The 60,948-nt window shown below is 34.8% G+C and overlaps 1 protein-coding gene across 1 annotated transcript; it reads left to right on the forward strand.

Annotated features, from left to right (window-relative positions):
• Nucleotides 1–33,320: 33,320 nt before the first annotated feature.
• On the forward strand, nt 33,321–43,400 carry LOC131640734 (protein CELLULOSE SYNTHASE INTERACTIVE 1-like). The gene is made up of 8 exons (XM_058911125.1): nt 33,321–33,564; nt 33,837–34,014; nt 35,159–35,232; nt 35,622–38,685; nt 38,916–41,466; nt 42,104–42,558; nt 42,747–42,863; nt 42,972–43,400. Exons 2-8 carry the CDS (start codon nt 33,952–33,954, stop codon nt 43,110–43,112), a joined length of 6,465 nt encoding a protein of 2,154 aa, XP_058767108.1. The 5' UTR covers nt 33,321–33,564; nt 33,837–33,951; the 3' UTR covers nt 43,113–43,400.
• The last annotated feature ends 17,548 nt before the right edge of the window (nt 43,401–60,948 follow it).

A 60,948-nucleotide genomic window follows, 5' to 3' on the forward strand; every position in this document is an offset into this window, starting at 1 on the left:
CTCTGACTGGGACTTGGCAATCATGTCATCCACATAGACCTCAATTTCTTTGTGCATCATATCATGGAAAAGAGTAGTCATGGCCCTCTGATATGTCGCACCAGCATTCTTCAACCCAAAAGGCATCACTTTGTAACAGAATGTCCCCCATGGTGTAATAAAAGTTGTCTTTTCCATGTCTTCAGGTGCCATCTTAATCTGGTTGTATCCTAAAAAACCATCCATGAAGGAGAAGACCTCAAACTTTGCAGTGCTATCTACCAACATATCAATGTGAGGTAGAGGAAAATCATCTTTCGGACTGGCTTTATTTAAATCTCTATAATCAACACACATGCGAACTTTTCCGTCTTTCTTCAGAACGGGCACGATATTGGCAATCCATTGAGGATATACAGAAGTGACAAGGAAACCTGCATCTATCTGTTTCAAGACCTCATTCTTAATCTTTTCTGCCATATCAGGATGACTTCTCCTTAACTTTTGCTTGACAGGAGGACATTCAGGTTTCAACGGCAAACGATGCTCCACAATATCCGTGTCCAACCCAGGCATATCTTGGTAGGACCACGCAAAAATGTCAACATACTCTTTAAGAAGCTCTACCATCCTCTTCTTAACATCTTGACCAAGCAGTGCCCCAATCTTGACTTCCTTTTTATCCTCTTCAGAACCCAAGTTGATGACTTCTAACGGCTCTTTATACGGCTGAATGGTGTCTTCCTCGTGCTCAAGCAGTCGGGAAATCTCATCAGGAATACATTCATCACTCTCTTCTTCCGCCTCATACACAGGACACTCGAAGTTGGGAGAGGGCGCAGGGTCATTACTTTCAACGGTTTTATTGATTAATCTGCACAAGTGATTATTATTTCAGAAAAAAGGAAAGATATATGCAAACATGTAATCGTGCAGATTATGGAGAATGAAAACATTTTTTAAGGTTTTTTGTGTTACCACTTTCCAGAAAAAGCAAAAAGATAAAAAGCATGTATATGCAGAAACAAAATGACTTTTATTGATGATTTTAATGTTTAAAACAAGCAGAAAAAAGCCCCAACAACTTCACTTTCATCTTGGGCAAAATGAAAGGATTTTGAAAAACATAAAAGCAAATTACTTTGAAGCATGAGTACACATAGGAATGTCAATGATGATCCAATTCTTAATCATCTTTCCATGGGTCACAAAGTTTGGCACTTCTGGCTCTGGTTCGTCTCCAACAATAGCAGCCACCTCTGGAAGAGTTGGGTATAGGAACCCAGCACTATGAAACATCTCTTGATAAGGACGAAAAGCAGATTCAGGCTTCATCACAGACTTGTCTGAGGCAGAAAATCCCAGACCAGCTCTATTCTTGTTCTCTTGTAGACTCACCACTTGTCCCTAGACTCCTGAATGTCCATTCTGAACCACCAACTGAGCATCTTTGAAGGAGGCAATGGAAGCTTCATGCTTTTTGAATTCATCATTAACAGACAGGGCTTGGAATGCAGTTCCAATGACCACTTCATCAGCTTCTATGGTATGGAACGAAGAGAGATGACTAATCAGCAAAGCTTGTTCTCCATTCACAACGACCATCTTTCCATCTTTCACAAATTTCAACTTTTGGTGAAGAGTTGAAGTGACTGCCCCAGCCTCATGGATCCACGGGCGTCCCAATAAGCAACTGTATGCAGGGAAAATATCCATCACTTGAAACGTAATCTTGAAGACAAATGGTCCAATACCAATAGGCAAATCAACCTCTCCAACCACTGATTTCTTCGATCCATCAAAAGCCTTGACAATCACATTGCTAAATCTCATTGGTGTGCCACCATAAGTCAGCTTAGCAAGAGTGGACTTCGGCATGACATTCAGAGATGATCCAGTATCGATCAACACATTGGACATTGAGTCCTCTTTGCAATTGACAGAAATATGCAAAGCCAAATTATGATTTCTTCCTTCCTCAGGCAAATCTTCATCACTGAAGCTCAAATTGTTACATGCAGTGATATTGCTCACAACCCCATTAAACTGATCCAGCGTCACATCATGACCCACAAAGGCTTGATCAAGTATTTTCATCAGAGAATCCCTATGAGCAGGAGAATTCGCCAGCAGCTCCATTATAGAAATCTTGTACGGAGTGCGATGCAGCTGATCCACGATCTTATAATCACTCATCTTGATGAGCTTCAAAATCTCATCCATCTCCTTTCCTGAAGATGACCCAGCATTCACTTTTGTCGCATCATTATTGTTCACAGGCACTTGAGTAGAATTCCTCTGGACATCCACAACTGTTTGGGGCTGAGTAAAAACTCGTCCATTTCTAGTCACTCTACTAACATCTGCTATATTCTCAACAGAAGACAGAGGCTTAATCTCAACTTCTTTTCCAGCTTCCAACATGGTGGCATTGTATCTGTAGGGTACAGCTTTATCAGAACTATAAGGTACAGATCCAGGCAAACATATCACAAGAGGTTCCACAGCAGCTTTGCCATAATAACCAATCTCTACACATTCCGGGATTTCAAAGCATGGTTCGATCACATTGACATCATCTTCATCTCTGTCCCTCAGAATCTCAATAAGCCTTTGATCTATCATCTCTTGCAAGTCTCTTCTCACAATGTAACATCCTCAGGAGTTGACTGAACAAACCCTACAAGCAGCATGATTATGCTCATAATGACTATATTCACACAGAGTGGCATGCATCTCTACCAATGATCCTCTGATGTGTTCCACACGATAAATCTTATACTTCCCAAGGTATCCATATACCATATTCACAGCAGACGCTTCATGAGTTGGCAACGGATTGTTCTTCACATTTGGACCAATATCACGGAAAGAAAGCATTCCAGAACGGACCAATCTTTGAACTTCATTCTTCAGGGCCCAACAGTTTTCCAAATCATGCCCAGAAGCATTCTGATGATAAGCACAAGTGGCATAAGCTTTGTACCACCAAGGGAGTTTCTCTGGCACAGGAGGTGGTGACCTTGGTTGAACCAACTTCTTATGAATTAGAGCAGGATACAGTTCAGTGTACGTCATAGGGATAGGATCAATATTAATCCGAGGGTACGGATTCCGCCTTGCTGGTTATTGACTAACAGGAGCCACAGGCACTGAATTCACAACAGGAGTCACTAACGCCACTTGTTGAGATTGATTCCTGAATCGACCATTCCTCCCGTGAGAAACAGCATTAGCATCTGATTCTTTCTTCTTCTGAAATGAAGAACCATACTTCTTCGCACCACCAGACGAATTGTCATTTCGAACCAAACGACCTTCTCGCACAGCTTCCTCCAATCTGACACCCATACCCACCATTTCAGTGAAGTCTACAGGAGCACTTGCAATCATCTTCTCATAATAAAACGGACCAAGAGTCTTTAGAAAAATCTTAGTCATCTCTTTTTCTTCCATCAGAGGAATCACTTGGGCGGCAACCTCACGCCATCTCTGAGCATATTCCTTGAAGGATTCTTTCTCTTTCTGCATCATAGCTCGCAATTGATCCCTATCAGGAGCCATGTCCACATTATACTTGTATTGCTTCACAAACGCTTCAGCCAAGTCATTGAAAGTGCGAATATGGGTGCTATCAAGGCCCATATACCACTTAGAAGCAACTCCAGTCAAACTGTCTTGGAAGTAATGAATCAACAGACGTTGATCATCAGTGTGAGTGGACATCTTCCTTACATACATTACCAGATGTGCCTGAGGGCAGGAGTTTCCTTTATACTTCTCAAATTCAGGCAGTTTGAACTTAGCAGGTACTTTCACATTAGGAACAAGGCAGAGATCATGCACATTCTTTCCAAACAGTTCTTTCCCACGCAAGGCTTTCATCTCTTTTTGCAGTTCTTCAAACTGATCTTGGAAACCATCCATTCTGTCATGAATTTCACTTGGAGCAGCATCATAAATGGGTTCTGGGACAAAAGGACCAGTATGAACAATAGGAGATGTGTTGACCATAACAGGAGTCAACGGACGAGTCATCTCAGGAACAGACAAATAACCTTCAGGCATGCCCCAGGGATATCCATTAGGCATTCGTTGCTGAGTAGCACCAACAGGAATAGCAGGAATGGTTGTAGCAGCAATTTCAGAAATCACAGTGGTCTGACCCTGAGCTTGGGCATTGGGAGGAGGAACCTGATTCTGATTCTGATTCTGATTCTGAGCAGCCATCAATGTCTCAACCAGAGCAGTGAGACGATCCACACCAGATCTCAAAGTAACAACCTCTTCACGTAACTCACGATTCTCTTGTTCAAGACCTTCCATCTTCTTCTTGCAGTTAGCTCGAGTATTATACCGGTGAGACAGCTTGATTCTGTATGAAGAACACTGAATAAGACCTCGGGAATACTTTCGGAAGCAAGACCAAAAATGCAGAATGATGCATGAAATGCAATGCAAATGTTTTTTATTAGTTTTCAAGGAACTTTTAAGACATTAATTGTAAACATTAGCAAAAACATCATAAAACATAACAATATTCTTTCATTAGTCATGGAAAAGCATACAAAAGGATTCAAAGATCCAAAATTACAAAACAAAGGAAAGGCTAAAAATTAGAAGGGAACACTTCTGATGAAGATCCAACTCCTCTCTGCAGCTTCCTACGGAGCTTCTCCAATTCATCTTCATAAAAGGCCTTCAAATGAGCATTCTCGACCATCAGCTTATCAGCAACTTCCTTCCATGCAACTGAATCTTCTTGTGGTCTCTTTCGCTTTTCACCATGTTGTTGAAGCAACTCTTCTTGATGACGAATCTGATCTTCCTTTTCCATCAACCAACCATCTTGGATATCAAGCATTTCATCTTTTTCTTTCAAGTGTATCTTCAACTCTTTGTTCTCAGACTCCAAAGCATCTCTTTCCGCTCTCAACTTAGCCACGGGCTCTAGATGTTCTTCACTACTTTCAACAGGAGTAGTGAGAGACAATGGTGGAGTAACGAGTAGAGAAGGCTCCTCGAGTAAATAAGGCATCTGAAAAGTATGAGCTCTAGCTTGAACCCAATCAGTGTAGTCTTTGAGAGCAACACATTGTTTCTTTCCCAAATGTCTCTTCCTATCAACATGGTGCCAAGCACGCACAAACCGATTTCTCATATCCGAATTTCCATCTTGATTAAGATAAAAGATTCCTGACACAAGGATGCTAGCAGGTCGCTCCTTCATGGGGTAGCAAAATTGACGCCTTGCAAGAATGGGGTTGTATGTAATTCCTCCTTGTATACCAAGAAGAGGTACATTAGGGAATTCTCCACAACTATCAATAATCTCACCAATGTCATAAGCAGGATTGTACCAATGGATATTCCCATTAGTAAGAGGCATGATCTTCTGAGACCATGAGAGACCATCTGGATTGTTCAAGAAACTCTTAGCTTGAGGTAAGTGTTAGGAGTAAATTAATGGTAAATTCATGTGTTAATATAAGTGATTTCTTCTCTAAACCAATGCAAAAATGTGATGAATCCATAGGTTTTTATTAAGAATTGAACTGAATAAGTTTAGTTCGTGCGTAAAGCAAATCGAATCACTTGTGGGTGTTATTGTTGCAGGTTTTGAGCTGAATAAGAACTTAAGAAGAACATGAGGAGGAAAGAAAGCTGGAAGTCTCAAAGGCTGAAGAAAAAGATGGAAAGTGCAAAGGGCGCGCCGCGAGAGTTCCTAGGCGCGCCGCGAAAATACTTCTGTTTGAGGGGCGCGCCGCGCCAGCCCGTTGCCGCGCCGCGGCCTCGGCGTTAAAAGCCCAAAAGTTCTGTTTTAAAGCCCTAGTTTTCCAAGTGGTGAGAGATACTTTTGTGGGAGCGAAATTAGGAGAGCTATCTGATTCTGAAGCTGAGAACAACAATTGAAGGTGGATTCTTTACCAATCGAAGACATTCTATTGATGAAGATGAATTCCTCCATTGATTCTTGTATGTTCTTCATGTCTATGGAGAGCTAAATCCCTCTTGTTGAGTCTAAGGTAGTAGTTAACCTATGAATATACATTACCATTGATTAATTCCTGTGAACAATTGTTTGAATTTATTATCAATAAGAAACCTTGCTTTTAATTTACATCATTGTTGAATCTTTGATCGAAAGAAAGGATTTAACTTTTGCCCTAGGTTACTATATTGATTCAATTGCAATTTGCAGAGATGGAATTGTAATTGGGTTTTCATAATTATCGTTCTTAATTACTATTATCGTTATTGTGATTTGGAGAGATCGAATCTCATACCGGTAAAAGTTATCTAATTTGATTTGCAGACATGGAATCTTATTTGAGGATAAGTGAAGATAATGATTCAAAGGATTGTTCTATTGAGAATTAATTGATAATTGTATAGGATTAGGTTGATGAACCCTAAAGACTCAACATCTTTCTTTAATTGTTAAACACAAAGTCCTTTACTTGCTTTTATTTTATTATTTGCTTTTGATATTATTATTAGTATAAAACAAACCAAACCAAATTTCTTAACTCAAAATAAACAACTATAGAATGGCAGTGATATTAACCAATCCCTGTGGATACGATATATTACCGAAAATATTTACCCACAAATACTTTCAACAAATTGGCGCCGTTGCCGGGGATTGGTGTCAATATTGCATGCATTGCAATAGTTCTTATTTTGAGTTTTAATTTTTATTTTCTCTATTTGGTTGTTTCGCGTGTTTGCTAGTTTTGCAGAAGATTGTGTATGCGCAGCAAAGTTTCTAGCGATCAACTTCTTTTTGATCCCGAGATCGAAAGGACCGCTAGGAGGTTAAATAGCAAAGCACGAAAAAGAGCGAACATAGCAAAAGCAAGAGACAACGCAACCGCGACATCGTCACAACAACTTGAAACCATTGACGAGTCGCAAGAAGGATTCTTCTTTCACGAACTATTCACAGAGGAAGAACCGGAAGTTTTTATACAACCTACTGTTGGCAACATGGCTGCTAATGGTCCATGTGCTAATAGTCCAAGACTCAATCCTCAGTTCGCGAGAACTGCCGCCAACGGGCGACCGACAGAACTGAAGACCGGTATCATACAATTGATTTGTGCAAGTCCTTTCGCCGAATTGGACCATGAAGACCCGTACACGCATCTTACTCGATTCTATGAGTTAGCGGGTACTACGGGTGTCGCTCAAGCTGATGAGGAAGCATTATTTAAGAGGTTGTTCCCACACTCTTTGCTATCTAAGGCAAAGGATTGGTATCTGGATCAACCCGAGGTAGTGATGACAAATTGGAACACATTGGAAGAAAAATTTCTGGAAAGGTTTTACTCTCAAAACCGATTCTTCGAAGCAAAAACAGCAATAGCAGTATTTTCTCAAGGTAGTAATGAATCTTTGAATGAAGCATGGGAAAGGTATAAAGCTATGTTGAGAAAGTGCAAAGGACACGGTTTTTCAGACGTTGACCAAATCCATATGTTCCGTAACGGTCTCACAGCTACAAACAAGACACTTTTGGACGCCACAGCTGGTGGTTCTCTCATGTCCAAAACACCTGAAGAAGCTACTCAGATAATAGAGCGAATGGCTCTAAATGATCGTCAAGGCAATCATGATCGAACGGTAAGAGATAAGAAACCCGGAATGTTAGAGTTGAACAACAGTGATGCTCTACTTGCTCAGAACAAATTGCTAACTTCACAAGTGGAACTTTTGACACAACAAATGTCTAAACTACCACAACAAATCAAGGAGCTGAACTGGGTATCTAATTCATATCAAGTTGCTAGGTGCGAGTTGTGCAAGGGCAATCATCAAACAGGATTCTGTCCGCCAGTCCTAGAAGAAGAAGTAAACTACATGAACAACACTCAAGGACCAAGGCAGAATCAATACCAAAATCAGCCATACCAACAAGGGTACCCACCAAGACATAACAACCAGGGTTACCAACAAAGGCCACCAAATCAAGGGTATCAGCAACAAGCATTTCAACCATACACTCAACCACCACAACAGCAACAAGAAGGACAATCCAAGTTGGAGGAGACTGTGAATCAGTTCATTCAAACGTCAATAACAAATCAGAAGAACCACGAAGCTGCAATTAAAAATCTGGAAACTCAAGTGGGTCAATTGGCTAAACAAATTGCAGCCACTCAATCAAAGGCAACATTCTCCGCCAACACTCAAGATAATCCTAAAGAGCATTGTAACGCAGTGGTGACTAGAACCGGTCAGAAAGGTGCTGAGAAAGAAGTTGAAGTCAATGATACCGAGAAAGAGGATAATAATCAGGCTGCGGAAGATGAGGAGAATGAAATCATAGTGAGCACCATGAGCAAAGATGCTGAAAGAGAAATAGATGAGACCAAGAAAGAAAGAGGGATGACAGAGAAAAGAAGAAGTTCTAAGAAAAAGAAATTAGACCCTGTGATACCAAGCCAACATCTACCATACCCCCACGCTCCGTCAAAGTCAGACAATGCCAGGCAATATAACAGGTTTATGAGCATCTTCAAGCAACTCCATATAAACATACCATTTGCCGAAGCATTAGAGCAAATGCCCAAATATGCTAAATTTATGAAGAAAATGCTCACAAAGAAAAAGGGATACACAGATGAAGAAACTGTGGTGCTTGATGCTCAATGTAGTGCTATAATCCAAAGAACTACTCCAAGAAAGGAATCCGATCCGGGGCGAGTAACCTTACCATTAAATATTGGAGGTAATTTCACTGGCGATGGATTAATTGATCTGGGGTCGAGCATCAATCTAATCCCTTTATCCATTGTCAAGAAGCTAGGGAATATTGTGATGAAGCCCACTCGTATGACTTTACAATTGGCCGACAAGTCTATCACTTCACCCTATGGAGTGATTCAGGATCTGCTAATTAAAGTAGACAAATTCTTTTTCCCGGTAGACTTTGTGGTTGTTGACATGGAAGAGGATCATGAGGTACCTGTGATTCTAGGAAGGCCATTCATGAAAACCGCTCGAATGATGATTGATCTGGATGAAGGGATCATGAAAATAAGGGTGCAAGATGAAGAGGTAAAATTTAATCTGTTCAAGGCCAAGAAGCATCTTAAGAACAAGAGTGATATCTTCCAAATCGATACAACTGAGGGAACAACCAAGGAAGACAAAAATCAACCTCCGAGCTACTTCCAAGTTGGACAAGAGGTACTCCTGTGCAACTCAAAACTAAGACGTCTCTCGGGTAAAGCAACAACAAAATGGTCTGGACCACTGATGGTAAAAGATATATGCGACCACGGTGCCATTATGGTAGAGAATCCACTGACAAAAGAGAGGAGAACCGTTAATGGAAAACGGTTAAAAGATTTCTTCGGGGGAGTGGAGCAACATCAACAATTTTTAGTTCCTTGAAAGCATGAACCGTCGAGCCATGCGACGTTAAACGAAGCACTTTGTGGGAGGTAACCCACACTTCTAATGTTTTGTTTAGCTTTTATTTCAGGAAATAATCAGGGAACCCGTCTGGTGAAAGCTAGGAGGCAGCAATTGATATTGCGTTACTCTCTGTAAGTCACCCTCTCGGACTTGTTACGAAACATTGAGGTCAATGTTTAGTTCAAGTTTGGGGGGTGGAGCTATTTATTTTTGAATTGTTCAAATTTTCTGTTTTTTTTAATTATGTACTCCCAGTTAGAGTAAGTAGTCCCATAACAAAGCAAGAATCTCAAGCGAAGTATCAACAAGGAAGCAACATGTATGAAAAGTGGTAGGAAGTGAATGTTCAAAAATTTTCAGTTTCACTTTCTTTTTCAATAAGTAACAAAGCAGGTATGAATTTTTGAACTCAAACTCTTAATGTGTGCAATGAAACTTAAGGTGTTAGTAAATACTGTCAGAAGTTCTTTATGGTACATTGTTTATTGGATCAGCTTAGCCTTAACCATTGTGAGGAAAGCTTTCCATTGTTTACTATATGCAGGAGACCATCAATTATTTTGACGTGTTTGTATCATGCTAAACCGTTTGTTGCATCGTTTGTGGAAATCTGTGAAAGTGATTTAGGCACTTGTTTGAATCTGAGAGTTCTTTTAGCCTATTCCAATGAAAAAACTTATTTGCTTCTGTGAGAGTGTGATCCTTTGCTAACCATTCTTTGAGCCTGAGGTCAAGGTAAGTATCATAATATGCACCAAGGAAATACCTGGTGAGTTTGATCTCAATAAAAAGTTTTGTTTTGGACCATCAACCATAAAATTTGGTGATGTGTTTTCTCTTTGACCTTTTTAGAAAGTAGGGGAGCATTCATATAATCTGAATACAGGTTGATCTCCAAGTTGGGGAGAGTCACATTCAAAAGAAGAGTAAGTACTTATGGTAATCGGTGAAAGATAAAAGAAGTCGTAGCTTGAGAAAAAAGAGAAGTAACAACGTTAGAATATAACGGTTGCTGAAAAAAAAGTGAAAAAGAAAAACCAAGCTACGAATGAAAAAAGATGGACAGGTAAAGGAAGTAGAGTTTTAGAGAAAAAGATATAAGTTATGAATTGGATGCTTCCCTATATTAGGAACAACCCTTGATTATCTTCTTTTCTTTGAATCTAAACCACATTACAACCATAGAAAGACCTTCTGATTCTCAGATTCCACAAGACTTGATGCGAGCAATTTGGTGAACGTATGATATGGATCTTTGTTGATTTAATTGTTTGGATGAGTGTTTAACCCCTCTTTTATTCATCATACTTTTTGATGAGAGTGATTAGTGCTGATTCAATTACAATTGTGTAGTGTTTTGAACTTCTGGAGGTAATTTGCTTTCAACGTTTGTTTCATGTGTATATTCTGAGTTTGCAGGTAGAAGAGGAGTATTTGACTTAGTTACTGGATTGAACCACTTGAGAAAAACTTTTTGAAAAACTTGTTGCTTGATTGTCGGTAAACTTTGCTGGAGGTAAGTAATTTTGTTTAGGGACAAACAAAACTCTAAGTTGGGGAGAGTTTGTTAGGAGTAAATTAATGGTAAATTCATGTGTTAATATAAGTGATTTCTTCTCTAAACCAATGCAAAAATGTGATGAATCCATAGGTTTTTATTAAGAATTGAACTGAATAAGTTTAGTTCGTGCGTAAAGCAAATCGAATCACTTGTGGGTGTTATTGTTGCAGGTTTTGAGCTGAATAAGAACTTAAGAAGAACATGAGGAGGAAAGAAAGCTGGAAGTCTCAAAGGCTGAAGAAAAAGATGGAAAGTGCAAAGGGCGCGCCGCGAGAGTTCCTAGGCGCGCCGCGAAAATACTTCTGTTTGAGGGGCGCGCCGCGCCAGCCCGTTGCCGCGCCGCGGCCTCGGCGTTAAAAGCCCAAAAGTTCTGTTTTAAAGCCCTAGTTTTCCAAGTGGTGAGAGATACTTTTGTGGGAGCGAAATTAGGAGAGCTATCTGATTCTGAAGCTGAGAACAACAATTGAAGGTGGATTCTTTACCAATCGAAGACATTCTATTGATGAAGATGAATTCCTCCATTGATTCTTGTATGTTCTTCATGTCTATGGAGAGCTAAATCCCTCTTGTTGAGTCTAAGGTAGTAGTTAACCTATGAATATACATTACCATTGATTAATTCCTGTGAACAATTGTTTGAATTTATTATCAATAAGAAACCTTGCTTTTAATTTACATCATTGTTGAATCTTTGATCGAAAGAAAGGATTTAACTTTTGCCCTAGGTTACTATATTGATTCAATTGCAATTTGCAGAGATGGAATTGTAATTGGGTTTTCATAATTATCGTTCTTAATTACTATTATCGTTATTGTGATTTGGAGAGATCGAATCTCATACCGGTAAAAGTTATCTAATTTGATTTGCAGACATGGAATCTTATTTGAGGATAAGTGAAGATAATGATTCAAAGGATTGTTCTATTGAGAATTAATTGATAATTGTATAGGATTAGGTTGATGAACCCTAAAGACTCAACATCTTTCTTTAATTGTTAAACACAAAGTCCTTTACTTGCTTTTATTTTATTATTTGCTTTTGATATTATTATTAGTATAAAACAAACCAAACCAAATTTCTTAACTCAAAATAAACAACTATAGAACGGCAGTGATATTAACCAATCCCTGTGGATACGATATATTACCGAAAATATTTACCCACAAATACTTTCAACAGTAAGTGCGAAATAAACCACTTATAGAGCAAAGGAGTACAACAATTGATAAGTCCACCTTTCTTATCATTCCTATGGTGAATGGAATGATAAGTATCCCCAAGCAAAGTAGGCACAGGATTCCCAATCATGAAAATCCGAATAGCATTAACATCGACAAAATGGTCAATGTTGGGAAAGAGTATCAAACCATAGATGAGCAAGGCCAGAAATGTCTCAAAAGCAATCATACTTCCTTTACTAGCCAACATAGAAGCCTTTCCAATCAAGAACTTAGAAGTCAACCCCCAAATTCCTCCTTTTTTGGTCATATTTGCTTTTACATCTGATATCTTCAAATGAAGAAGCTCTGCTATCTCATCAACCTGAGGCTCTTTCTCCAGACCACTAAACGGTATGTCATTCGTAACGGGTAAACCAATCCAATAAGAATACTCCTCCAAAGTGGGCATAAGCTGATAATCAGGAAAGGTGAAACAATGATAAACCGGGTCATAAAACTGCACAAGAGTCTCAAGAATCCCCTTTTCCACTTTAGTCTTCAAAATAGAGATCAATTTCCCATAAAGGCTTTTGAAGTTGTCAAGATTAGGAACCAAAGTTGCTAGCTCTTTCAATTCCTTTGCACTTGAATTTCTGAAAGTGTACTTCTTGATGCTTCTCTTTTGATCCATAGTACCTGTGATGTTTACAAAAAATGTCTCTAAGTTCCTTGAAAACCATTTGTGAATGTTATTTTTATGAATGCATGAATGCATGGTTTATGCGCCAATCACAATCAAGAGCACACAAGATCACATCAAATCACACAAAATCACACAGTCCAGGTTCAAAGGTTCGACGTCACGAGCATGGAGCCATGGGTCTACCCATCCCACAAGGAGTGATCTAAGGAATTTTGTACCTGCCAATCGGGTTCTACAAAGGTTCCCAGAGTTTTCAATCTTCTATCGGATATTACCGGCACGCACAATTGCTCATGGGCGCCAATAATATGCCTAAAAAGACCTCGTCTGAGCGTAGTATCGCATGACAACAAGCTCAAATTGGTACTTGATCTTGTTTCTGCACTACATCCTAAAAAGGCTTAGATGGGTTAAAAAGGTTCTAGGTCATTCAGCTTCTACGGACACTCACTATTGAAAGTAATAGCGTTATCACGATGGTTCGTAACAACCTCTACTACCTTCCATGAGGCCTCCACTGATTGGGGTTCCACCATATGACGCTCATGGCAAGGATTGCTCCTGACATGCGACTATTGGTCTTACCACCTCCTATCTCAAGTTACTCGCCAAAGTTCGGGTTAGAACTTTATCTCATCACAGAGGAACCATCGAGCACCAAAAAGAAAAAAAAAGAAGATAAACAAACAAAGCACACAACAATATATACAGGTAAAAACACACAGATAAACAAAAATAGGCTTAACACACTTAAAATTGGATCCCCAGTGAAGTCGCCATTTTTCTGTAGCGGGGAAAATCTGACATCGAAGCCATGGGATTGACTCGAATCAATATTCCGTTTTGAAATCGCCACCGCGCTTTATTTTTTCAAAGGAAAAGGGAAAAGAACGTAAAACCCAAAGTTTTGTTTTTAAAACAAGAAAGAGAACTCAGGTTCGGGTGTTGATTATATGAGGGGAAGGTTTAAAGCACCCCTCATATCCGTGGTACTCCACGGGAACCTTTTTGAAAATCTGTGTTGTGTGTGTGCTAAAAAACGGTTTGTTTTATTTTTAAAATAAGCTCGGCAAAGCGTTAAGCTTTGGGCCTACATACCTCCTCGGTGCAATGGAGAAGTCAGAGCTAATGTAGTTCCGCTTTTGGGAAAAACGTTTTTAAAACGAATAAACACTTTGTTGTCGTTAGAGAGAAATACTCAGCCATTGATCTTGAGCATGAGAACAAACAAGTTCTTTGCATCGCAAATGAAAGAAGGGCTCCAACTCGGATAAAATCAACGAGTATGCCACTAGCTCTCTCACGCGGAAAAGATCTCGTTATTATCAATCAATTTCAAAATCGTGGGGTATAACCACTCGTTTCGACAATTAACGGTGTCTAAACTTTTGAAGAAAAACCACTAAGGGCGAAAGATATTTTTAAGAAAAAGGTTTTGAAAAGGTTTGCAAACATAAGAATATTTTGGAAAAAGGGAGAAGATTTTGAAAATTTAAGAATGGGAGGAGATGAAGAGGCTAACCTAATGCATAAAATAAAAGCTAAGGAAAGAAACGGTCTAACCGAATAAGAAGCCAACACTTGACATTAAGAGCCAAAGTAATTTTCCCATCCTTTGGATTTATCAATACCAACACATTAACACTTGGGGATCCAGATGAACTTATTGTCTTAGCACCATTTTTCACTAAGCACATTAAGATTCTGACAAAAATTGGGCAGAGTAACGGCTGTTTTTGGGTAAAATCCTTATCTCAATGCCTTGGAATTAACCATCAAGGGCTTTCAAGGAAATACCTGCACACATAAACATACAACAGAACAATGCCAGACAGACAGAACAATCACATGATAGTAATAGAATGAGTCCAAAGGTACTAGGTCCATAAGTCCGAATCTCCAAATTGCTAGGGATAGTAACTGATAGTCCAAAGAGAGCCTTATGTATTTTTTAGATTTTTGATTATTTATTAGTGTTTTAGCGAAAAAATAAAGTATGGTCCAAGTGGACAAAGAGAAAATGACAGAAATTAAATATGATGAAATGATAAAGTAAAGCGATAAAGCGAGAAATATAAAGAGCGGTAATATAAAGAGCGGTAATATAGAGAGCGGTATAGTAAAGGTGCGGAAATTAAAGTTAGATGTTAAATGTTAAAGATAACCATCTTGAAACTTGTCAAGTATGTTATCAAAGTTAGTAGGAGATCGATGGTGAGTGAATGATGTACTCGGATTTAAATTCAATGGGGTTTATCAGAAGCTTGATAAAATCATAGCGACTACACGATAAAAACCTCCACAAGTCTTAAATCAACTGCATACAATTCTCTTCCATATTTGATCCTTTTTATTCGGGACACGAAATATTGCGCTATGTTAAGCAGATCGCCAAGTGATTTATATAGAAATCACCCTACAACGAGGCCGGTCAAAACTTTATGTGCTAATGCATGCGAGAAGAACGATATGTAGATCGTTTTCCGAAAGCAATACCGCACGAAAAGAAAAATGGTGAGTGATCTAGTCTTCACCAAGAATCCATAAGAATCCTCAAGGTATTAAGACTTTCATCGACCAAAATAAAAAGAAATAAAAGATGGAACCACATTAAAGGCTCCTTCCATCCATAATTTCAATCACTTAATATTGCGGATTTGGATTCTCATCCTATCGACGCCCTAAGTCCATTGAAATTAGAGAGAAATTAGGCCTCTAACTTGTGATTCAAAGAAAATATCAAAAGAATGGAGTAGAAGATGAGTTAGAACCAAAAACAAGTCAAAAACCACAAAAATCAGCATTCTGCCCAGTGTAAATCGATTTGCACAGAGTGTAAATCGATTTGCATAACTCAGTTTTCAAAATCTGCGCAGTTTTCAGTTGTGTAAATCGATTTGCACAAGATGTAAATCGATTTGCACAACACAGTTTTAAAAAAAACAGCAAATAAAGAGAAAAAAACTTGTTTAAACATAAAACCAAACACCTTGTGATCTTGGATCAATTTGTGCACGAAAATGTATCAATTAAGCAAGCAAATCTCATCAATGTAGCACCAAAGGTGCATCAAGCATAAACAACAAAGGATCACATCTTGAATCATGTAAAGGATCAAGAATTTTACCAAATCTTCACAAACTTTGAATCTTCTTCAAGAACACACAACCACAAGCCTTGATCTCTCACAATTGATGCAAAAACTAGTGTTTATGTTGAGGTTTAGCTCTAAATTAGTGAGGTTCAAGATGTGACTCACTAATTTGTGTGGAAGAGAAAGAGCTTTGAGTGATGGGTTTGGAAGAGGTGAGGAGAGAATTTGCAATAAGTTTCTTGGCTATCAAAGCTTGAAAAATGAAGAGGGGAGTGTCTCAATTTATAGCACTTAGGCTTGGGAAATTTTGTGGCTTGGAGTTAGGATTGGAAAATAGAATTAGGCTTGGAAAAGTGATTTGGAGCCAAAAATGAAATCCAATGGTCTTGATGCAATCACATGAGGGTACATGATTAGATGATGTAGGAAATCAAATGTGAGAACCAAGTCATGCTTCCCATGCTTGCAAATGATGTCAACACTTCAAAAAGCTGAAATTTGCCTTCATTTTTCCAAATTCGTGTTGGTGCAATCGATTTGCACCTTATGCAAATCTATTTACATGGCTGAAAAAGGCAAAATCTGGGGAAAAAACAGTTATGCAAATCGATTGCTGTCTTATGCAAATCGATTTGCACTGATGGCAGAAGCAAATCTGGTGCAGAAACAGTTGTGTAAATCGATTTACACCTTATGCAAATCGATTTTCACAGTGAAAATGTTGAAAAATGCTCCTTTGATGGGTATTTTGACTTGATACCTACAAAACACAAACATACAAGAGCACAAGGCAATATTTTTGGTATTTTGGTTAGTAAAGGAATATATACAAACTAAAACATGGGTGCTCGATGATTCCTTTGCAGATGAATTGAGCACAGCATTGCAAGTAGAGATCTAGGTTAAAACTTCTTGATTGATGATTGGTATGCAAATGATGCGTGATCTTAGGGTCAAAAATTGGGGTATGACAGGCTGTAAGTCAGAAGGATGGCTCAATCCTATTTACAGGCAAGAGGAAGAACAACATTTATAAGATTGATCTTTCTGATCTTGAGAAGCAGAATGTGACTTGTCTTATGTCTGTTTCTGAAGAGCAATGGGTCTGGCACAGAAGATTAGGACATGCTAGTTTGAGAAAGATTTCTCAGATTAACAAACTAAATCTGGTCAGAGGACTTCCCAATCTGAAATTCAAATCAGATGCTCTTTGTGAAGCATGTCAGAAGGGCAAGTTCTCCAGACCTGCATTCAAGTCTAAGAATGTTGTTTCTACCTCAAGGCCGTTAGAACTCTTGCACATTGATCTGTTTGGCCCAGTCAAAACAGCATCTGTCAGAGGGAAGAAATATGGATTAGTCATCGTTGATGATTATAGCCGCTGGACATGGGTAAAGTTCTTGAAACACAAGGATGAGTCTCATTCAGTGTTCTTTGAATTCTGCACTCAGATTCAATCTGAGAAAGAGTGCAAGATCATAAAGGTCAGAAGTGATCATGGTGGCGAATTTGAGAACAGATTCTTTGAGGAGTTCTTCAAAGAAAATGGTATTGCCCATGATTTCTCTTGCCCCAGAACTCCACAGCAAAATGGAGTTGTAGAGCGAAAGAATAGGACTCTACAAGAAATGGCCAGAACCATGATCAATGAAACCAATATGGCTAAGCATTTCTGGGCAGAAGCAATAAACACTGCGTGTTATATTCAGAATAGAATCTCTATCAGACCTATTCTAAATAAGACTCCTTATGAATTGTGGAAGAACAGAAAGCCCAACATTTCATATTTCCATCCTTTTGGATGTGTATGTTTTATTCTGAATACTAAAGATCATCTTGGTAAGTTTGATTCCAAAGCACAAAAATGTTTCCTTCTTGGATATTCTGAACGCTCTAAAGGCTACAGAGTATACAATACTGAAACATTGATTGTAGAAGAATCAATCAATATCAGGTTTGATGATAAGCTTGGTCTTAAAAAACCAAAGCAGTTTGAGAATTTTGCAGATTTTGATATTGATATATCAGAAGTTGAAGAATCAAGAAGCAAAGCTGCAGAAGCTGGCAGTCTCAGAAGCAATGGATCAGAAGATGAAGTTGCTGCATCCTTAGAGAATCTTAGGATTTCTGAAGAACCAACTATCAGAAGATCACCTAGACTTGCCTCAGCTCATTCAGAAGATGTGATCCTTGGAAAGAAAGATGATCCCATCAGAACAAAGGCATTCCTTAAGAACAATGCAGAATGTCAATTAGGTATTGTTTCTTTGATCGAGCCAACTTCCATTGATCAAGCTCTAGAAGATCCAGACTGGATAATTGCCATGCAAGAAGAACTAAATCAGTTTACAAGGAATGATGTATGGGACTTGGTTCCTAGACCAAAAGGATTTAACATCATCGGTACTAAGTGGGTTTTCAGAAACAAGCTAAGTGAGAAAGGTGAAGTGGTAAGAAACAAAGCCAGACTGGTTGCTCAGGGTTATAGTCAGCAAGAAGGGATTGATTATACAGAAACCTTTGCACCAGTGGCCAGGTTAGAATCTATTCATCTATTAATTTCTTTTGCCACTCAACACAACATCACTCTTTATCAGATGGATGTCAAGAGTGCCTTCTTAAATGGTTATATAGATGAAGAAGTTTATGTTCACCAACCTCCTGGTTTTGAAGACTCCATGTCCCCAAATCATGTTTTCAAATTAAAGAAATCATTATATGGATTGAAACAAGCTCCCAGAGCTTGGTATGAACGTTTGAGTTCTTTCCTTCTGGAAAATGATTTCACTAGAGGAAAAGTGGACACTACTCTCTTTTGTAAAACATTTAAAAAGGATATTTTAATTTGTCAAATATATGTTGATGATATTATCTTTGGAACATCTAATGCTACACTTAGAAAGGAGTTTGCTGAGTCTATGCAGGCTGAATTTGAAATGAGCATGATGGGAGAACTCAAGTATTTCCTTGGAATTCAAATCAACCAAACTTCCGATGGAACCTATGTTCATCAAACGAAGTATGTGAAAGAACTTCTGAAGAAGTTTAATCTTTCTGAAAGCAAAGAAGCCAAAACTCCTATGCATCCAACATGTGTACTGGGTAAGGATGAGGTAAGTAAGAAGGTAGATCAGAAGTTGTACAGAGGTATGATTGGATCTCTTCTATATCTAACTGCTTCTAGACCTGACATTCTCTTTAGTGTTTGTTTGTGTGCTCGATTCCAATCAGATCCAAGAGAATCTCATTTAACAGCGGTTAAGAGAATTCTAAGGTATCTGAAAGGTACTACTAATGTTGGTTTAGTTTACAGAAGATCTAAAGATTACAACTTAGTAGGATTCTGTGATGCTGACTATGCTGGAGATAGAATAGAAAGAAAGAGCACTTCTGGAAGTTGTCAATTTCTTGGAAGTCATCTGATCTCATGGTACAGCAAGAAGCAAGCTACTATTGCCCTCTCAACAACAGAAGCAGAATATGTTGCTGCTGCTGGTTGTAGCACACAAATGCTCTGGATGAGAAGTCAGCTGGAAGATTATCAGATATATGAGAGTAACATTCCTATTTTCTGTGATAATACTTCTGCTATATGTTTATCTAAGAATCCTATTTTACATTCAAAAGCTAAACATATTGAGATTAAACATCATTTCATAAGGGACTATGTTCAGAAGGGTGTTATATCTTTAAACTTTGTGGATACAGACCATCAATGGGCTGATATCTTTACAAAACCCCTTGCTGAAGATAGGTTTAAGTTCATTCTGAAGAATATCAGTATGGATTTATGCCCAGAATGAGAAGATGAGAAGATCTTATGTATGAGTATCTTCTGAAATGAAATTGGATTTTTTATAAGAAGTTCTGATTGAAATCAATTAGAAATTGTGATTCAGTTATTACTAACGTTTCATTGTCTAAGTTGATTCAAAATCTCTTTAAAAGCAAAACAGCTGTAACTAGCTATCCAGATGGTAAACACGTGTTCACTATTTCTGGACAAGCGTGCGTGCAGTTGAGGGGACGTCTACTTAGGTAACTGTGCAAATCTCGTCGTTTGTCATTATTATCTCTCCTCACGTCACGTAACATTAAATGCCATTCATCATTTCTTTTATTGTTCTTTTCGTTTTTATATCAGTCAAACGTTTCCCTTCCCTAGAACGTTTTCCTTCCCCACATTCCCTCTATTTATTTCTCCATTTCTTTGCATTCTTCAATCAATCTTTGCGCTCCCTCTCTCTTTCTCTCACTTTTCTATGAATATCGTTTGCGAAAACCCTAAGTTCATTCTTCATCGATCTAGCATTCATCATGAATCTTTCGCCCAGTTCCCTTCATCAATACTTTAAACCAGTTGAAGAAACTAAGTCTCAACAGTGGCTGACCTATTTGAATAGAACGGATGGAAGGGTTAATCGGTTACAGGATGAGAAACATATCTCGGGATGGCATTCCAAGTTTTTCTCAAGTCAGATCTCTTCTTTGATGATGTTATCAACATTTGTCCAAAGGAAGAAGACTTTCTTGAGATATTGGATGAAGTTGGGTTCCATAAGGACTTAACTTCTATGTTAAGGGAAAGCCCATATGAGAATATGCTCTCTCCTGGTGAAATGTTCTCAGTTCCTCCTTTGTATTCATTTACTTCTTTCTCTGGGAGCTGCTCAGGCATGCAGAGTTTCAAGATTTGATGACCAAGCAAGGGCAAGAACAACGCTGGGATTCATGATATACTGGCTTAGATTAGGACTAGACTAGGGTTGTAGGCTTTAAGTCTTTGTAGCTTTCTTTCCTTGTTGCATTTGTTTTCCTGCATTCCTCTTTTGTAATCTTTCTTGTTGAAATCAATGAAAAGTTATCTATGTTTCTTTCCTTTTGTCTCTTGCTTTACATCTGAATCTTTTTATGCTTTTTGATGTTATGAAAAAAAGGGGGAGAAAATATATGATAAATGATCTGATTAATATTATCAGTTACTGAGTAAAAAGACCCCACATTTACTAACAGAAGATGCAAGCTTCATATGTTTTTAAGTTGTGTTGTTGCAGGAATCGAAGATTCAAGATCAACATAAGAAGCAACGAGATAAGCAACGAGATGATGAAGCAACTCTTTAGAGAATCAAGCTCTTGGATTCTTGAAGCAAGCTGAGTGCTATGAAGCTTCAGAATCAGAAGCAAGAAGGAAGATTAATCAGAAATAGCTCTTGGATTCTTGAAGCAAGCTGAGTGCTAGGAAGCTTCAGAATCAGAAGCAAGAAGGAAGAATGATCAGAAATTCTGATAATAGAATATGATCCAAATCATTGTCTATTTGCTCTGATACATTGTCTATTGGATCTGACATATTCTATATGGCTTATATGGCTCTGATACATATTTTGTGTTCTGATACACATCTTATGTTCTAACTCATTCATGCTGACTTTTGTCGTTTAGTTTTGTTCTGTAACATTTCAGGATGTAGAGATGCTCTGATGATGCTCTGGTACATTCAACAATGTTCTGATACAATCTAGCATGAAGAGATGTAAGAAGAAATTCAAAGCTCTGAAGCTATCCGAGGGAAGCAGAAATCAGAAGCTGTGAATGTTCTAAAGATCCAGAAAACTCAAGTTCTGAAGCTGTCCTAAATGGAAGCATGAATCAGAAGCTTTGAATGTTCTGAAGATCAAAGAAATTCAAGTTCTGAAGCTGTCCTAAATGGAAGCGTGAATCAGAAGCTGTGAATGTTCTGAAGATTAAAGAAATTCAAGTTCTGAAGCTGTCCTAAATGGAAGCAGGAATCAGAAGCTGTGAGTGTTCTAGGGATCTAAAGAAATTCAAGTTCTGAAGCTGTCCAATGGAAGCAGAAGTCAGAAGCTATGAATTATCAGAAGACAAAAGCTTATGTGATCGTCTCTACCGAAATAATCAGGGAAGTCTTTTATTATTAAAGTTCTTCGAGTATTTATTTCAGGGGGAGATTATTCATCTCAGGGGGAGATTGTTAATCTCAGGGGGAGATATATTCACATGCTTATGCTATAGCTGTGTAATTTGTCTTTAGCCGTCTGCTCTTTCTGATCGCAAATTCATATCATTTATATATGTTTTTGTCATCATCAAAAAGGGGGAGATTGTTAGAACAAGATTTGTTCTGATCAATATTCTTAGTTTTGATGATAACAAGGATATGAATTTTGTGTGAGATAATGTGGTACTCTAATACATTGCAATTTCCATTTCAGGAAATATATAAAGAGTATGCATAAATCAGCGCTCAGAAGCTTTGTCTCAGAAGGTTCAGCATGCAACATCAGAACATGGTCTGGCAAGACATCAGAAGATGGTCAAGGCAGAATCAGAACATGGGTCTATGGAAGCATCAGAAGAACTTGAGATCAGAAGCAGAAGCACTGAAGTTCTCATGGTATCACGCTCAGAAGCACTTCAAGGTCAGAAGACAAGAAGATGCTATGCACCAAGCTGTTTGACTCTGATGATATTCAAATATTTTATTCACAAACATCAGATCAGAAGAAAGTACAGGTGGCAGGCTACGCTGACTGACAAAAGGAACGTTGGAAGCTATTAAAGGCAACGTCAGTAGACACAGCGTGAACAAGGCTCGAGGTAGTTGACAAAAGCGTGAAACATTAAATGCAAAGCTGTACGGAACACGCAAAGCATTAAATGCGCTCAACGGTCATCTTCTCAAACGCCTATAAATATGAAGTTCTGATGAGAAGCAAGGTTATGAACTCTGAAACAACTCTGAACCAAATTCTGTGAATATTAACTTGCTGAAACGCTGTTCAAATTCAAAGCTCAGAAACTTCATCTTCATCAAAGCTCACTACATTGCTGTTGTAATATATTAGTGAGATTAAGCTTAAACGTTAAGAGAAATATCACTGTTGTGATTATAGCTTTTCAGAAGCATTTGCAATACTCTTAGAATTGATTACATTAATTTGTAAGTAACTAGAGTGATCAAGTGTTGATCAGGATACTCTAGGAAGTCTTAGCTTGTGTCTAAGCAGTTGTAATTAGAGTGATCAAGTGTTGATCAGGATACTCTAGGAAGTCTTAGCTTGTGTCTAAGCAGTTGTAATTAGAGTGATCACGTGGTGGTCAGGATACTCTAAGAAAGTCTTAGCTTGTGTCTAAGCATTTGTTCCTGGAGTGATCAGGTTGTGATCAGGATACTCTAGAAGACTTAGTCGCGGACTAAGTGGAAAACCATTGTAATCTGTTGCGATTAGTGGATTAAATCCTCAGGTGAGGTAAATCACTCTGTGGGGGTGGACTGGAGTAGTTTAGTTAACAACAAACCAGGATAAAAATAACTGTGCAATTTATTTTTATCGTTCAAGTTTTTAAGACTACACTTATTCAAACCCCCCCTTTCTAAGTGTTTTTCTATCCTTCAAACTGTTCCTCCAAACACGGGCACACGAACTTGTTATGAAGTGCATTGTGCTTTGTTTCCCTCATTTTGTTTTACAAGTTAGGGGATTGAATCAAGAACATAAAGCATTGCTTCATCAGCTAGGGTTTTGGTTGCTCAAGCTCAAAATTGTTTGATCTTTGATTATCAAGTGATAATTCATTAATACTTGACCTATAATCTTAGGCATGATCTGATTAAGCTTTATTCAACTTCTATTTGATCAAAAGGAGTCCAAATATTTGATTGCTTGTTCCTCAAGAAAGTCAAGGTTCATGTGTTTATTTCCATGCCTTCATCATCAAGCAACCTTAAGCTTTGACTATATTTAATCAAATTACAATTAATATTGCATCAATTGAAGTTCATATGTTCATCAAAATGCCTTGAATTGCAAGTCTAGCTCAAAAGATTCAAGTTTGTTCAAGGAAGTTTGACCTAGAAGTCAACATCTTCAAGCCCAAGATCAAAATATCACAACTTACTCATGGTTCAACATTTTTTCGTGCTTATTTTAAAATGATTCTCCTTGGAATTCTCTACAACTTCTCTTCATAAGTCAAGAGCTAATTATGTTTTGAAAATCATCAAAGATTGAGATACATTATAGGCCAATTTATGGATTCAAGTGAATTTAGCCTAACTTTCCAAGATCATAACTCCCTCAATATTTAACATTTTTTAGTGCTTCTTTTAGCACAATGTCGTTCATGATGTCCTCTACAAGTTTGTTTTAAGGGTCAAAAACTAATTGTACTTGGAAAGCCATTAAAAGTTTGAGAACATTATAGGTCACTTTGCACCATTTTGTACTTGGAAAAAATCCGACTTTTAAGCATTGCTTTTGTACCAACTTCAATAGGTCGTAAATTTTGGCTCATGTGTCCAAATGAATACCTTCTTGGCACATTGTACTCTTTGCCATGAGGACAATACATTGCAAAAAGAATGAGGTCATAATGTTTCTTGTAATTACGGGCATACAAGTTTGAGCATAGGCACATGGAATCTGATTGGCTCTTTTAATCAGAATTTTGAATTAACTTAATTCACTTAGCATGCCAAATTAGCACACGTTTTGGACTCTAATGTTGTTAGTGAATTTTTGTGAAGTAAAAACGACTCATAATCCTCAAGTTTGGATGCGTTTTGGTGCACATGAAGTCACAATTTTCTCACTTTTGAGTGCAAACAGATTCACACGATTTACCATCCAATTCACATGTATGAGATCACCATTCACTCTCCTATAAGTGGAGTAAGCTATTGCCTTTATTCTCAAGCTTGAAAAGCCCCCTAAACCTCTGCTAAAACTCACACTTTCCACTGAAACTTTCAGAGATCGTTCTCAAATTGTAAGCAAATTCAACTTCATCTTGATTCCATTGTCATCTTCGGTGTTCTCTAAAGCTATAGAAACAAGAACCAAGCTCTAAGACCATCTGAGTCGTTCTAACCAAGCCACCAATTCAGCTACTTCGATCACCACTTAGACAATGTAGTTAGATGCATCATTTTAACTCAAACTCGATACCATTGTGTAGCTTTTGGTTCCCTGATTCTTTCCCCTAACTTACCTTTCATTGATCACTTGATTTCATCATTTAATTTTACTTTTACTTTTCTAAAAATGCATCATGTTTTCTAAAATCGCTTTATACAGTTTGAATAAATTTCAATGGAGGTATTGGTTGGTTTCACATAGATGAAACGAGTCTAATGACATATGTCTCATGACCCGAGGTTACCAAATCTCAAACTCTGGTGAGCAACTCATTGGAGAAGATGACCCGAGGTGCGTTTTGAGGCCTGCTTTTTTATTTTTAAGTTTTTGTATTTTTTGTTTGAAATAAATTGAGTTTTTTCGGTGAAACTACATGCAGATGCATGCAAGAACCATAAATTTTATGTTGGAAGCATTGTGTTATTACATTTTTTGTACAATTAAAAAAATAAAAGTAAATATATTTAAAATAATGTATGTATCCAAACACGAGACAAATGTGTTGCATTTTAATTATTTATGTTAATACAAATTTTATTTTTATTTTAAATTTAAGATACAATATTTTTAAAGATAATATATAAAAAATTGAAATATATATTTGTTGAATAATGAGAGAACAAGAGGAAAGTTGGATTGAATCCCTGTGTTTGAATTACACAGCGGAGCTCAGTATATATAATAGGAGGAATAAATGCCATAGTAATTACATAATATTCTATTTCCTATTTACACGATATCCTAATTACTTACAAAATATTCTATTTACATAATACGGAATATTTCTATATCTAACACTCCCCCTCAAGCTGGAGCATATATGTCATATGCACAAAGCTTGTTACAAATATAATTAATTCGGGGACCTCTCAAAGACTTTGTGAAAACATCAGCCAACTGATCATTTGAATTGACAAAACTAGTGCTGACATCTCCAGATAAAATCTTCTCTCTGATGAAATGACAATCAATCTCAATGTGTTTGGTTCTCTCATGAAACACTGGATTTGATGCGATATGCAGAGCTGCCTGATTGTCGCAAATAAGTGTCATCTGTGAAACATCCCCGAATCTCAGGTCGTGAAGCAACTGTTTGAGCCATATAAGCTCACAGGTTGTTGTTGCCATGGCTCGATATTCTGCTTCCGCACTTAACCTTGCCACTACACTTTATTTCTTACTCTTCCAGGAAATTAAGTTACCACCCAAGAAAACACAATAACCTGAGGTGGATCTCCTATCAAAAGGAGAACCTGCCCAATCTGCATCTGAGTATCCTACAACTCGAGTGTGTCCCTTGTCTTCATAAAGTAACCTTTTCCTGGAGCTCCTTTAATATATTTTAAGATGCGAATCACAGCTTCCCAATGCCCTTCACAAGGAGAGTTAAGAAATTGACTTACCACACTAACAGGAAATGAAATATCTGGGCGAGTAACAGTGAGGTAATTCAGTTTTCCAACTAATCTTCTATATTTTTTCGGATCGGAGAGTGGCTCCCCCTGAGCTGGCATAAGTTTAGCATTGGGATCCATCGGAGTGTCAACTGTCTTGGCATTTAACAGTCCTGTCTCCTCCAAAATATCCATAGCATATTTCCTTTGTGAAATCACAATCCCCTGTTTGGATTGTGCAATTTCTATGCCCAAGAAATAACAAAGTCTGCCGAGGTCTTTTGTTTGGAAATGATGACAAAGGTGTTGTTTTACTTGTGTGATTCCATGATGATCATTACCTGTAATGACAATGTCGTCCATATACACAATTAAGTAAATACACCCAACATCTGAGTGACGATAAAACACTGAGTGATCAGCTTCACATCGCGTCATACCAAACTGTTGAATAACAGTGCTAAATCTCTCAAACCAAGCCCTAGGAGATTGCTTAAGACCATACAAAGACTTCCGAAGACGACAAACTAGTCCAGAAGACTCCCCCTGAGCAACAAACCCAAAAGGTTGTTCCATATAAACTTCCTCACACAGATCACCATGGAGAAACGCGTTCTTGATGTCAAGCTGGTAAAGGGGCCAGTGGCGAATAGCTGCCATAGAAAAAAATAATCGAACCGAGGCCATTTTAGCCACGGGAGAGAATGTGTCACCATAATCGAGGCCAAATATTATTGATGTAAACAATTTTAATAAAATAATTTTGTTTTTATTTTAAAAATATGTTTTTCTTTTAAAAATGATATATAAACTACTTTGGTATACTTTAAAATAATTTTGTTTTTCTTATTTACTTTTTTATGACATTTTAAAAACAAAAATGTGTGTATGATACCAGTAGCCGTTTGAACACACGGATATCTATCTAGTTGGTACAAAAAGTATATTTAGCGGAAAAAAAACTGAATAGATTACTTTTAAATTTTCTACTTTTGAAAAATTAAGAACTCATTCTAAAGTTTTTTTATGAAGAAAAAAAACCCAAAAATTTAATTTTAAATTATGTATCCAAAGATAATTTTACATCGAAATATTTTGGCCTTTTTTTGTTACTATACAGAGGCGAACTAATTCATAAGCAGGATGTGGCTATAGTTACATCAGATTTTACAAAATTTTTCTTCAATATATATATATATATATATATATATATATATATATATATATATATATATATATATATATATATATATATAATATTTTACATCGAAATATTTTGGCCTTCTTTTGGTTACTATACAGAGGCGAACTAATTCATAAGCAGGATGTGGCTATAGTTACATCAAATTTTACAAAATTTTTCTTCATTATATATATATATATATATATATATATATATATATATATATATATATATATATATATATATATATATATATATATATATATATATATATATATATATATATATATATATATATATATATATATATATATATATATATATATATATATATATATATATATATATATATATATATATATATATATATATATATATATATATATATATATATATATATATATATGGAGCATATCAAGTGAGAGCATTTTTAAATGAGAGATGAGAGGAAGAAATATCAACCATTAGATTCATCAAGAGAGAGAATGTTAATACATTAATGAGGCTATTAATCTCTCTCTTGATGAATCCAATGGTGAATATTTCTTCCTCTCATCTCTCATTTTAAAATGCTCTCACTTGATATGCTCTATATATATATATATATATATATATATATATATATATATATATATATATATATATATATATATTATATAATATAATATAATTTTATTGTTATATTAATTAATAAAAAAACAATTTACCACCTACACTAAATCACTTTTTCTCTCATTCATGTTTTGTGGCATCAATATATAATATTTAGATGGAAAAATACTTGCATGAACACAAACATAACAAGTGGTTATACAAACAACCAATTATAAATTTTTATTAATTAAAAAACAAAAATATTTTTTTCTCTCTTCTGCTCAATCACAACCACCCCCATGAATCCAATTAAAAAAGAAGTTAAATTTTAAATAAATTTAAAAATTTCTCTTTTCTTATTGGTTATTCCTAATACTAGTGATTTATGTTCGTATCCATGCAAGTTTTTCTCTATTTAGATGTTACTATATGTGAAATTTATAAAGCAAAAATTGATAAATAATTTACATCGATTTGTATTTCATTCAAATTCTCTCGTTTTCTCAATTGGTCATCGAAATAAAAAATAAAGCAAAAGTTGAAAATAAATACTAAGATGGTGATGATATATTTTTTAGGTTCATAGTTAAATTTTTCAATTTTCTTTGATTTCTTTCTTTAGAAAAAAAAAAAAAAAAAAGTAATTTCTCTATTACTTGAGAGAGCTAAATAGGAATAACACCAATCATTGGAACAACAAATGCTTATGAGGCAGCAAATGCAAATCACATGACTAGTTGCCACCTACTTTAATTTTATTGCATGATAATCTAATAGTAACCACATAATTGCTAGTTGCCATTCCAGCTAGCATAACACAATAGAATAATATTTGAACATGTAGCTAATTAGTTTGTCTTTCGCATCAGAATCAAGTCCACATCTCTCCCTTTTTTACAAGATATTTTAAAAGACCACTCTAATCATCTAACGTGTCTCAATTATTCGTATTTGAAAAATCAAAGGATTCCATTAGACCATTACCATCAAGGCATCAACGGTTGTCTGCTCCACTGTGAAATAAAAAGAACAACAATGTATTCTTACTTTGCCAACTAAGCACAAAAAACACTCGGACATAGCGGTCCGAGTTAAAGGATCTAAATCATTTTCATGTAAGTACATAATTTGAATTGCTAGTTAGTTAGACGTTAACATGCACTAATGTGGAATTTTGACTTTAGATATGAGATTATCTACATTTAAAGCGTACGGATTTAGAGAAGATAAATATTCTAAAGTACTCCAATTAATTAAAATCCTCAAATTTAGTACTAATATAAAAATATAAGGTGTCTATAATTTTATCATAATTAAAAAAAAACTAATGGCTTTCTATTTTTTTATTATATATATTATTTTATCGTTTTCACATATATTAAAAAATATAAAATATAAAATTATTTTTTTAAAAGGTAAAATAATATATGATAATAAAATAGGGTAAAGATATCGAAGTACAAATGAACAAACACAAACACAGAATATACCACAAAATACAACGGAAAAATAAGTTAATATAAAAAAGAAAGATTTGTAAGGTAAAAAAACAACCCGCCATCAGAAGTTAACTTTAAAAAAACCGCCTTCTAATAACAATACCACAGTGAAGGATCAAGGTAGAATTCAAACGAGTTGGATTACCAACATTGGATCAAAGACCACCAAGAGAAGGAGGAAAGAAACATCACACTCTCAACTTGACCATAATCTCAATATGCTATTAATCAAATCCAAATGACAGGGTTCTGAAGGCATTCTATGAAGGTGCACGAGTTCTCCACTAATCTACATGAAGTCATTCCAAGCAAAAAAAATACTTCTCTCATCCACAGATTTCACGTTTGTTGAAGAGCAAAAAAAAAAAATCTCATTTCTGACTCTCCAGATGGTCCAAGTCACGACATGTTAGATTATAGAAAACCCCATAGACTTCGCTCCTTAGAAGGTGCTCAATGATAAGACGAGATTCCAAAATGAGATTATTTATTTATTTTTTGACAGTAAAACTCTCCTTTTTTGTTCAATGCAAACAATTTTACATCTTGTTATAATATTTTTGTAGTTGTGGTGTGACTTCTTGGTCAATATTGACATTATTCTCCTCATTATTGTCGTTAATAACACCGTCATAAAATGTTTGTCTTAAGTCATCGGACATTGTGGAATGATAATATCTCAATGGATGATATGGAGAAATACTTTTGAAAAAGATGTCTTGAATTCAGAAGATGATGATTCAATTTTTTTGAAGTAGATGGGACTGAAACAAAACACGTATTCTTCAAAGCTATTTTAAAGTGATGAAGGTGAGTTATACTGCTGCATATTATGGTAGAAGTCTTGTTGGGGGCATGGACTGATGGTGGTGCATATGATATATCACATGGTGTATACCCAAATAGTTTTTGTGTAAAAGTGAAATGAGGCTGAAGTTCAGTAGTTGGAGATGAGTAAAGTTCTGTCGAACATGAAACTGGAAGGGTGGAAGTGAATATAGTATATCACGTGATGCATATATACCCTAGAGAAGTTGTATGAAGGTGAGGGATGACGTTTAATTCATGTAGTTGGAGGTGAGTAGTTTTGCGTCTGGCATGAAGAATTATCAGTTAAAAAGGGGAAATTATTACCCAATCGATCAAGGCTTTTGATCCTTTTTAATTATTACAAATTCTTTTAGTCCCGATAATAAATATATGAATTTTTTATAATTTGTTTTAGAAGCATAACTTTTGCAGTGCATGTTAATATTATATTGATCCAATAATTATGGACAATGTAAATGAATTTAGAGTAGAGGAAGACCAATAAATTTTTAATGAAGGTTATCCACAAAATACTAAAGATGGTCACCATCGTCTTTTTGTACAAGTTATAACTGTGAGATAGTTGAATTGAATGGGTGTCATTTTGAGTATAAAAAATTATGTAGAAACACAAGTTTCAATAATGATTTAACGATGACTATGGAATTTCAAACAAAGTAAACAACAAAGAATAAAATTAAATAATTTCATATTCAATGTTCATTTTACTACATAGTAGAAGAGACACGTCCGCTTAGATATGTTTGCACTTGTTCACATTATGATCATGAATGTCAATCGAGTATTATAACATCCTCGAGAAAAACAACAATAAATAAGAAATAAAGAAAATTGGTCGTGTCCATATTTATATAATCTTAATGATCTCGCAAGATCACCATTCGTTGAGTTTATCCATATTTGGCGATTGTGTACTTCCAATTATTCAAACATACCATAGTTGACTGATTAAATTCATAATTGTTTAGTTACGATCTCGCTATGGTTACACAATAACTTATTGAAAATGATGGTTTTTAAAAAATCAAAGTCATGGCAAAAGCATTCAACGAGTGAAGTAAGTCATATGATTTATGGATCAATGTTATCTAAGATACACATAACAATGACAATTAATAAATACTATACTTCACCTTACATTATTGATGGTATGCGTGAAAAACACAACACTTGTTCAAGTAGTTCCTATAAGCCAATTGTTCAAGTGGATGGAATATTTTGGTTCATAATTATTATGGAACATTGTTGATTGTGGTCACACAAGATGGAAACTGTAACATCTTTCCAATTGTGCATGCACTTGTAGAAGGAAAGACTAAAGAAGCATAATTTTGGTTCTTGTTTCATCTCTTTACTTATGTTACACCACAACCTAATGTGTCGGCACAATAATTCAAATACGTTAGGTGGTAGAGCCCAACAAACATTTGGTTATTGTATTCGATATATTGCCAATAACTTAAAAAATTAAAATATTAATCTAAAGAAGCAAGTGGCTAATATGGGTAAGAAATGAATGTATTTAAGCCATTTTCATTTTTTATTCAAACTAATACAATCATAATTTTTTATTGTAGAAGTTGAGATGCACCAATCTATTTTGGGAAAAAACTTACTACCATGAGATTAGAGTTCAAACAAACTGCAGAGGGGTTAAAACATATCCATAGAAAAAATGGACTCGAGTTTATGGGGGAGAAAAAAGATATAGCCAAAAGACTATCAATCATGCAGACTTTTAGAATCCAACCTTAAAAAAAGTATGGGTTTTGTCCATGTTAGTCTTAAGTCAAGACTATATTTCTAAGGTTCATAATTTTTTTTTTTAGATTAGGAAAACATAACGTCTAGCATGATAAAAGTTGGACATATATACTTTGAAAAATGATTCAATATATTATATGAAAAACAGGTTCAAGCAAAATTTTATTGCACCTGCAAATTTACAAAGGACTCATAAGTTTTTGAAATAAGAGAATTGACAAATCCATAAACCTGATTGCGAGCAATGATATACAAGGTCAATTTAAATACCCGAAGGTGTGACTATGGGGAATTTCAAGCATTGAGATTCCCATGTTTATGTGATTGCACTATGTGATTTTTACAATGTAAATTGGTCTAATTTACACATTGAATTATGTCTTAAAAACTTACAAATAAGAGTTTCATACTTTTAAAAACAAGGATTATTGAATTTTATATTTGAATCCAACATTTAAACCTAACTGTGACATAAAAAGACATAACTGGAATAAATCAAATATAATTATAATTTCTAACGAAGTGAATCTTTAAACTAGTATTTTTGTTGTTGTTACAATTACTTAAAAGTAAGAAAGGGTAAAAACCAAAACTAAAAAAAACTACATACGAGCGATCAATTTCTTTGCAACATCATTTGAAAGAGAATTAAGAATCTCATTCGACAATATATTCCATTTCTCGTATAGATCACAATTAAACATTCAATATTTAACAAGATAATTCACACATTCCTATTACAAAAAATATATCTAATTACAACATTTGATTTCAATCCAATCAAAACTCTTACCTGTGCAATACATTTCAATCTAATTATCTCTTGTAAGTTTGAAGTTAATAAAAGATTACTAATAAATATGATATTTATTTATCTTTTTTAATTGTATTTTATGGTTAAAATTTGTGAATTGTGTTAGAATTTGACTTTAAAAAGAAAGATTATCTAATAAATAATTTAATCAACTCCAAAGTAAATCGTCAACAACAACGACTTTAAAGAATGTCATCTACCACTTAATTAAAAAAAATTAAAAAACAGTTATGTTAGTCGTGGTAGTCACAATTTATTCTTATTTAGTAAATAATTAAAAAACTATTTTTATCTATTAATTAATTTTAAAAAATACACTCGATAAAAGATAAAGAATTTTCAATTAAAGAAAAGTAGATAGAGTAAATGAAATTTAGCTTGAACCAGTTGTCCCTTTGTCGGTGGTATTGTCCGCTCAACATCACCCGAAACATCTTCTTCCATTTACAGCGCACACACTCTCTCCCAACTCATACTCAAGACGCACATGCAATAAATTAAACACTTATAACACTCATTACTTTCTTCTGACAAACACTCAAACTGAATCTCACCGCCAATTTTCTCCTCCACTGCGAGCGGCTGCATCGTGCAACCGTTTCGCTTCTTACTCCCCCAAGGTTTTTCCTCATTCAATTCTCTTCTATTATCCTCACGCGCGCTTTCGTTCCTTTTCCCACGCTCTTTTCATTTTCAAAATGTGTTTGAATTTCACACCGCGGTTTAATTTTACTTGTTTTTGCTTGATCGTGTGCTTGATCTTACACTGCATCGATTATGTCGCTGTCATCGTGATTTTGCGTTTGTAATTTTGGTTGAGTTTTATTTACTGTGTGAATTTCGTGATTTGATTGACTTTGATCTGAATTTGATGTGATTGGTGATTTGACAGGGAGGTTTTGATGTTGTAACGGTTTCTCCAGTATAGATCTGGAGAAGGGAGAGTATCCTGAACTGATCCAGCTTGGGAGAGTCGTCTTTGTCTTTGAGTGTAACGGGAAGCAAAGATGGCGACCACAATGACTTGGAGATTTACTGCAAATAATGGCACCAGCCTTGCTGCTAATGAGGTAGCACTTGTTATACTTTTTCCATTTTTGACGCCTCTTCTTTTCCTTAAGATTTTGAGTTGGTACTATTACTAGTTTTATGGCTCTTATTTCCAACCAGTTTGTATTAATATATTACTTCTTCAGATTGCTTGGTTAGAGAGTTACTCTGCTATAACATAAATTGAAGACAATTTTGAGATCATATAGCAACATTTGCACAATGAAAAATCAACTAAAATTGGAATTGTGGTTGTATACCGCAACTTAAGATCACTTTGAGCTCTCTTTCCTTTTACCAAAAAATTCCGGAATTGAGGCTCTTTTTGTTTCATTCCATTATCTTTTTCTTATCTCCTCTTGTCCATTGAAACATGAGCCATTTTTCTTCAAGACTTGAAAGGTTTTATGTGTATTATTAAATTGATGAGAGATACTCAATTTTAGATAGTGAAGATTATCTGTTATGCACCTAACCTTGTTAATATATGTTGCTGCATATATTGAAAGTTTAAAAGAATAGCATTCTTAGATTGTTTACCTTGTAAAGTAAGGGTTTGATATATTGAAAGTTGTAATTACAATGATGAAACTAATATTACTTGAATAGAAAGGGAAAAATAAATCTAATAGGCTTTGCTTAATGGGCCTCACACTAATACTATAAATTACTATTTACATTTAATATTTACAACAGTATGTTTACATATCTAACTTAGTATTCTTGACCATCATTATAAGTGGGTTAATTGTAGTGTTTTGTTAAGCAAGATGCAATCCTAAATGAAATAGTTAACTAGGATGGAAGCAACAATCATTAATACCAAGAAAATATTTACTTTCTTGTTATATTGTATAATCAAGTTGTGACATGTTAATTTACCCGTGTTCCCTCAAAATTTTATTTTCTGTTTCTCCTCATATTATTGGTTTTTTATCCTTAGCTATAATGATGAATAAGGACAAGAGTAAAGGGATACACTGGATTTGCATATTACATGCAAATAAAAAAAAAAAGGAAAATTGAATTCCGAGATTGATATTTTTCCATAACTGCATCTAGTATTTTTTCCCTTATTATGTTAATGTTACTTCCAATGTTAACAATTTAGAGATACACAGACATTCCATTTAACTTTCTCGACTGTCATTCTTTTGATTGCAGGAAAGAAATGGCGATGGCAAGGCTCAAGATTCAGAGGCTCCAACTTCCCATTCTGTTCAGAAAATGGGATTGAGGTTGGTTACAACGAAAACATGTCTACGTTTTTTGTGAAAATTACAGCCAAAAAAATTAATCAGTTACTTGTTATACTAAAATCAATGTTTTTTTCTTCTTGTGTTTGACACATTTTGGTGATTTAGTGATTGTACTTATGCTTGCTGCCAAGTAAGCCAGCACCCATGAATCTCGCCTGTTGTATTATATTGGTTGTCATCTTCAAAAGGCAAACACCTAAAAATGTTGTTTCTTTTGAGATTTTCATTCATAGAAGATATGGTTGAATATGCTCTCTAATCTTAGAACTATCTTACTTGATGCTTTGGTATATAGCTTTTGATAGTTTGAGCTGAGCATATATTTTAATATGTAAACTGTAGTGCCTTATATTCCTAACTGATTGCAGAGAACGTAGCAGCAGCGGCATGGAGGATGCAGATGGGACATTAGCAAGTATTGCTCAATGCATTGAGCAGCTACGTCGAAGCTCATCTTCTATGCAAGAGAAAGAGTATTCCTTGAAGAAATTATTGGAGCTTATTGATATGCGTGAAAATGCTTTTAGTGCAGTTGGATCTCATTCTCAGGCAGTTCCGGTGCTTGTTTCCCTTCTCCGGTCAGGTTCATTGAATGTGAAGATACAGGCAGCAACTGTCTTGGGCTCACTTTGTAAGGAAAATGAGTTAAGGGTGAAAGTTTTGCTTGGAGGATGCATTCCTCCTTTGCTCAGTCTACTAAAGTCCAGTTCTGAAGAAGGTCAAGTAGCTGCTGCAAAGACAATTTTTGCTGTCTCCCAAGGTGATGCCAAAGATCACGTTGGATCAAAAATCTTTTCAACTGAAGGAGTTGTTCCAGTGCTCTGGGAACAGCTGCAAAAGGGCCTAAAGGGTGGAAGTGTAGTAGATAGTTTATTGACTGGAGCATTGAAAAATCTCTACAGCGGTACTGAGAAATTCTGGAATGCAACAATACAGTCTGGAGGAGTGGACATATTACTGAAGTTACTGACAACAGGACAGTCTAGCACTTTAGCTAATGTGTGCTTTTTACTTGCCTGTATGATGATGGAAGATGCATCTTTTTGCTCAAAGCTATTGGCAGCAGATGCAACAAAACAGCTCCTCAAACTTTTAGGCCCTGGTAATGACGCCCCAGTTAGAGCTGAAGCAGCTGGTGCTATTAAATCTCTATCTGCCCAGTGCCAAGATGCAAGGAAAGAGATAGCCAATTGTAATGGCATTCCTGCTTTGATTAATGCAACCATAGCTCCTTCCAAAGAGTTCATGCAAGGTGAGTATGCTCAAGCAATACAGGAGAATGCTATGAGTGCTCTTGCAAACATCTCTGGTGGGTTGTCTTATGTCATCTCCAGCCTTAGTAAAAGCCTTGAATCATGCTCCTCACCTACCCAAACTGCCGACACATTGGGGGCTTTAGCTTCAGCTCTTATGATATACGATGACAAGGCAGAGTATACTAAAGCATCAGATCCTTTGGCAGTTGAACAGACATTACTCGAGCAATTTAAACCCCGTTCTCCCTTCCTTGTGCAGGAAAGGACCATTGAAGCTCTTGCTAGTTTGTATGGAAATCCTGTACTATCACTTAAACTTGCAAATTCTGATGCAAAACGTTTACTTGTTGGTTTGATAACAATGGCCGCTAAAGAAGTGCAAGATGAGCTTCTAAAAGCTCTCTTGACACTGTGCAATAGTGAATGCAGTCTATGGCGTGCACTTCAAGGCCGTGAAGGAGTTCAGCAATTGATATCACTTTTAGGGCTTTCATCAGAACAGCAACAAGAATGTGCTGTTGCCCTGCTCTGTCTTTTGTCTGATGAAAATGTTGAAAGTAAGTGGGCCATTACTGCTGCTGGTGGTATACCTCCACTTGTTCAAATTTTGGAGTCGGGATCTGCCAAAGCAAAGGAAGACTCAGCAACAATCCTTAGGAACCTATGTGATCACAGTGAGGATATACGTGCCTGTGTTGAAAGCGCTGATGCAGTTCCTGCATTGTTGTGGCTATTGAAGAATGGAAGCCCAAATGGGAAGGAGATTGCAGCTAAGACCTTGAATCACTTAATTCATAAATCTGATACAGCAACTATCAGTCAGCTCACAGCATTATTGACTAGTGACCTACCTGAGTCCAAGGTTTATGTTTTAGATGCTTTGAGGAGTATGCTTTCTGTTGTTTCTCTTAGTGACCTTCTACGTGATGGAAGTGCTGCGAGTGATGCGATCAATACGATGATAAAATTATTAAGCTCCACAAAGGAAGAAACTCAGGCAAAGTCAGCATCAGCTTTGTCGGGAATTTTTGAAACAAGGAAAGATGTGCGCGAAAGCAACATTGCTGTGAAAACTCTTTGGTCAGCCATGAAGTTGCTTAATGTTGAATCTAGAAGTATCTTAGTGGAGTCCTCACGTTGCCTAGCTGCTATATTTCTTTCCATTAAAGAGAATAGGGAGGTAGCTGCTAATGCTAGAGATGCATTATTCTCTCTAGTTGCATTAGCTAGCTCTTCAGTTTTGGAAGTAGCGGAGCTGGCAACATGTGCTGTGGCTAATCTTTTATTGGATAGTGAAATTGTAGAGAAAGCTATTGTGGAGGAAGTTATTTTTCCCGCTACCAGAGTATTGCGTGAAGGCACAAGATCTGGAAAAATACATGCAGCAAGAGCAATTTCTCGCCTTTTGCATTCTAGGCAAGTTGATTATGCTGTAAATGATTGTGTGAACCGTGCTGGTACTGTTCTTGCATTAGTTTCTTTCTTAGATTCTGCTATTAATGAACCTGTTGCGACAACAGAGGCTCTAGAAGCACTTGCCATTCTGTCCAGGTTGAAAGAGACCGCTGGACTTAGTAAACCTGCTTGGATGGTTTTGGCTGAATTCCCTGAAAGCATCAGCCCAATAGTTCTGTCAATTGCTGATTCAACACCAGTGTTGCAGGATAAAGCTATTGAAATATTATCTCGACTATGTAAGGATCAGCCTTCTGTGTTAGGAGAGATTGTTGCTACTGCATCTGGATGTATATCTTCAATAGCTAAGAGAATAATCAATTCCAGTTCTACAAATGTGAAGGTCAAAATTGGGGGAGCTGCAATTCTTATTTGTGCTGCTAAAGAAAATCACCAGAGGCTGGTGGAGGATCTAAATTTATCAAACTTGTGTTCTAATCTTGTACAGGCGCTCGTCGATATGTTTATTTCTTCACAGGCTACTTTGGTTAATCAGGACAATGACAAGAAGGAAGTCATCAGCATATGCAGGCATACAAAAGATGCCAGTGATGGTAAATCCCCTAACTGCACCACCATTATATCTGGTGCCAATGTAGCTATATGGTTACTGTCTGTTCTTGCTAGCCATGACGAAAAAGCTAGAATTGCAATAATGGAGGCTGGAGCGATTGAGATTCTCACTGACAGGATTGAAAATTTCCCCTCACAGTACAGTCAGGTAATCGAGTGCCTTATTCACTGTGTGTTTAGTTAATCTGAAGTCAGCAGACTGTACCATCTGAATCGGTTTATGTCAAATATTTACTTATTTGCATAAAACTACCCATAGCAATCAAATGTTAATTTTGATGACTCTCCCCTTTATTGATGTATGTATAGTTAAATAACTGATTAGTATTGCTATTTTTTCTGCATATCAACATTTTCTACTCTATGGTGACCATGCAGATTGACTATAAAGAAGACAGCAGCATGTGGAGTTGTGCTTTGTTGTTGGCAATATTATTTCAAGACAGGGATATCATACGAGCACATGCAACCATGAAATCTATACCAACCCTTGTCAATTTATTGAAGTCGGAGGAATCAGCAAACAAATATTTTGCTGCACAATCAATAGCTAGCCTAGTCTGTAATGGTAGCAGGGGCACACTTTTATCTGTGGCTAATTCTGGGGCGCCGAGTGGACTTATCTCCTTGCTTGGCTGTGCTGATGATGATATACAGGATCTTCTGGAATTGTCAAATGAATTTTCATTGGTGCCTTATCCTGATCAAGTTGCTCTCGAGAGGTTGTTTAGAGTTGATGACATTAGAGTTGGTGCCACTTCTCGGAAGGCAATACCTGCCCTAGTTGATCTACTCAAACCAATTCCAGATCGCCCAGGCGCACCATTTTTGGTACTTGGGATTATGACTCAGCTTGCTACAGATTGTCCATCAAATAAGATTGCAATGGCAGAGTCGGGGGCCATAGAGGCACTTACTAAGTATCTTTCACTGGGTCCACAAGATGCAATTGAAGAAGCTGCCACAGATGTGTTGGGAATTTTGTTTAGTAGTGCTGACATAAGGAAACACGAGTCTGCATTTGGTGCTGTTAACCAACTTGTAGCTGTGCTACGTTTAGGCGGAAGAGCTGCAAGGTATAGTGCTGCTAAAGCATTGGCAAGTTTGTTCTCAGTTGACAACATTAGAGATGCAGAGAATGCCCGGCACGCTATTAAACCCTTGGTGGAGATGCTTAATACTGGCTCAGAAAGAGAGCAACATGCTGCAATTTGTGCGTTAGTCAAATTACTGAGTGAAAATCCTTCAAGAGCACTTGTTATTGCTGATATTGAGAAGAATGCCATTGATGTTCTTTGCAGAATTCTTTCATTAGATTGTCCAATGGATTTCAAAGGGGATGCTGCTGAGCTATGTTGTGTTCTCTTTGCAAATACAAAGATTCGATCAACAGTAGCAGCTGCACGGTGTGTTGAACCTCTGGTCTCTCTCCTTGTAAGTGAGTTTAGTCCTGCTCATGATTCAGTCGTCCGGGCATTGGATAGGCTTGTTGGTAATGAGACATTGGCTGAACTAGTTGTTGCACATGGTGCAGTTATTCCTCTCGTTGGCCTACTTTTTGGTAGGAATTTTGTACTTCATGAGGCCGTTTCCAGAGCTCTGGTCAAATTAGGGAAAGATCGACCTAATTGTAAAATTGAAATGGTGAAAGCTGGAGTCATTGAAAGTATACTTGACATCCTTCCTGAAGCACCTGATTATCTCTGTGCAGCTTTTACTGAATTGTTACGTATATTGACCAATAATGCTACCATAGCCAAAGGACCATCAGCTGCTAAAGTGGTTGAACCCCTGTTCTTTTTGCTAACAAGGCAAGAATTTGGGTCTGACGGTCAACACAGTGCATTGCAGGTTTTGGTTAATATCTTAGAACACCCACAGTGCCGTGCTGATTACACATTAACTTCTCACCATGCTATAGAACCACTCATTCCCTTGCTCGATTCTCAAAAAGCAGAAGTGCAACAGTTGGTTGCTGAGCTTCTCTCGCATCTACTTTTAGAAGAACACCTTCAGAAGGACCCAGTGACACAGCAAGTAATTGGCCCTCTTGTGCGAGTTCTTGGTTCTGGCATACAAATATTGCAGCAAAGAGCTTTAAAGGCCCTTGTCAGTATTGCAATTGTATGGCCAAATGAAATTGCAAAAGAGGGTGGAGTTATGGAAATTTCTAAAGTGATATTGCAAGCTGACCCTTCCATTCCTCATACATTATGGGAGTCTGCGGCCTCTGTTTTAGCAACTATCCTGCAATTTTGTTCTGAGTTCTACTTGGAAATTCCTGTTGCTGTTTTGGTAAGGTTGCTTCAATCTGGATCAGAGACCACGGTTAGTGGTGCATTAAGTGCTCTTCTTGTATTGGAAAGTGATGATGGAACTAGCGCAGTCGCAGAGGCAATGGCTGAAACCGGTGCCGTAGAGGCTCTCTTGGAGCTCCTAAGATCTCATCAGTGTGAGGACACAGCTGCGAGACTCTTAGAAGTATTGCTGAACAATGTAAAGATTAGAGAAACAAAGGTTACTAAATCAGCCATCTTACCGTTATCCCAGTACCTCTTGGATCCACAAACTCAATTACAGCAAGCAAGGTTATTAGCAACTTTGGCTCTTGGTGATCTATTCCAGAATGAGGGTCTTGCTCGGACAGCTGATGCAGTCGCAGCTTGTCGTGCTTTAGTGAATGTGCTTGAAGACCAACCAACTGAAGAAATGAAAGTTGTTGCCATATGCGCTCTGCAAAACCTTGTGATGCACAGTCGATCAAATAAAAGAGCAGTTGCAGAGGCCGGTGGGGTTCAGGTTATACTCGATCTAATTGGTTCAAGTGATCCTGAAACATCTGTTCAGGCTGCAATGTTTATTAAACTTCTCTTTTCAAATCATACTATTCAAGAGTATGCTTCTAGTGAAACAGTCAGAGCGATAACTGGTGAGTTCCTTGCCATCATGCAATGTTATCATTTGTTTTTATTCTGAAAAGTTTTTATCTTATCCTCTTTTTATTTAAATGGTGCATTATTTTTTATGTGGCCGTTTACAAAGCAGGTTTTCTTATCCTTTCTTAAATTAGTTGAGAAGTCATGCATTTTTTCTTGCTTTTACAAGCTCGGGTATAACTCGGTTTTCACAATACTTTCAATTGGAAAAACTAGTAATGTTACATATGAAGAAGTTAGCAAATCTTTTGTAAAATATCAAAGCTTATTTTTGGAAAGTGACTGATTGATTAATGTAACCAATCCCAAGTTCCCAACTGGTAGGAAACTGCTATCTTTGTTGGACATGATGATGCTATATAGCCTCTTCTAGAAAAAAATGGGGACCTAGGCTTCTATTTGGCACTCCTTATGAGTGACCTCAAAAATATTTGTTAAACTTAAAAGTTTAAGTTAAATGAAGGTGAAGGTGCTGTTTTAATCTGAGATTATTGATAAATGACGATGATAGTATGTGTTTATTTATAAGTTGCTTCATCAAGCTAATCAGAATACTCTCTCATTTATAATTTATTGTCTCTCTTTTCTGTATGTAAACATGGCCTAACAAAGTTTTGCATGGTCTTGTAGCTGCTATTGAAAAGGATTTATGGGCTACTGGAACTGTGAACGATGAGTATCTTAAAGCCTTAAATTCTCTATTTAGCAACTTCCCGCGACTGAGAGCAACTGAACCAGCAACACTTAGCATTCCACACCTGGTTTCATCCTTAAAGACAGGTTCAGAGGCTACTCAGGAAGCTGCCTTGGATGCACTTTTTCTGCTCAGGCAAGCTTGGTCAGCATGCCCAGCAGAAGTTTCTAGAGCCCAGTCCATAGCAGCCGCAGATGCTATTCCTTTGTTACAATTTTTAATCCAGTCTGGCCCACCTCGGTTTCAAGAGAAGGCAGAATTTCTATTGCAGTGTTTACCGGGGACATTGGTGGTGATTATCAAGAGCGGTAATAATATGAAGCAGTCTGTTGGAAACGCGAGTGTATACTGTAAGCTTACACTTGGAAACACTCCTCCACAGCAAACCAAGGTATTTTTCAATAAAACAATTTCATATCTATTCATTATCGTGTGAACTTGTCCTCTGATGTTCTAGGATTACTTGACATATTTGTTTTGCGTGATAATAACATACAATTGTCTCTCCATGTCAAACATGCATAGATTTAGTCAGTGATTGTGTGCGATCAATATACTAATACATCATGTACTGCTCAGGTGGTTTCAACTGGCCCAAATCCGGAGTGGGATGAGAGTTTCTCATGGTCCTTTGAAAGTCCTCCCAAAGGCCAGAAGCTTCATATTTCTTGCAAAAACAAAAGTAAAATGGGAAAGGTAACTGGGAAAATTGGACTAATAATAAATCACTTTATTCATCTTCACTCATTTTTCTCATACACTTCTACTTAACACTTCTAATTCAATATTTTTATCTGATGACAGAGCTCATTTGGGAAAGTGACGATCCAGATTGACCGGGTGGTGATGCTGGGGGCAGTATCTGGAGAATACACTCTGTTGCCTGAAAGTAAAAGTGGCCCCTCAAGAAACTTAGAAATAGAATTTCAATGGTCCAACAAGTGAAATTGATACATAGTACATGCTTGAAAAGGAAGGAAGTTTTGTTTAAACATTGGATTATTTTGTTTATCATGCTAGTGTATATAGCAACAGTTGTTCATTAATTGTCTATAGTCAGTCCCGAACAATATTCTTTTGCAACTTGATCATTCATTTCCTAGTTTAGATGCTAGAGGCGCGAAGATCAGGTCTGGTTCGAGTTTCTTGTATGCTTGATGCTGTTGTCAATTTTTCCCTTTACTGGGTTGTAATTTGTAAACTCATATATCTAAGAGTAAATTAAATGTAAAATAGCAATATTTAAATCTCGTACTTACAAGAAAAATATCTCATGTGAATTTCGCACTGATTTAGTTTTGACATTTTTTTATGTTAACTTGTAACTCCTTATGTCGAGGCAGGTTGTTACTCGAACACAAGGTGTGTCGAAGTGTCGAAGTGTGTAACAGTTTGTTACACATAAGTTTGTTTTAAATTTAGATAGATTTGATTTAGATTTAAAATAGATTAGATTTGATTTAGTTCCAAAATAGGTATTTTGGGCTTTTATAGTTTTGGGCTTTGGCTTAGGGAGAAGACTAACCTAAATCTATAAATAGGGAGTAACCCTCATTATTTGTAATCAAGTCATTATCTTGTATTCACAGAAGTTGCAGTTGCAAGGGAATAACAGAATTTCCACAGTTTGTGGGCAGAGAGAAACTCTGCAGAAAATACTTTCTTCTTCTCTTTAATTTCCGCAAACCCTAATCCTACTTTTGTTCTTATTTTTCTTCATTGTCATCTTTAACGATAAGGAATTACTCAAAGGTTTGAGAGTCTAATTCCAACCGTTTATCGTTGCATTTCTTGATTACTACTAAATGGTGGTGTTGTTGTTATTTTCTACTGAGTTCGAATTTCAGATTATTACTAGATTCTCGAAAATATAGACTTAGGGTCGGTTTGATAAAAATAGTGGTTAATTGATATTTAATTTATAAGTTATGAGTGATGGTTGATGATTTATAGTTTATAGTTGATGATTGGAAATGATAATTGATAAGTTAATTAAAATGTGATAAAATTAGCAATTTAACTAATTTACAAACGTAAAATGACAACATATTTAATACATAATTATTTTATTTTAAATTAAATAAATCATAAAAGATAAGTGGGTTTTTTTTTAAAATAATAGAGATAAAAAAAGAATAAAAATAATAGGCTATTAGTTAAAACACTATTTAAAATAGTGTCTGAAAAATAAGTTACAAGTAAAATAAATTATAAGCTCGTGATGAAAATACTATTACTAAACAAATTTAAATTATAACATGAGTTTATAAGCTGTAAATTATAAACTGAAAAATGTGTTTTACCAAATAGAGTCGTTGTTTCATATTTGAGAAATGGTTGAATTTTCTCACTAAGAATATTTACTTTCAAATATCAATTTTTCAAAAGCCCCTATGAATATAACCAGGGCCGGTCCCGACTTTTTAGAGGCCTAGGGCAAATAAATAAATGGACCCATAATAAAAAACACACGTTTAACTCGCCTCTAAAATGAAGAAGAATTTCGTAAGGATTAAAAATATGAAGTCTTGGTTGTTTCGAACAATAAAAAAATTTAAATGCAGATAAGTAGTTATATGCAAATCATTAAGAATTCAAAATCGAAATATAATTAACTGAATTAAGAATGAGAATATTTTAATTACCTTAATTGCTTTATTTTCTAGGCAACATCCACCATTTCAAAGAAATGAAATTGACGTTTTCTCGTTTTAATTGTGGAAAACCAAATCATATGGCTAGAAAATGTAAGAGCAGGGGTAAACTATGTCCTGACCCTAATAGGCAGGTTTACCTGATTGGTAAAAAGTTTATTTCTATGACAAAAAAATAATAAATCAAAGCACAAGTGATAATAAATTTAATTTAATCATAAAAATCTATAATAAATTAGATAATTATATGAAAATTTTTTAAATATTTAATTATAATATATAAATAATTTCTAAAATTTATACTAATTAAATTTTAATAGATTATATACAAGTTATTTTATAATTAAAATTAGAAATGCTAATTAGATAAATTGAGAGAGTTATGGCACTAAGGCATAATTAATTAAATTTGTCTTTTTAAAATGATTGTTTTAATTGCCATGTTTATTTACTGTACTAAAAAATTGAACTTCTAAAATTTGGATGGTTAGCAAGATCGAACTCACAATGGTTTTAATTGCCATGTTTATTTATGGTACCTAAAAAATTGAACTACCAAAGTTTGGATGGTTAGCAAGGATCTAACTCACAACTCCATGTCTGGATAGCATTGCCAAATCCGCTGGGCCACAGGTAAAGTGTTACATATTAATTTCGCTAATCGATATATAATATAATATTTCAGTTTAATTATTTTTTATCTACACCCCCCAAATTTTGAGGCCCCCATTGTGTTGAGGCCCTGGGCTGTGGGCCTGCTTGCCCTGGTCCAGGGCCGACCCTGAATATAACATTCATCTTCTTATTTATTAAAAATTATTTATCATAGAATTAATCTAGAAAACCTAAAAGAAATTTCTCTCATTATCTCAATTCGAATGAAGATCAATTTTACTCTTTTTCTATATTTGTGAAGTTATGTTTATACCACATGCTTAGCTGATGTGTTACATTTTTTATTAGAGTGTTACTCATTGCACAACATGTTATTCATGCACCATGAAGAAATTTTAATTTTCTTCTTTATAGATTTTGAATTTTACAAATTAAACGCGTGTGAAATACGCATGTCCTCAAACACGTTAAAGCTAATGTAAAAAACAAATTTGTTATGAAATTAACAAAAATAATATAGAGATGAAGTAGAGAAAGTAAGAAAGAAAGTGGTATTCTATTATCTTCTTCAAGAAGTATTATTTACATTGCAAAGTGGACCTTATTTATAGGACATTAGGAAGGTGAAAAATCATAACCTTACTATACCACTTAATAGGGAATATGAAGATGAAAGATTAGAATACATATGGACATCCACAATAATATTTATTCATAACACTCCCCCTTGGATGTCCATTGAGGATATGCTTCGTTAAAACGTTACTAAAAGAAACCCAGTGGAAAAAATTCTAGTGAAGGAAAAAGAGTACAATATCCTTTGAATATGAATTGCCTCGTTAAAAATCTTACCAGGAAAACCCAGTGGGACAAAACCATGGTGAAGGGAAAAAGAGTGCAAAACATATGTTTTTCTCCCCCTCATGCATACATTTATATGTGAGACGATATTCTTTATAGTCGTTGCTTAAAATGTCTTCTTCAAAGTGACTTCATGTAGTGTTAATAGTTATGTAGGATTTTATGAAGTTGTTGCCATGAGTTGTTTCATAGATCTCCATGAAATGGTTGTACCATCACATGTAAACAAATAACATGTTTCTGATCTACTATTGTGAGAATCTGACAAGTAACCAGCATCTATAAGATAACAAAGTATATGTTTGACTCCGTTCAAATGTCTTCGTGTAGGCGAATAATTGTATATTGGTAATAGATTGGCCACAAACGATATTTCGAGACGTGTATAATTAGCAAGGTATATTAGTGCTCCAATTTCACTAAGATATGTTACTTCAGGTCCAAGTAATTTTTGTAATCATTTTCTTGAGGCCTGAAAGGATCTTTCTCTACATCTAATGATATAACAATCATCGGAATAGGGAACATGTGACATTTGTAAACAAATAACTTGTTTCTGATCTACCATTGTGAGGATCTGACAAGTAACCTACATCTCTAAGATAGCGAAGTATATGTTTGAATCTATTTCAATATCTTTGTCTAGGTGAATAACTGTATCTTGCTAATATATTAACTGCAAATGATATATCAAGACGTGTATAATTAACAAGGTGCATTAGTGCTCCAATTGCACTGAGATATGGTACTTCAAGACCAAGTAATTTTTTATCCTTTTCTCGAGGCCTAAAAAGATCTTTCTCCATATATAATGATCTATAACCATATTGGAGTAGGCTATATGTGACATTTGTCCATATAGAATCATTTAAGCACTTTTCTATATAGCCTTATTGATGTACAAATATTCTTTTGTCTACATGCTCAATTTGCAAACCAAGACATATTTTGTCTTTTCTAGGTTCTTCATCTCAAACTCTTTATTTAAGCAATTTATAGCTTTTGGAAGCTTTTCAGGAGTTCCAATAATATGTATGTCACGCACATAGATAACTATTATTGCAAATTCTTTTCCACATTATTTTATGAAAATACAAGTACAAATTGAGTTATTTGCATATTCATCATTTAACAGATATTCACTGAGGCGATTATACCACATGCATCCAGATTCTTTCAGTCTATAGAGAGACTTGTTCAATTTGATGTAGTAGTTTTATCAAGATTCACAATTACGTGCCTCTGGTATATTGAACCCTTCAGGGAGTTTCATGTAAATGTCACTATTAAGTGAACCATATAAATAAGATGTCATTACATCCATCATGTTCAAATTAAGCCCTTCATGTGTTACAAGGCTAATTAATTATCAAAAATCGATTGAATCCACTACAGGTGAATATGTTTTATCAAAATCAATCTTAGGTCTTTGTGAAAATCATTGAGAAATAAATCAAACTTTATATAATTCTTATTTTTCTTTTTCACAAAAACTCATTTATATCCAATTAGTTTCACACCTTGAGGTGGTCGGACTACAGGTCCAAAAGTGAGTCACTTGTAAAGTGAGTTTAATTCTTCTTCAATTGAATATATTTATTTTGGCCAATTCTCACTTAGTCTACAATCTTTAATAGAATTTTAACTCATGATCCTCGTTATCATTGATCACTTTTAGCGCTATATTGTATACAAAGACATTGTCAATATTGACTTTATTTGGTTATATCAATTTCGATTCCATTCCATTTCACCCAAGACATAATTTATCGAGATCTCTTTATTTCATATTTCAAGTACTTGATTTGTTCTTCTGGAACTGAAAAATTAAATTAGGTCAAAGTGCTCTTAGCATTTTCATATCCTCACTTGGTTCATCTTTAGTTTCTTTTCTTAGTAGAGGACTTTTAACATTAGAACCGACTTTCATACCACGCTTCAGGCGCAGCAACAACTCATTTGCAATATTATATTATCCAATAGGAGAGTCCACTTTGAGTGGAGTATTATCAGCTGATAATTTTTTTTATAAACTTTGCAAATGAATAATATTTTGAATTTTTGGTTCATATTGATTTGTACGAGGATCAAGACAACAACTTATTTTAAATTATTCATTTGAACTTTTTGTTCATGATTTCAGTTGTTCATTTGAACTTCTTGTTCATGATTTCAGCTACTTATTCCCTCCTCCTAATATTGGGAAAATTAATTTATCAAGTGATAATCAACATACTGGGCTGCAATCAAGTATTTAATTATTTTCTCAAATTATATCCTCAAAATTGAGATTCATATTAATTATATTTTTCCAATATTCTTTCATGACTCATCTTAATGTATTATATTGGAGCAATTGGGGTATACACAACACATTCAAACGTTCACTAAGATGAGAAGTATTAGAATAAATTAGGGAGGACTAAGATATAATATCTTGTTGGTTTAATGCGAATAAATATATTAATATCATACTTTGGGTGTTTCAAATATATAATTTAGAATTGATGATCTCATAAGTATCAACCATATAATTAACTTTAGACGTCTAAGGAATGGATCTTCGGGTCCATTTTCTTTTTATGAACATATATTATATGATATTCAATATCAATTTTAATAATATATGTGAACTTATATAGGAATTTCTAAAAAATCCAGAAAACAAGATCATAATCTAATTAGTTGAGAAAATAATTTCACAAACTTCTGGTTGTGAGTAGAGACATATGCATGATATTATAGTCAATGCAACAATTAATGTCATAAAATCACAATTTCTCAAATTTTTATTTTCCTTTAGAAACACACAAAAATTGACTGGATTGAAGAAACTTCTGGTTCTTCAATACAAATTATTCGCATCATATTATATCCGAGATGACCCAAACGGTTTTTACCAACGACACATTTAAGTGTAATTTGTAAACTACTGGTTTACAATGACATGTGCTTAAATTGTACTAATATAAGTGTGGTACAAGCCCGAGGGAAAAGTCGGTAGCTTTTCTATTATACATTTTATGTCCAAATTCATTTGTGTAATACAAAGATATTTAATACCTCCAATATAAATCATGTGAATTATCTATGACGAAAAATATTTGGCAAGACATAAAGAGAACACACAAAAAGAAAATATAAAGGATTAAAGTTCATTCGAATCTCGACTCTATCAAAATATGAGCTTACTTTCGTGTGCCTTTAAGATGGACTAACAAATGTCATCCATACACTATACTTGTAAAAAGAAAAGAATAGTTTAATTAAGATTTATATGAGAAATCTAAGCACTATTATAACAACTTTAAAATATATAGTAACTTTACACTATTGATATATTCTTTAATAGATTGCAATGTTTTAATTCTCTTGTTAAAATATTAATATTTAGAAATAATGTGAATAAAAAAATTATATCCGCAAACATTGATCATCCTAATAATATCTCATGATTTAACACTTTGATCCTAATATAACATGTAATTATCAAAATCATATTACTAAAATTATATCATCATATATATATATATATATATATATATATATATATATATATATATATATATATATATATATATATATATATATATATATATATATATATATATATATATATATATATATATATATATATATATATAGATGAAATATATAGATCTATAATTCTAGTTATGAAATAATCTATACTCTAACAAATTTAATAAGTTTTTAACATAGCCAAATGCTAGAAATTACAATAATCCAAAAATATGGTTATCCTTCTAAGATATGTTAGAGTCATTCATGTCATTCTTCTGGAATGACAAACATTTTATGAGTATATTACAATTTTTTTTACATCAAAATACAAATTTCTTAGTCAAATTCTTCTGGAGTACTTCACTATTATTGATCCAATCCATCTAGAATTCGATAATATAGCTTATGTAATCATTTTTCAAGTTTTTAATATAACAAATGCAATCCTTCTAGGATAGGTTATTAGTATAGATGCAATCCTTCAGGGATTCATTAATATCATGATGAAATTCTTCTAATATTATAGATACAACATTTTAAGGTGTGAGAAATCCTTATTTTAAAATTTTAACTCTTTGGGAATTATATATCACAAATGATCTTCGTAGTGATAATAAGAAATAATTATTTGCATAATCCTTCTAGGAAGCTAAAAAAAAAAACCCTTCAAAGTCATGTCACAAATATTCACACTGATTAAGAAAAATAATTCTTTAAGCAATTCTCCTGAGATATCTTGACATTAGTTTAAGAGAGGATTTTTTTTTTGTGTAGTTCTTCAGGAACTCAATCACAAACAATTTTTTTATAGTTCTTCAGGAACTCAATCACATCTTGTAGTTCTTCAGAAACTCAATCACAAATCTTTTACTAATAAAAATAATAATATTCATAATCCTTCAGGGATGCTTGATAAGTTCTTTAGGAATTATATATCAAACTCAATAATATCCTTCTAGAATATTTGATAAGTTCTTCAAGAACTATATAACAAACTTAATACTATCTTTAATAGATATTTGTTAAGTTCTTCAGAAACTATATAACAAACACGTTGTTTTGTAGTCCTTCAGAGATTATTGATAATTTAATAAGATATAATATCAAATTTCAACACGCATAATGAGAGAAAAATAATAAAATAATACTAATATTACCTCTAACAGTTATGGCTTCATTTTTTTCCAAGTTTGGTAGAGCTTCTTGTTGATAACGTGTTATGAAATTAACAAAAACAATATAGAGATAAAGTAGAGAAAGTAAGAAAGAAAGTGGTATTCTATTATCTTCTTCAAGAAGTATGATTTACATTGCAAAGTGGACCTTATTTATAGGACATTAGGAAGGTGAAAAATCATAACCTTACTATACCACTTAATAGGAAATATGAAGATGAAAGATTAGAATACATATGGACATCCACAATAATATTTATTCATAACAAAATTCGGATTTTAAAATCTAGATTTTTTTTCTTCTGATACTACTACCTAACACACCACAAATTCATCAAGAAGGATTTTTAAAATTTGAAATTCAGAATACACTTTGATCCGATAATCAAAATAAATTTTAGACTAAAACACATAATATGCAGTGAGATTTTTTAAATTGTGAAATTTAAAATATACTTTGTTATCAAAAAACACATGCAATTTCATGCAAGAGATGAAGAAAACACAAATCAACATAAATATTTGTTATCATATACACAAAATATGTAAAATTGCATAGATATTTGTTAACATAAAATCTAACACCATATTTCATGATCTAGAGATGGTTGAAGACGTTTCAATATCTTTAGAATTCGTCGATTGATCTCGCCAATTGAAACATATGGTCACGTATAACAAACTCTTGTTTATTTATAAATTGTTTTCCAAGATCAACATGGACATCACTCGGTTTACATCCACATATAAAGTAGTGTCGGAGACATCATCGGTGACAACATTAGTGTGTATGACTTTGCGTCTCTGTATTCTGATGAGGAAAGGATAATGGTATTTTAGAGGCAGGTTGGGCTTTCTAGTACTAGACACGAAGACGACGTGATCTTGGAGCCCTGCTCTGAAAGGGAGAGAGCTAATAAGGATGTCGTGGATGATTCACCCACTCTCTATTTCTACTTTCACCTAGTTAGAGATCGAATTATTGACCACCACCAATACCGCCCCTTCTAAAATTAAATCCAATGTTTGAGGCATTATTAGGGCATTCGAGATTTTGTACTGTCGATTGGAGGCTCCTCTTCCCGTTGAGGTATTCTTTTATTTCTATAGTGTTATACCTACCCCCCACGAGTTGTTAGGTGACCTTGTTTAGTCTCCCAGACAAAAATATCGACACCTCACTCCAATCCTTACACATACAAGCAGGACAAGTTTATGAGGATTAAGAGGCGAGATGGTGCTTCGATGCTCACTACTGGGGATACCCACACCCCCCACTTTCCATTGTCTAGGAAGAGTGATATGAAGACAACTACTGATTTTTCTCCTACCGATTTCAGCCCCTTGAGCGAGAGGTGGTTCTAGAATTGACCAACTTCAAGTTTATATGTTCCCGTATTGTGATCTCTTTTGATCTAGGGAACAATAGCAAGATAGAGAAATATCTATGTGATCCTATCATTGGGTTACATTTCTGTTTGAGTTTGTTTCTTAAATATTTTCCTAACTCGTTTTTCTCTTTATCTTTTGCACATAAAAAATGTCAACCGATCCATTAGATGAGAGAAAGGAATGATTGACTAGGAGCCGTGCGGAGCGTTAATCCCCATTCCTCCCCCAAAGACGTTTGATCGATCAAGTTTTAAAGTAGGACACATAGCGCACCAAGACCATCTTATTATTGATGAACCTCCCTCTAAGAGTCAAAAGCAAAGAGGATGCTCTTCTCAAGCCCCAGAGGGAGGATATTAATGGCTAATGTGGGTGGTAGGGACGAAGGAAATCTCCAACTAATTGGGGATGATTCTCGCCCTTTTTTGTCCCTTTGGAGGGAGTACGCCTTGTTTGATGTTATCAAGTTCATTGAGATTAACCTCCCCTTCCCCGAGGATTTTCCCTCTGATTACTGGAACCTTTATAACAAATCATCCTTGGAGTTATCCAATGTTCCTGAAGCGCATTTGCTAAGGATTCTCTTAATTAGACGTGTCCAACAATAAAAACATGCTAAAATTGTTGATGACCTAAGATCTAAGCTTGCAATGGACCATGGTTTCCTTACTGAATGCCACGAAACATTGAAGTATTTAGTGAAGGAGAAAGAGGACTTGAAGGTCATATTCAAGACAGTAACGTTAAAGGCGTGAACTCCTGATATTGCCATCACGAAACTGAAGGACTCTCTGAATGAGGCCCTCAAGTCTCTTCTTTATGGACTACATTGTACTATAACTTTAATGTTTTCTTTTTAAAATGTTTGCTTTTAGGGATGAAAATCCTCACCTGGAGATGCATTTATTCTTTTAAATGTGTTCAAAGGTTCATTTGAAGAGGATCCACCCTTATGATCGCCACAAGGTGATGCAAGGCTCATCTGTGAGTATTCAATGTATGTTATCGCCTCAAAGGGAGGTAAGGGATCCTTTGTGAGGATCATGCATGTAATCGCCTCGAAGGGCGACAGAGATCACTAGAAAAAGTGTTATAAATTAAATTTTTTAGCGTCAGACTCGACTCTGACGCTAGTAGCATTGGCATTCTAGCACAGAAACATACCCTAATAGCTTTCATTTAATATCACTTTAATAATACGATCCTAATTGGACAATGCTCCGTTCATTTCAGCCAGAAATTATTTATATTTCTTATATTTATTTATTAAAGGTTAGTGTCGCTATTGGTCGATACTACATACTAAAATATGTTTTTTTATTTATTGATTAAATTATATGTGTCGGCTGTGGCAGACGCTAGAGTCATTCCCCGCCTAAAATGATTTAATATTTTATTTATTTAATAGTAGCATCACGTTGAATTGACGCTAACCTATGCCGCATTTAGTCCCCGAACAATTTTCGTTTCTCTCCCTTTTTCCCCGCAAAACTTATAGTACCCCTTCTCAAAACTTTAAAAAAAAAAAATTCGCAAAACTTCCTCACAACCATTTGACAACTCGCCTCCTGTACTATGAATTTTTTACAAATCTCCCTCACAGCTGGTTGACGAATTCCCTCACAGCCGTTTAAGCTAGAGCCATCGACGGATCGCCCCTTTAAACCACTATGGTTCAACTTGAAGATTTACGGTTCAACACAAAATTCCATCTCAGATATGTTACTGAGGTTTTGCTTTTGCCTCATTTGAGTTTCTTCAAATTTTTCAATTTGTTTAATCTTTAGGGTTATTAATCTTAACTGAGTGTGGAGCAGTATGATTCTTACTTGTTATTGATTCAAGAATGCATATAGAGTATTGAGGGTTGAGTGAGATTATAGATGGTTAACAAGAAGTTTGTTTAAGATTTCAATATTCATATTTAGACAAAATTGGAGGGGTGCACTGCTTGGACCACGTTTTTGTTTTTGTTGAAAAAAATTAACCCAAAAAGACTTCTAATTCTATCTATAACACTTCTATGTAAGGTTAACTTGTTGGGTTTCTTGGTACTATTGTTCTATTGTGAGAGTAGGTTGTGAGTGTAGGTTATGTGATTATAGGGAGTTAGTAAACAAATTGAGGATGGTTATTTTGAAATTGAGAATGTTGTAATTTTTGTTATTTTAAACGAATTTCGTAAGGAATTTAACAACCTAATTCCCTGATGTAAAATTTATATAACAGGTGGGAGGGAGCAATTCAATTTTGGTCAACAAGAGAATAATACTCCACAAAACATAAAAAGCAATTTTGGTCTCTAAGAGAATAATCACGAAACATAAAAATGGTACGTGGAGTTACACAAAATAATTGAATGACCTTACCATTCATTTTATATTTGTTACTCTAGAACTCACCATTTTCACATGTCTTGATATTATTTATAAAATAGGTTGTGGACCTTAAAAATATAGTAAATTTTATGTAATATGTTGATTAACCCCACTTTTTTTTTTTGTTAACTATCTAGTTTGTGGATTAGGTCTTTCTTTCTTAAATTTACTAATATTTTAATTTATAAAAAGTTTAAAAATAAGTATTGATATATGTTTTTTCAATGTAATTATTTTTTATAAAAGCCTTAAATTATATATATATATATATATATATATATATATATATATATATATATATATATATATATATATATATATATATATATATATATTCAATGTATTTCAATATAAATATACTATATAACATGATATTTAAAAATAAAAATAAATTAATGGTACAAACCAATTAATTTTTGTTAAAACATGTGTCGGCTATAAATCCTTCTACATAAACTCAGCCTGATTATTTTTATCTTTCTGGACTACTATTGTATAATTTAAAAATATTTTTGTGCTAATTTTATAATTTATATGGTAGTTTGAAAATCACAAAAATTGAACGATATAAAAAATAAGGCTCTCAAGCAAGATTAAAGGATATGTTGTTTAAAAGGAAATGAAATAGTAGTTGATATGTGTAGTGAAATAGTAGTTGATATGTGTAGTTCTAAACTAAAAGTAATGACCACTTATTAGTAAAATTAGAGTCAGTTAGTCTCTATAACAGTAATATATACCAATATCTACCATATTTGTGATAAGAAATGAAATAGTAATTGATATGTGTAGTTCTAAACTAAAAGGAATGACCACTTATTAGTAAAATTAGAGTCAGTTAGTCTCTATAACAATAATATATACCAATATTTACCATATTTGTGATAAGGTTGTTAGAATTTCAAAATGGAATGAAAAACAAATGTCTAGTGTATGTAGCATGTCTTTAATTTATAATAGCAAGCAATAGTATTGTGACTTGAGGCATGCTGTGATAAGAATATTTTGTTAAAAAAATAAAATCCAAGTTGATTATTAAAGTTAAAAAGTTTGGGAATTGAATTATTTTATATATGATGACTTATTATAATTCATATTTAATTTGTATGTTTAATATTAGCACTATGTGTGCCGTTTTTTAAGAAATAAAAATGTGGTGTGCGTGTGTGTAAAAATTGTTTCACAACTCTTAGAGAAAATAAGCTCCTGAGTTGAAGAAATTTGAAGAAGAAAAAAGAAAATATTTTTTAAAAAACTTGAAAATTTAGAGAAATTTTGAATTCTTTCTCTAACTAAGAAAAATTTGCATGGAAGGACACGGAGTAACATTGGTAAAGAAGAGAAAGAAAAAAAATGTTTTAGTCAATATACAAATTTGGTATCTTATTAGTTTGATCTCACTTGTTTTAATTTCTATTGATTCCTAAACATGCATTAGACTTTCTTTGACTTACAAACTTACTCTATTATTCATATTTTCATGGAGTGATTCGCTCGTGCACAAACTTGTACCTCAAATTACTTAATCAAACAACGATAATCATAATTCATGTGGCGATTCAATGATAATAACCTTTCACCCAATAAAAAAATTACTATTATTGTAAAATTCCAAATTAAATAAAATAGTTAACTTTAATATTATTTAATTTTTTTTATGTTATCTTTATTATTATTATTATTATTATTATTATTATTATTATTATTATTATTATTATTATTATTAGTAGTAATATGAGTTATTGAGAATTAATTATTAACTTTTTTTTGACAATGAACTAATTATTAACTTAGAAAAATTATAGAGATAATGAAAAAAAGGAAGTTGAGGAGGAAAGAGTTAGTGGAGAAAAAGAATAAAATCTGATTTTAAGAAAGGAGTAGAGAAAAGAAAAGGATAGAAAGAGAAAAAGAGAAACAATAGAAAACACATATTCTCAAGAAAACTCTCACCATTCCAAAATTCACCAAGGAACATCTTCTTCTTCATAATCCTCAATTCACCAAAAGGTTGCAAAGACTAGCTAGTGTACAAGGAATAAAAATTGTTGCCATTGTTAAGAGCTATGCAGAGAAAAGTCTGCAAACACGAGGTAAGGAGGAGATTGTCATATAATGGGCATTTTAGCATTTGGAGTAGTGGAGTTTCCCTTGAACATCAACTTCGGTCTAATTTCTTGTAAGAAATTCTAAAAGAGATGATTTATCTTGAACCCTAGATTGGAGTTTGCTTCTTGAGTAATAATAGGTCCTTAAATTTATTATATAAACTTGTATGTTACTAATGATCATATATGTGGTTGATGATCTCATGCTTTATTGGTATGAATATATGTTATAATGAATTTATTCTGCTAAAATGATGTCTTAGTGTGTTGTAAGATGAAATTTTATGTCATTACTATTTTTCTAAGTTTTAGGTTGGGTAAACATGTCAGGGAAGACATTGGATTAAAAAAGAACAAAAATGCATAATATTGGGAACATGACAAGAATCAATTTAAATCAACTGATTTGATATGGGGGCAAAGAAGAGTAGCAACCAAAATCAATGGCCTTTAACAATAATAACTAATAAGTAGAAAATAAAACAAGAGGAAAAAAAGGTGAGAAAGGCGAAAGGTTTGTTTACCTAATTCGATCAAAAAATCTACGTGTGAGGAAGATAACAACTCTTCAATTCACTATACTTAGAAAATTATTACAAGAGATTAGAAATGAGTTACGAGAAAATAACATTCGCCTTCAGAGTTCCCAAGAATAAACCTCTATTTTGTACCCAAGTGTTTCTCAATCTCTCCAACTCTCAATATAAGAATCACACAAACCCAAGGTATCAACAAGTATTGTCTGATCCTTCTAAATAACTCTAAAAGGTTTTCCTAAATCATAAACCCTTGTTTCTCTCTTTTTATCTAAAGCTCTAAAATTGTCACTATGTAATAACATAAGAGATACATATTTATAAATGTTAAAATCTAACAGAACTATAACAAAACCCATTAATGGTTAGAATAAAATATTATAAATATCTTAGAATATTTTTTATATTAGTAGATTATTTCTAAATTAATATAAAATATATATCCAACATTCTAACATTAATGAACGGATCCACAAAGTGAATCGACCAAAATCAATATTCACGAATTGCCCGAACCATACATTCTTAATGCTTTTCAGCTTTCTGGTTTATGGCAATCTCGAAACATGTTTTATTTCTCTTCATCACTTAAGATTTTAAGACATACTTCAATAATCTCCACCATGACTTAAAATCGAAGTGATGTCAATTTAACCGTCAAGTGTAAAACCCTAATAACCCCGTGCGTAAAAAGTGTAAATTTAAACAACAACACCCATAGGGTGTCACCCGGCACAAAAAAAACTTCTCCGTAACACAGGTTAAGTAAAACATAACATAATATAGACACCTGTCATCACATACTCGCCTTTACTCAAGCTCATCGCAACAGAATTAATCAACAAAACACAACTCTTCAATTAACTGAGTTCATGATAAATCTTTATTCGAAATTAAATGAAATTATAGAAAAAAAACCCAACATCAACTCTTGAAAAATGGAAATCAACAGTAAACATAACGCCCGCCATCCAGTGTTACAGATCAGAGTAACCGAAATCTAAAAAATCGCATAAACAACAGTGTACATCTTAAGCGCTTCGACCTTATCAGGCCTCACGCTTGGGGGACTATGTATATCTCGGGTTTGAGAAACTAGGAGAGGACCTCCATCCACTCAGAATAAAAACTATCTCGACCTTCTAAGAGGAAGAATAACTAAGAACTTAAGCGCTTCGCTCTTGCAGGCCTCACGATTGGAGGACTATGTACATTCAGAGGTTTAGACCAGATAAACTACCAAGTTGGCCACCAGAGCCAGGACACAAAGTAACTACCAAGTCGGCCAACAAATCCAGGTCACTAAGTAACAACCGAGTCGGCCAAGAGAGGCCGACCAAAGAGTAACATCTTGTCCGATCAAGAGAACCCGGACACGGAGTAACATCCTGTCCGACCAAGAGAGCCCTACCTTAGAGTAACATCATGTCCGACCAAAAGAGCCCGACCACATAGTAACATCATGTCCGGCTAAGAGAGCCCTACCTTAGAGCAACATCATGTCCGACCAAGAGAGGGTGGTCAGCCAGAGAGCAACAAAAAATTGGAACGCCTTTGATATGATGTCAACGGGAAAAACATTTACGGAAATTTATCTTGTGACCACAACATGTCCAAACATGTTCACCCAGTGCATTAACTAGTGAATAATTGGCCATGAATGTCTTTTATGTTGATTAAAGGTATTCAAGGTCATTGTCTCAAAGGCGTTAAAGGAAGGACAAATATAAAAGGGAACAAAGGGAGAAGAGAAAATGGATCAATTCTTACAAGAGACAAACACTTATACAATGTGACCTCTCCCTTCCAGCACCAGGGAGGTTATCAATATTGTTCTTCAGGAATAGTTCGAGCCCACCGTGGGGCCCGATAAAACTCCCCCTAGCCTCAAGTTTCGATTCCTTGTGACATTGTCAGTGGGATGATAGCAACAAAGAATTCGGCTACATGATTGTCAGGATTTTGAAGGACAACAAATTCAAAACCGGCGAGACATAATTTGGGATCCAGATACATACTAACTCATTACAATCCGAAAAGATAAGTAATTCTTAAGTATTTCTAATTAATCACAATTGACAATTATACTCTATGACATTTCTCTTTACATTATTATGGAGTTGATTACTTTATAAAATAACAATGTCATGTTCTGTTATTTATGATTTTATGAAAAGTTGTATATTAGAGTGTGTTTAGAGTACATGTTGAGTTCAAACACTGTGCACTAGTTCCATCACCAGTAAAGTTGTGTATTGCTACATTACACATAATTCAATATTGTTATCTTAGTTAATTGATTTCGTTGTATTTTGATTTGAAATATTTAAGAAAATAAATAGGTATGTTCTAGTATGGAGTATTATTATTGTTTTTTTGGAAGATTAATCTCCAATTATTTTGAGGAAGATATGCGGTTAACTACATCCTTTGATGTAAATATGTTAGCTTTGTATTTTCATTTTCGTTTAATCGTTTTTTATATTAATTATCTAGCTTAATGAACATTGATCCAAAATTATCTACTAGTAATATGTAATCCAACACATGTTAAGTTATTTTGATTTTTTTAAGTAAAACAATTTTAGATTTTGCTTTTTACAACCTCTACTTTTGTGATTATGATAATCATTATCTTATGAGTTTATTCTCATGTTTTAGGAAAATAGAATTTTATTTTGTTATAATTTGCAATTTAAAGAAAAATGAAATTGTAAAATATGTTATGATCCATATTCAGAATGAAATATTATTATTACTTAAATTCTTAATTCATTTAGCTAATTATGTTTTGTTTTCTAATTGATAGTTTTCTCATTTCAATATTTAAATGTAATATGCTCTCAAATTCATTAGTTGTTGTTGTTACACATGACATGCTTAAATGAAGATGCATATTTATAATTTTTGAATAACAACTTTGCTTTGACTATATGATGTTGCAGTATTAAAAAGAGAAAGAAAAATCGCCATTGTAACACCCCCAATTCTATACTACTAAAATAAGGCATACATTCACATAATCAGAGTAAACAAACATGCATCTCATGAGGGCATTACACATATTTACAAAAACACAATATCGATTTAACATGCAATGGTCACACACAAGTAACACGAGATTAAAATTCAAACTAACATGCAAAACCACAACGGATAAATATCTTAACAAATACAAATGGTAAAATTCGGATGATTCCCATACATCATCCACCATGTCTCAAATATCTTGGCTCAAAGGCCTCACGTCCAAATATAACGTATCCAAATGATAAATACATAAAGCAAAAATTATCTCACAGCATCAAGTCAAATAAAACATTAAACCCAAAACACCAAGTGTTACATTTGACTAGAGAACATATGACTACCTAGTCACGACACACTAAGGAACTCTAAAACTCCAAGCTAAGCCTCCTACGAAACACCACTACTATTCGGAACCTGCGCGATGTCGCGATGAACATCATTCAAACAGAAGGGTGAAAATTCAAATCATTATAAATAAACATAATAATGGGAAATATAAAACACAACAAG

Source organism: Vicia villosa, unplaced genomic scaffold, assembly GCF_029867415.1.
Source record: "Vicia villosa cultivar HV-30 ecotype Madison, WI unplaced genomic scaffold, Vvil1.0 ctg.003290F_1_1, whole genome shotgun sequence".
NCBI classification, from domain to species: Eukaryota; Viridiplantae; Streptophyta; class Magnoliopsida; order Fabales; family Fabaceae; genus Vicia; species Vicia villosa.

Bases quoted from the DNA above. Each gene is read 5' to 3' on its own strand.
- LOC131640734 (XM_058911125.1), top strand. From the start codon at position 33,952: ATGGCGACCACAATGACTTGGAGATTTACTGCAAATAATGGCACCAGC. The intron at 35,233-35,621 runs GTTGGTTACAAC...AACTGATTGCAG, and splicing joins GTTCAGAAAATGGGATTGAG to AGAACGTAGCAGCAGCGGCA. The intron at 42,559-42,746 runs GTATTTTTCAAT...TGTACTGCTCAG, and splicing joins CTCCTCCACAGCAAACCAAG to GTGGTTTCAACTGGCCCAAA.